Source organism: Channa argus, chromosome 5 (assembly GCF_033026475.1).
Source record: "Channa argus isolate prfri chromosome 5, Channa argus male v1.0, whole genome shotgun sequence".
Classification (NCBI taxonomy): domain Eukaryota; kingdom Metazoa; phylum Chordata; class Actinopteri; order Anabantiformes; family Channidae; genus Channa; species Channa argus.
The window spans coordinates 25630235-25700071 of NC_090201.1; the positions used below are offsets into that span (position 1 = coordinate 25630235).

At 40.2% G+C, this 69837-nt stretch overlaps 6 protein-coding genes across 10 annotated transcripts in view; 5 read left to right on the forward strand and 1 right to left on the reverse strand.

Annotated features, from left to right (window-relative positions):
* Positions 1-273: 273 nt before the first annotated feature.
* On the forward strand, positions 274-4579 carry LOC137128151 (H-2 class II histocompatibility antigen, A-Q alpha chain-like). The gene is made up of 4 exons (XM_067505942.1): positions 274-540; positions 1311-1568; positions 1844-2125; positions 3376-4579. The coding sequence occupies exons 1-4, from the start codon at positions 480-482 to the stop codon at positions 3492-3494; spliced, it is 720 nt and encodes a 239-aa protein (XP_067362043.1). The 5' UTR covers positions 274-479; the 3' UTR covers positions 3495-4579.
* A 200-nt stretch (positions 4580-4779) lies between these two features.
* On the forward strand, positions 4780-13508 carry ccndbp1 (cyclin D-type binding-protein 1). The gene is made up of 11 exons (XM_067504707.1): positions 4780-4939; positions 6201-6260; positions 6559-6638; positions 6810-6891; positions 6999-7095; positions 9010-9083; positions 11101-11177; positions 11429-11688; positions 12075-12135; positions 12499-12545; positions 13083-13508. The coding sequence occupies exons 1-11, from the start codon at positions 4852-4854 to the stop codon at positions 13189-13191; spliced, it is 1035 nt and encodes a 344-aa protein (XP_067360808.1). The 5' UTR covers positions 4780-4851; the 3' UTR covers positions 13192-13508.
* Positions 13509-13652: 144 nt separating this feature from the next.
* On the forward strand, positions 13653-25805 carry LOC137127571 (protein-glutamine gamma-glutamyltransferase E-like). 2 transcript variants are annotated; one of them, XM_067504705.1, is made up of 16 exons: positions 13653-14890; positions 15679-17307; positions 17721-17891; positions 18263-18517; positions 18639-18757; positions 18956-19084; positions 20123-20300; positions 21145-21280; positions 21562-21671; positions 22354-22469; positions 23373-23499; positions 23603-23724; positions 24027-24201; positions 24302-24465; positions 24816-24946; positions 25428-25805. In XM_067504705.1, exons 3-16 carry the CDS (start codon positions 17732-17734, stop codon positions 25573-25575), a joined length of 2070 nt encoding a protein of 689 aa, XP_067360806.1. In that variant the 5' UTR covers positions 13653-14890; positions 15679-17307; positions 17721-17731; the 3' UTR covers positions 25576-25805. The 2 variants fall into 2 exon arrangements, with proteins under 2 accessions (XP_067360806.1, XP_067360805.1); XM_067504704.1 differs by lacking the exon at positions 15679-17307 and having other exon boundaries at positions 25428-25804.
* A 6679-nt stretch (positions 25806-32484) lies between these two features.
* On the forward strand, positions 32485-44770 carry LOC137127570 (protein-glutamine gamma-glutamyltransferase 5-like). Of its 2 annotated transcripts, none has more exons than XM_067504703.1 (15): positions 32485-32669; positions 38356-38526; positions 38866-39120; positions 39270-39388; positions 39492-39620; positions 39819-39996; positions 40478-40613; positions 40706-40815; positions 41077-41192; positions 41463-41589; positions 41663-41784; positions 42093-42261; positions 42377-42534; positions 43428-43558; positions 44218-44770. In XM_067504703.1, exons 3-15 carry the CDS (start codon positions 38988-38990, stop codon positions 44363-44365), a joined length of 1776 nt encoding a protein of 591 aa, XP_067360804.1. In that variant the 5' UTR covers positions 32485-32669; positions 38356-38526; positions 38866-38987; the 3' UTR covers positions 44366-44770. The 2 variants fall into 2 exon arrangements, with proteins under 2 accessions (XP_067360804.1, XP_067360803.1); XM_067504702.1 differs by lacking the exon at positions 32485-32669 and adding an exon at positions 37286-37536.
* Positions 44771-45809: 1039 nt separating this feature from the next.
* tomm34 (translocase of outer mitochondrial membrane 34) lies at positions 45810-54431 on the forward strand. Of its 3 annotated transcripts, XM_067503353.1 has the most exons (9): positions 45850-46094; positions 47337-47515; positions 47942-48041; positions 48294-48446; positions 48981-49153; positions 49375-49522; positions 50257-50383; positions 51918-52047; positions 54245-54431. In XM_067503353.1, the coding sequence occupies exons 2-8, from the start codon at positions 47362-47364 to the stop codon at positions 52017-52019; spliced, it is 957 nt and encodes a 318-aa protein (XP_067359454.1). In that variant the 5' UTR covers positions 45850-46094; positions 47337-47361; the 3' UTR covers positions 52020-52047; positions 54245-54431. The 3 variants fall into 3 exon arrangements, with proteins under 3 accessions (XP_067359455.1, XP_067359454.1, XP_067359453.1); XM_067503354.1 differs by having other exon boundaries at positions 45810-45964; positions 51918-54431; XM_067503352.1 differs by having other exon boundaries at positions 51918-54431.
* A 2002-nt stretch (positions 54432-56433) lies between these two features.
* The window catches only part of ywhaba (tyrosine 3-monooxygenase/tryptophan 5-monooxygenase activation protein, beta polypeptide a), a 13530-nt gene continuing 126 nt past the window's right edge, over positions 56434-69837 (reverse strand). The window contains exons 1-7 of the mRNA XM_067503355.1: positions 69805-69837; positions 65955-66115; positions 64639-64779; positions 62409-62532; positions 60564-60727; positions 60231-60326; positions 56434-58904 (exon numbers count right to left, since the gene is read on the reverse strand). The exon at positions 69805-69837 is cut by the window's right edge and continues 126 nt beyond it. Of these exons, the coding sequence (XP_067359456.1) occupies positions 58845-58904; positions 60231-60326; positions 60564-60727; positions 62409-62532; positions 64639-64779; positions 65955-66107 (738 nt within the window). The 5' untranslated portion in view covers positions 66108-66115; positions 69805-69837 and the 3' untranslated portion in view covers positions 56434-58844. The remainder of the gene's footprint in view (positions 58905-60230; positions 60327-60563; positions 60728-62408; positions 62533-64638; positions 64780-65954; positions 66116-69804) is intronic.

Below are 69837 nucleotides of genomic sequence, written 5' to 3' on the forward strand. Positions count from 1 at the left end.
TATAAACACACACACACAAACCAAAGTTTGAGAGATCTGGACTAGATGTTATCAACAGCAACTACAGTAATTCATCGGTGTGTAGTACTTGTAGTTTTGTACTTTAGGTAAATTATAGAGCAGGGGTCCGTAACATTGCTTTAAATTCCACAACCACCTACACATTGCATCATCAGGATGTTGCTGACCATGTTAATATGTATGTATACCCCTCCCCTTTCTTTTTGTTTCTGACACGACAGACCGGACCCTTAGCTCACAGCCCACCCACTCCACTCACCCCTACTTACTCAGTTACTGGAGTTTGTGTACTTCTACCACCTCAGCAGCTTCTGCTTTGAAGCGTTCCAACTATATGAAATAATCTGCCCGGCAACCGCTGTGTAATTGTATCTGACTGGACGCTCAGCACCTGTTTTTTTTCTTTCTGTTCTTGTTTGAGCTGTTTTCTGCAGACACTCAACAGGTTTGGATATGTGATGACTCTGTCTCTGATTGCGCTGATCCTACTCACTGGAGCTCCTTGTTCTTCTGCAACATGTAAGATATTAACTGCCGCTTGTGTTCACTCGTGTCTTTTGTGGGTAACTCAGCAGCTGTAAAGCAAAAGTAGAGCCAGTAGAAAGATTGAAATCAGCTTCATTGAGATGGTTTTGCTTAGTGGTTATTACTGTATGTCTGTGTCACAGAAAGACCCTTAAAATAAAGAAGTAAAAGAACTTGCGACCAATTCTTGTGATACAGCATGTGAGAAAAAACAGGAAGAAGAAGTGAAACTCTAGTTTGCCTTTCGTGTGTGATGTGTTAAAAATAAAACAAAGGGTGTATTTCTTTCTAGTAGCAGATAAGTGGGTCTAAATCATAGACTTAAAGTCACTACATTGTATTTTGCTGTGGTTTTTTCTTTTGAAACACTCAATTGTTTTACACTGGGTCCATATAAACAGCCACTTGTCACAAATCATAGACATATTCAGCCTGATCACGATGATGAAGTGTCACGCGAAATTTCACTTCTTTTTTTGATCAGCCAAAAAGTTTAGGAACCACTGACTAAAAGAACGTTTGCATGCAATAGTTTGTATTTTCATGGGACATTTTCATGTGACTCAAGTGTCACGTATCACCATCAGTTATATTTCCTACAATGCAGCTTTCTTTATACAGCACTATATGACAGTTTCTTAGCTTGTAGTCGGAGGTGTCCCTCCAACGGAGACAAAGGAGACAAATGTTTCGAATGAAAATGCACTTGTGGAGTCTTTAAATTGCTTCCATCTTGTCATAGTTTTCCATCATCTGCTTTCCAGCACTGTCCCATGACTTCCGTTACACCTATGGGTGCTATGAGTCCAAAGACGTGCGAGTGGACGTCCTTCTCGACGATGACGTGTGTGGATATGCTGATTTCAGCAAGGGGGAAATAGTGTGTGCAATGCCCCACCTGCCGGACTATCTAAAGCCCTTTACGAAGCGGGTTTATGAAATTGCTGAACATGCCATTGAACACTGCCACAGTGTTCTGGGTAAAGCAAAACATGCTGATTCTGGTGCTGCCCTGCAACAAGGTACTAGACTCAACACAGTTCAGAACCTTCACTAAAGATTTTGTGACTTTTAGCAAGAGAACACGGGAAATGTCAACAAAGTCTGTTTTTATTTGCCACGTATACTTGCACATATGAGGAGTTTGACTCTTAATGAAGTGTTTCATCAAGCACAGTGAAAAGCTCTGAAGATAAATTTAAAATAAATTTTTTTTTATTGCAATTAAGTGACTACTCCTATGTTAAGAAAGTGTGATTTTTATACCTCTTTCTGTTGTTTTTTATTCTTGGACCAGAAGCTCCAGGCACCTCCATCTACACCCGGTATGAGGGGGAGGATGGGGTGCTGAACACCATCTTCTGTTTGGCCAGTCACTTCTACCCTCCGACCATCAATTTCACATGGACAAAGAACGAGGTGACGATCACAGAAGGGGCATTGGACCACCGCTACCACCACAACAGTGACGGGACGTTCCACAGGATTTCCTCGCTCAGTTTCACTCCCAGAGAGGGCGACGTTTACTCCTGCACGGTGGAGCATCAGGCCTTACGACAACCTCTCACGAGGAGCTGGGGTAAGGCAAACACTTGTGGTGTCTGAATCAAATGTTCTGTTTGCATTTGATATCAAGGGGCAATGCTGCCAAACTTGTGTGTAAATTGTGTCTCTTTAGGAAATGAGGGTTTTCAGGTTGGAGACCACACAGGATGGACAGGAAAATAAAAAGAAATAACTACTCTTCATAAAGTGGTTAGCTAGACCTGCCTCGACAGACATCATTGACATTTTTCATTTTTAACAAACCAGATTTTCACTAATGCTGAACGTTAGTGACAAAGCAGTAGTTAGAGAAGTATCTGCTTTGTTCCATAAATACATTATGAAGATACTGCAAACAACACGCACTGTTAACATTAGACAGTTAAGCAAACACCCAGATTATGTTCAGTGACATTTTTTACATAACTGTCTACATTTTTCATGTAGTTTTTTTCTAATTTTATTGGTGCATGGCAATGGCATCCTGACGGAGAGAATCCCTATAGAAAAACAGAAAGATTTTCAATAGCACCTTTGATTTGACCAGTACTTTGTTTTAGCGTCCGTGTGCACTTTCCTGTGTATTTAGGTTTACGTCAGTTTTCGCTCACCTTTGGATGAATGGACCCTGAATCCCCTCCCTGTTTTTTCATTTTTGGTTGAGTGTTATCTACTTTATCCTTAGAGGTTAAAGACAGATTGTGGCCATGGCTAAATGCAACTTACTAGTTGTATTTAGTTTTGGTAGCTGCTTTTTATAGAGGTCAGGCAGGCTGGTTAAGTGAGTCAGTAATTTTGTAACAGTGCTGTTAAGTGAACTTTATTGCTTAACACTGAAAGAACTATACTAACACATAAAAGACAAAAGTGCGGGAGTTCTGTCAACCTGAAACTTGGCCGACGCACTTAGACCGAGAAGATGGTGTTGATTTTACTCACACAGTTTGCATTTTGCGCAAATGATGGTTTGTTGTCAGTGATAGTGTCCAAATATTTAAAGGGCTCCAGTGTTTCTACAGTCTGGCCATTTATTACAGTTACAGACATAAGCCTGAATTCAGTACAATCAAGGTTTATCTCTGTTCTGGCTCCAGAGATAGAAATGCACTTCTTCTAACTCACTGCGGGCTAAATTTGGGGCACATAAAATGTTCTACACATAAAAGTCTCGCTTGCAGGTTTGAACGTTCACATCCATCTTACTTCACGATGACGACTCTACATTTTAGAGCAGACAATCCCTCGAAAAACAGGAAATGTATAATTGTTTTGTTCAATCCACAGAGCTGCAGAAGACGAGGAGCAGTTTGACTCCTGCAGCTGTGTTCTTGGCTGTGAGCCTTGTTTTGTGCCTGATGGGAATCGGCGCTGGAGCCTTCTTTTTCACCAAGCAGTCAAATTAAAGCTGGACCACAGAGGTGTTGGGTGACATGACATGGTCAACGGTGTATCCATTTGTACGGACAAAAGACCTGAAAACTTGTAAACAGCAGGACATGGACAGCTGAACAGTTGCCTATTATTCAACTGATCACTGCAGGTCAAATTATTATTATGTAGTTAATTTCATTTGAGCATCTACTGTGAAATAGGTAAAATGCAGACTTGAGGCACAAAGAAAAGAAACAACAGGTGAAAAAAGCCTGGCAGTGACACCTTGTGGGCTAAAATGGGAGTTCAGCCATGTGTTTTCCACCCTGATTGGATAATGGGTGTGGACGGATTAGGGCTCACCTGGCCCAGGGCCCGGGGCAAGAGAGGTCACGGGGCCCTTGGGTCAGAGCATTTAAAGTTGACAGGAAGTAAAAACAGGAAGTGTACAAGAAGTAGAAAAAGATGCAAAATTACTAAATAATTGATGATCAACTACCAGAAACAGTCCGAAAGAGGCCCAAAATTACTAAACGCAGATTTAAAACATTTCCCAAAATAGACATCCAATGACCAAAAAACCCACAGCACTACATATAACAGATACAGAAGTCTACTCAGGCCTTCCCCTGTCTGTTTTCAGGTGTTGGCTTTCTGACAGTTCACAAATGTTCACAGCGAGTGGATTTGTGAAAACAATACAAATGAATGTGTTATTGCAGCCATTTACTGGCACAATGAAGGTGCTAACAAGCAATTGACAAGCGTCACATTTGTTTAATTAACTCATGCATTTCTGCCATTATTCATTTTCAGTGTTTATGAAATGTTCTATTTGTTTTTCAGCATATTCTTGCTCCTGTTTGTCTGTTGTGGAAACTCTACTGTATATTACTTGTGTGTTTATTAACATTTCTTTTCCTCAAAGCATCACTTCATTGTGTCATTTTTGATTACAGTTTAATGAAAATGAAAAAATTCTGTAACGTGAGCACTGGTTAACAGACTGAACAAATCCCCTAATAATGAGCAAATAATAATTTCATATTAACTTGGTTTGGTGAAGTTTATCATATCTATTTATGAAATAATAAAGAGAAAAGACATTTGAAATAAATTTCCCTTTCAATGTTTGAATTATTGAGTTTTGGTTGGATTCTGTGTTGTTTTGTTTGCCTTTACGTTTTATAGCATGGCTTAAAATAACCTTGGCTAAAAACATATTTACTTGCAGTATTTAAGTTTAACCACATGATGTACACGAGTTTGTCGCGTTTATTCTTGTCCGACTGCAGCGTTGTTCTCTTTATAATAGTCCCGGGTTCAACGCGCTGTTCTTCTGTAGTTCCACAACACGCATGTACGCGATAGTCGCACAACTTTGGTGCCATGAGCGCTGATAACCATAGTGAAAATGTTTCTCTGCCTTTGCGAAATGTCCTGAACTCCATCCAGTGTATCAGAGACCGAGTCAGAGGTAAATATAGCGCATAGTTAACAACTAATGCAACTATACTAATGTTAGCGTTTGTCAAGCTACATACGCTAACGTTAACGCTAGCTAAGCTGTTTATTAGCTGGGTTCCGTATCTGTGATATGAATCTTTGGCTTTTCGAGTTTCGGTGACCCTTATTCTAGAATGGTACTATACAATTTCATAAACTGCTAGCAAGTGTTATGAAATCCACTTCAGTAACAACTTAAATTCTCATTTGCCACGTTGTTAGCTGACTTGCTCAAGCAAGTGTAGCTAATGCGACTGTTACAGTATCGTTACACCCCAGATAACTTTATATGTGTGTTTGTATCTCTCTCTCTCTCTCTCTCTCTCTCTCTCTCTCTGTTAAAATGTTATGTAATTTTTGTAATCTAAATCTGTAATCTAAAAACAAGTGTTATAATGTTGATTAGGCTCCTACTGTTAAAATTTGTAATGAGTGGGTGATAGTGTTCTAATCCGCCTCCAGAGGCAAAACAGTTGAGAAGATATTGACCAGACTGCAGGTTAACCTGGTGGGAATGTCTGGTTTTGTCTAACGTATTAAATGTGCAAAATGGAGAAATGCATCCACAAAGAATGTAGAAGTCTTGCACACATTGAATATTCAGGTATATCAGAAGGTAAAACTACCACAGCATAAACAATTTGGCAGCATGTGCTTTGATCAACACTAAATTAAAGCTGAAACAAAACGTTAAATGATTGTGATGATATAACACCACCGGCATGTAATAAAAAATGAGAACTGAAAAGTTACCATACGGTGAAAGTGATGAAACATTAATTGTGCGATATTGCCACAATGACTTTTAATACTTACACTTGTCCAGCAATTAACGCCATCATAATACCATTTAGAGCAACCTGCACTAATACAATGCTGTTTATGATCTATCAATTCAGTCTTTAAATGACTAAGGTTTTAAATCAGGAAAATGTCAAAACCAGTGACAGGTGCCCAGTTTGGTGTTTCTACCTGTTTTCAAAAAATCTTGGTATCATTTGACTTCTTGTTTTTATTGGAGCTACTTGTTATTGTTAATAAGAATAATACAAATTCAGAAACACTGCTTTAAGAATTTTGAAGGAATTATATTTTGTTTTTGTCACACAATTTGACATTCATAAAATAAACCAGAGGTGGTATGAAGTTTGCACTTTTTTTGAGTATGTGCCTGTGAGTTTAACAGAGAATATGGAAGATTTTTCTAAGCGATTGCTCATTTGACACCCCAGATGGAGAGTCCAATGAGTCAGATGGAGCCTTCAACCTCTCCAACTTCTGGGATACTCTGAGTTGAGTATAGCTTATCATAAACACCCACCCCAACACCCCCTCCTGCTCTTCTTACCTACATATTTTTGATGTCATGTCATATGCAAAATATGTTTTCATCGTTTCATTATCTAACAAAACACTTCAGAGAGAGATTTTAGAGAGAGTTGTTACAAATAAAGTTGGCATGTGAAATGTTAACAGGCATTTAAAAAAATTAGGTTGTTCTTGTTGTCTTGTTCCAAGAGCCCACATTAAATTATCATGGAATTAAATCACCAGTGCGAATGTGATGTCATTGTGTCTTTTTTTCCTCAGACCAGGCAGTGAAGGCAGTTTCCCAAGAAGCCACTAAACTCAGCTTGGCCTTCTCCAAACCCCCACTGCCATCACAACAGGTCAGATTATTATTGCCATCTTTAGGAGCTCATATTTTTCCAGTTTGAAACACACACACACACAAGAAATTTTGCATACAAATTTCGTCTAGTCTTTCTCATTCTTCCTGTATAAAAACTGTTCGTTTGAATTTGGTGTCTTCATTTCTTTCTTGTGTTCACGTTCTGAAGGATGGAGAGAAGTTAGCAGAGTCCATACTGAAAAGTGTCCTGACTCTGTCTACGGTGTACTACTGGCTACCGAAGAGCCAAGGTAAACCACCACAGCAACAATCCTGGAATTGTCTCGTAGAAGCTAGTTGTAGAACAGTCTGGTTTCTCGGTTTTTTGCCCACATATGCCCAAACCTCTGTTTCTCAGGTGTCACTCTGCGGCGACAGGTCAGAGATGCCACTGTTGAGGTTCTGGAAGGTGTCACACAGCTTCTGGAGGTCATACTGAGCACACCGCTACAGAGGTACAAACACGGTCACACAGTTGGACGTGCATAGATGTAATATTTCATATGCTTTAGTTGACACCCAAACTTTTCTGCCACATCGGAACAAAATCAAATTAAGCTGGAAACTTGCCTAAACTGCCGTTGCCATAATACTAGAAAGTCTAATAGTTTATTATTTTTCTGTACAAATAAAATTGTTTTTTACTTTTTATTTTTGTTCTTCCAAACTAATTGACATTATTAAGATTTTTTTTGTCAGCAGATATTTTTTTATTTCTGGTACAAGTTTTTTCGTAATTCATTGAAGTAAAATAAATATAATGTGGCTCGTTTGATCCTGATCAACAGTAAGACCCTATAACATCTAACTCAGATGTCACTAATAGGCGGACCGCGATCCGGGTTTGGACCCAGACTCTATCCTGTCCGGAACCATATCATTGAGTTTTTATTCAGTTTTTGTCAGAAATTACAGTTCGACCGGCGACTCTTCTCTGACACTGCTACTCGGCAACGGACATCGTACCTTTCTCTGATTGGCCAGTACTCGTTGCCATTGGTTTAGGCATGAGGACTAAGATTGGTCAAGGTGAGAAGATCAGCCAATCACAGGCAGAGGAGGGCAGGCCGTCACAGAATAGAGGGGCGAAACCCTGCATTCCTAGTAAAAACAGAAGTGAGAAGGAGGGAAAAATGTAAATTGAGAGGACAAGTAAAAGAAACGTTGTCAAATTGTAAGTCAGTGCGTCACGGCTTGTGCTAAACAGCAGAAGGTTGACACAGAAAACGGTGCTTTTAATCTTAAGTGAACTGAGGTGTGCAGGTTCATTAGGAAGCTCGAAACCGGTTTTTGTCATCCGCTCTGAGACGGTGGCAGTGGTTAAAAGTGGGAATGTGAAACACCGCTACAAAGCACAAAATTACATTCGAGAGAAATTACCCACTAAATTCAGCAATGCAGGTGCCGAAAACAAGGGATCTTAAGCCAACCAGAGTCTCACAGAAAATGTATAAATTTGAGTTGAGTTTTTGACTTCACACAGTGCAGATGATGATTCAATGGCAATGCTACTTCAGAACAAATAAATTAAATGTAACGAATAACTACATTATAATGCAACATGATGATGCTACGGACCTGTACACGAGGACATTTTCTCTATCCGAAAATCCTTAAATCATAATTGACTCCTCCTGATCTAAATAAATAAAGATCTAGTCTGCAGCTACACAGGCCAGTATGCAGCAAAATGTGACACACTGTGTGCAGTGGTGGTCACCAACTCAATACTCAAGCAAATCTCCAAGTACTGGCCCAAAAAAATCAATACAACTAGTAGTAGTACTTCAGATCTTTTGAGCAACTTTGAGCAAGTATATAAAAAAGGAGAGAGATAAAAATGGAGAGAGGTGGTAGGAAAATTATATAATAGAGACTGGCTTAAGAACAGAATGTCTGATTAAATAATTTGTATATATGATGTGTGATGTTTTCTGCTCTGTGTGTGTGGTCATCATTTACAGCTACATTGAATAATAAAGAAGAAATGAAACCTTTGAAAAATCCCATATCATTTATACATAGTAATTATGTCAAAGCAGGTTTGTTGTTTCATAAAAGAAAATACAGCTCAAAATTGTTGGTAAAGCACCAATTTATGTGCTGACAGGTTGTTAACCCATAATGAAACACCATATGGTTCCCATTATTAGTTTATAATATGTTTATTGAGAAAAGAAGAGAAGATTTTAAATAAAAAAAAACAAGTTTTTAATGTTGTGGCTTTTAGAAAAATCTTAACAATTGTTTTTTTTTTTTTTTTTTTTTTTTAGTTTGAAGTATCAATATTATTCTGTTTTGAGCAGAACAACATTAAGCTGCATAAACTGTTCTTTATCCCTTCTCTGTTTTTCTGTGCTTCCCTGCAGCCTGAGCCAGGAACAGTTGACATCAACAGGAAGTGTGTGGTCAGCCTGCGACCAGTTTGCCCAGTTGCCACAAGGTCAGTGGTCTTGCCACAGTTAAAGTAACGGAATAAATAAATGGCATTTATGTGATTTTATTAATGGAGTCAGTTTCAGTAAAATACTGTGTAAAACTTTTTACAATTTAGCAGATTTTAAAATATAGCAGATGTATTGTTGGTGATTCTATTGTATTGCTGCATCAGGTAATAACAGTAGTTCTGACCTCAGCCTGCAGGTGTTGATGTTGTACTAAAAGCCAGATTATATATTTCTGTAACCTCAGACTATTTTTTTTTTTTTTAAAGCATCCTTCACACAGTTCATATTCATTAAGAAGTCTGTGTGTGAACGAGGACATTAGCTTTTGGCTTCTGAACCATTACTTCAACTCAAGATTAAATCAAAAAACAAAGCAGAAAAACTAGAAAAAAGTGAAAGAAAAGGGTTTTTGAGCATAAAAACAACAATTAAAAAGAAAAACATTCCTAACAATACAGAAAAAAGCATTGATTTATAAGCCAGGTCACAAAGATAAAACCCCAAATAAATCTACACCCACATCCTCAATTTTTGTCTCGTTCATTCTGTACCACACCACAGTGGGTTTAAAAAGAAAACGGTCAAGATGTGCAAGTTTTCATTTAAAATGATTTCTTAAAAATATTGTATGAATGCTGCATGTGTTAGACTTTAGGGGCTTAGAAGTACAGTAATTGGACAAACTAAATGATTAGCAGGTTTAATTCTTATATCCCGTGGCCATCACCAGATGCTGGGTTTCTACCCAGGTCATGCTTTGCTAAGTGTCCATTAGCTATCATCCTAGAACTCTACAGTGTTTTTATATGTTTTTTTAGAGAAACCCAAATACGGTCTTCCTGCTGTTAAGATGTATTTGTACCAGCCTTTGGCAAACCCTCTGTATTTCACCAAGTCCAATGATCAGAAAGCAGATAAAAGCACTTGTGACACAATTGTGACATTATCATTTAGAATCGTTAACCATCATGAGGCTGAAACATCTAAAACATCTATCAGAAAAATTTGAGGCCATGACAACTGTATAGTGCATCCTTTAGCAGAGGGAAGACGCTGGTGAACTCAGGAACCTCCAAACCACCTTAAAAAAACCTCTGGTGGATGACAGAGTAATTCATTCCCTTGTACAGATTTGGCCACATCAACAACACTCCACACAGTGTCCAAGTCTAATTTAATTCACATTACAGGCAAAAGATGTAAAAGAATTCAGTCCTAATATTTTCACGTTCTTAAAGTTGATTGATTATATTTGTCAGAAACACTAGTCAGTGGGTGGCTTTTTCCGGTAGAGTTGAAAAGACAGATACAGGTTTTAGTGTTGCACATACTCCACTGTACTACAGACTTACAGTTGGAGTATTGCTGCAGGATAAATTGATGATCCAAGTCACCACTATGTGGACTGGTTGTGCAAGGTTTAAAGGTAAAAAGGTCGACTTCATTCCTGTGGTAAAACAGTGTGGCCCATTTCCGTGCCTGTGCCTCAAAGTGTGCATGTGTAATCACTACACCATCCGCTCAACTTGTCCATGGCTTGAAGCATCCTGGTCTGAAAATTGATCAGTCCCCTGATTTCAGGTCTCAATCTTCAGGGCCGACGTTTGTGTTTAGCAGTGCACAGATGAAGTTACCAGAAATTCAAATATTAACTTGTCCACCCTTCTCCAGCTTTATGTTCTGTAGCAATTTTAAATATAAAATCTGGTAAGTTTTTGACTGTTTAAATTACTGGAGCTCAAAGACATAATCTTTGGCTTTGCCGACCTGAAATTGGCAACTTACATTCCATAAATCTTTGCTTTCATCTTTATAGTTAGTCATTACTTACGAATGGCATTAAAAAGGGTTTATCAGGCCGTTTATCGTGTATTTAAGAGCTAGCGTGAAATCCATCACTATCAGATTTTGCATGTAATTCAGAATTATTTTTACGATTGTTTCTGTTGTGTTCTTCTCACTTAAAAGTTTATTAAACGTTTATTGATTTAAAAATATATGTTTCCCTCGCAGATAATAAAGCAGCAGTTCTGGTGGCTCTGTCGGCTCAGATTGGAGTTGTGAGAGATGCTCTAGATGAAATTCAACAGGTACAAGAATGAAACGTACAAATAGTAACTGAGGCTGGATTTACATTCAGCTATTTGAAACTTAAAAACTTAAACCTTTCCCCCACGTTTAAAGGATTATTCATATTGTAGTGAGAAGCCTCCCTGTTTTCTTCTGCACTGGTCATTTTTTAAACAGCACATGGAACAAAATGTCAGTTTTATCAAATGTGCCACAAAAAGTTTGCAAAAAATGAAGCGGTCGTTGCTCTGAATATTGAACCCCAACCCAGGCGTTATCTGAGGCCGAGGATCCGTTTAGCGATGTCCTTGATGACGACCAGGGAGGGGTCGAGCCCCGAGGCAACCAGGACACATACTGGTCGGAGAAGGATCGCTGTGTGATCGGTCCATGCCAGGGGCTGATGAAGGCATCATCGGCGTGCCTCAGGAAGCTTACGGCAGCCGTCAGAACCAACGGTGACGCCGGTGTACCTCAGAACGTGGCTCAGCTCGACGACCTGGCTGACATCACCAAGGAAATTAGTCCTGCGTAGGTCTTTTCAGATGTGTACTGTCCTAATACACATAGGTTTCTCTATTTTATCTACTAAAAACATAAACTTGTGGCTGGGCTCCTGTCACCTGAGGCCCTTAGTCAAAATAAAATGACTTTGTTTGTTTCTATAGTAGCATTTAAATCTACATGGTTCCTGTTTTTATGCAGGTTTTTCCCCATTTTTGCTCAGTGGCCTGTTTTTTGTTAAAGCTTTTATTAACCTATAGGAGTTTGCCATTAAAAGATGTTTACCATCAAACCAATCGTTTTACTTAACGCCGGCGTGATCACGGACTCGTAAGGTTCAAAATACAAAATGAACTTTGTCATAAGTGTTTAAAATGAGCACAACACAGTCTGCATTTGTCTTTTTGCTACAGCGTTGATGATCTGGCTCTCAGTCTCTACCCGCCCATGGACTACAGTGGAGTGGAAGACAATGTAAGACACACAGTGGCACAAACAAATGCACTCAGAACATCACGGTGTACCATTGAGACTCGAGTGTTTCACGTTTTATTCTTAGATATAAAAGTTTTTACATGTCCCAAACTGCTAACAAGTGGCTAATTGAACAAGAACAGCACGGAGAGTGAACTCGACATAAGACTTAAAGAGACAAGAGCCTAAACAAAAGCAAAAAAGTAGTACTGCATGAAGACCCAAGATATATCGCAGATGCCGTCAAGGATCGACCTGATTAATCAAACAGCTGTCTGGATCCCATCTTTTCTGAACTTATATTGTATAATGTAATATAAAATGCATAAAACGTACAATAATTACAAGTGTTTTTCTCGACAGGTTTCTAAATTGGCAGCACTTTTAAAGAAAATTCTTGAGATGATCAGGTAAGACTGACACTCCCAGTGTTTTAGTTTTTGGCGCTTATCCCGCGACTTCAGTGTCGCCACAGCGGATCAATCTCCTGACGCAACCCTCCCCGATTTCTAACCCAGTGTTTACTATAGTCAAACCTTCTAACTACTAAAATAAGAACTACAATGTCAAAAATGTCAAAAACGTCTAAACTGATTTTCCTTTGCAAAGTTTTCAGTTTATTTATGTTGTACCTATTGAACTAAACAATTTAAGACGGGGCAAATTATGTAACCTAGAGGTGATGCCGAATTGACATGTGTCAGTGATGACAATGATGAAGTGTTGATAAAATTTTTCCAACAGTCACTAATGACAGTAGTAGAAAGCAGATGCCCGATACCCTCAGGGAAAATCGGGGTGTGTTTCTGTAAATCCGGCGATACATCCTGTCATTCATGTGATTAAAAATGAAGCTTACTAATATTACTGATGGAATCTGATGATTAAATAAATACAATATGCATTTTGTTTATCATTTCCACTCCCTCCCCCCCTCCCCCTCCCAGGTCCAGTCATGTTTGTGGGGAATCAGAGCTGACCTGGGTTCAGTTCTTAGATGGGGCTGTCTTTCACAACCTGCACAAAGCCAAGGACCTTATTCAACAAGACGGCTAGTGCTTTTGTGTGGGTGTTTCAGATGTGTTATTTATGTACCTCCCTATTATCTGTACGTGTGTGTGTGTGTGTGTGTGTGTGTGTGTGTGTGTGCGCGTATCTGCAAGAATGTACAGTATGTATGAACTTTATGTTAAGAGATACAGCTTACTGATAAACTCCAGTCAACATGTAAAATTAGGAATTACTGGTTTTTAACAGCTTCATTGCATAACTCGCATACTTGGCATCTGCGTTTGACTGCTTGGAAAACACATTCGCAACCTGCTTCAAGTTGTATTGTTTTACCGGCTGGATTAATTAAAATGTCAAGAAGATCTTTTCCATTGTCTTGAACCATCATTCCATGACGATTAGCTGAACCACAAGATAACCGACCAAATGGAAAACGTTTGACTTACTGTGTATCCTGCCTGAAGATTCCCACCAACGTTCACAAACGTGACAAAACACGCCTGTATATTTAAACTGTGTGCAAATGTTACCAACGTACCAGAACGGAAACGTGCACATACAGCATTTACAGTAGCCTTATTGGCAGAAATCCTATTATGCATGAATGTGGCCTGAAATACCAGATCATCTTTTCTGCAGTACATGAGTCATGTTTCACCACAGACGAACAACATAAAGGTGGCTTAAAAAAAGCTGGGATTGTATCAACGTTTGTTTTGAGCATAGTAAACCTAAGACTGTTTCGTTAGCCCAACCTGGAGCTAATATGAGCAAACAGAGTGAGACATTTGGGCTTTGTGTGATCAGAAAATCTCATTGAGATCAAAATCATGCAAGAGACAGCAACTTGTATGCAGTTTATACAGTAAACATCCAAAAAAAGAACTAATGTACTAATGATTCACGCAAACTGAAGTAGACAAAATTGGAAGCCTTACATGAAAAACACGTCTGACATGTGAAAGATATGATGCCTGCGTAACGCTATCAGTGAAGCACGAAGGTGGAAACCTGAGGATCTGGAGATGCTTTGGCAATGGGAGAGTGTGTGCAAGGCATTTTCAATCCGCACTGATACGAGTTCATACTAAAGAGACATGTCATTCCCTCTGTATCTTTATTTGTCAGCAAGACAATGACCCCAAACATTATTTCTATTTGTGTAAGAATCATCTAGGAAAATAAAGTAGCTGCTGGAGCACACTCAGCAGATCCAAACCTCATCGAGCTGTGGTGGGAGAAGCTGGACCGAGGAGCTCGGAAACACTGGTCAGCTTGTGCAGAAGACCTGGGAGGAAATCACACCTGAATATCTGCAAATACTGATCATTAGAATGCAGCAGATGTGTCAGGCAGGTGTTGTTGCAGAGCGCAGTGTTTTGGATCCAAGTTTAACATGCAGATCTCATTTGACCATTATTCTGTGCCCAAGTTTGCTTAACAATTATTATTTTGCTTTGTTTTCTGTTTTGGATTGAATGAGACCCACAAAACGGAGAAAACAGAGTTTGTTAAATGTTGCCGAGAAAGAAATCAGCAACTCCGTGCAAACAGAGGACATTTGTTATCATTGTAAGGTGTAATCTGGAATGGGGTTGGGCCTGGCAGGTGTTAAAAACCCTTTAGCAGTGAGTCACAAGTTACTGTACTTCCACAATCCTGCAAGAGTGAATTTTACTGTACTGTTGATCTGTTGATCTTTTAAAAAGTTTTTCAAAGGTGGCAGCAGAGATGAACGATCCTGGTAAGTTTTCTAAAATCTTTTTTAAATCTTGAAACTTCATCCAACACTATGCTGTGCGGGTTTATGCATCCAATGAACTATCCCCGCCCTGCTCGAACGGTTTCTGCGTTGAACCGAAGGTCTTGATGTTGGTTTTGGCTGCACAGTGTGTTGTGATGAAAGCAGGGCCTATTCCATTGAACTGAAATAGAATATGAAAATAATAGGAATGTTTGTATGGGAATAAAGTGACCTTCCACAGAAAATATGCTTCAACTCATAAAAGTATCCACAAAATCACTGATGCATATATTTACTACATGTAATTGTGGTGTGCATTCAAGTGATCTTGGTTATTTTGTACATGATGGTGAAAACACCCCACAGTAGTTCTGTGTAAGACCATCATTAAAATTCCTCTAATGCAAGAAGGTCACAGCCGAGTCCTACAATTTCATTTCTTCTGTATTGTTTACATAAGAACTTTGCTGTATTTACTGTAGCATGGCCTAAAATGCATTTCATGTACAGCGAATAAAGCCTTTGAAATTGAAATTGAGCTGATATACTTTTGATATTTGTTTTGTAACGTCAAATGTCTGTCATTGTTTGACAGGGAGCAAAGTTTGGAGATACTATCTGCACACGCAGATGCTGGCAAATTCCATATTTAATTGTTAATTGGTTTTCATAGTCTGACAGAAATAGCCATCTAACTTTAGCAACTGTTAAAGACTATATGAAAAAAAATCAAAACATTTTATTTATTTATTTATTTTTATTTACTCCTGTGAAATTATCATTTGCAGAACTGACTTGCCCCATTACTCCTCACATCATCATCATTTTCTGCAGCTGCATTGACTTAATACTATGGAGCGACATCATTATTCATTCAGGGTGGAGCTCAGTTTGTTCCATCTCCACCAACTCCTCAAGGAAACATCTGCCTCTCTTCAGCTGCTAAACCAGGCAGACACCGCTTTTATTAACTGAGCTGGTTTTTGTTTGCACCGGCCTGAACCGACTGTGGGGGCGACTGTGTAGCCCAGGAGGCCAGGATTGTTGGTTCGATTCCCGGCTCCTCCTGTCTGGTGTTAGTGTCCCTGAGCAAGACACTGAACCCAAACTTAGTTGCTCGAGTTCAGTTTGCGCTTTAAATGCTTTAAATTTTAGGTGAAGGGGTGCATTACATTCTTATCTTATCTCATCCTGTTGTGTCTCGCTCAAATTGCATAAATACTTCACAAATCACATGGCTCCTTTTGCACTTTTACAAGATTTTTCGATATTGTCTGCTCTGCTTGAGTTAATGCAAATGCACTACAAAGATGTTTTTTCATGCTTAGCCAGTTTGGTGAGGTCAGTGTAAGTCTCACCACACCCTCACCTGACTTTTATTTTAGCACAATGATAGTGTTTGTCTGTCTGAAGCCACTCAGACGGATCCTTTTCTAGTCTACGAGATCTGTGATGGTGTAGAATGATATTACACAGTAGACCTGTTGTACTGGTTCTGATCGGTTACAGTTGTTAAAAAACACTGAAGCGTTCAGGTTAAAGCCAGAACTTCCAAGTTCACGTAACTGTTCTCATCAGCAGTCCAGTTACTAAATGCCAATGTTTACAACAGATCAGATTCACAGCTGGTTTCTGAGACAGCTCAGTGATGACGACTAGGAAATGAAGAGAAGCTGTGCAAATATTGAAAAGTATGTTACATAAATTGTACGATAAAATCCCACAAGCTACACTGGGTTTATTAATGGAAAGAAATTAAGATGTCTTGTGCATCATTTTGCTTTACATACACTATATTGCCAAAAGTATTCGCTCAGCCATCCAAATAATTGAATTCAGCTGCATAAAGACATGGATGAGTGAGTTTGGTGTGGACTGCCTTATCCATATTGCCCTCGTTGGTGGAGATTGATCTACCAGCAGATTCAGGAGGATTTAAGAAGTTAACAAACACTTCACAGAGCAGGGGGAGAGAGGGGGAGAGAGAGGGGCTTAGTGCTGGCTTCAGTTGCATACTTGTCTCCAAATGAAGTTACTGTACGTTTTAAAAACTGAAAGTCAGTCCAAACCCCATATTAGCATATCTACCACTTTGACCTCCAGGTCGTGACAAAATATATGAAACGGCCTTTGATGTACATAAAAATCAATGTATTAATATAAATGATCTATTTGTAATGATAGTGATTTATTTCAGCATCAGATTTGCTCCGTTCTCCTTGTGCTCAAAGTTCCACATCAGGTACCATCTTGTCACTCTGGCAGTGGGTGGCGCCTGTTGTGGGCAATCAGTCAGTGTCACCCTAGGCCACCACTCTGGTCCCATCCATCAGATCTTTGTCTCTTCTGCACCTGTAACCACACCCATCAGTGATGTTGTAGTGGAAGTGCTTTTCAATTGGTGATAAGTGAGAAATGTCAGTGAACTTTTTTTTTTTTCCCCCATTTGCTTATTTTTTTCTTAAATTGTTGTGCATTCAGTAATAGCTGGGTTTACATTTTTTCTTATAAAATCAATAACGATGTAATTTAAAAAAAAAATGCCTATGTCAATATTTAAGCACACAAGAAATAATCCTAAGCAATTTAAAGATGTGTGAGTTTATGTTATGTTCTCAGTTTTTGAATGTACAGTGCAGATTTCATTCAGTTCACTGGACAAACTCCTTTCTCTCTCTTATAGTCGCAAAAAAAGAACCCAGTTGGCCTTTATAAATAATAAATAAATTCGATCTTTGATTGTTAATTGAAAGCAGGTCTTGCGGCACAGAGATTCTATTAGTATGTTTCAGTCTTTCTGTTTCTTTTTTATTATTATTGTGTCTTTCAGTCTTTAAGGAGATGGACCTCAACACTAAGGCCAACAACATTGAACACCATACCCATATGATCTCAAAGGACCAGCTGATCGTGAGGCGAGGCCAACCCTTCAACGTGACCCTTAAGCTTGCGCAAGCATTTAACCCCGACTCTTATCCGCTAAGTGTGGTTGCAGTAACCGGTCAGTTCCTCATTCAATCATTTATTTTGAGTAAGAAAGTATGAGTGTGTGTATTTAATAACTCCTCCTAATAAATGCATCTCTCTCTTAGCTTTTAATATTAATAGTTCACATCTTGTCAAGAATAGGTAGCAACACAAGAAATTTATTTATTCAATGTCCTTTTCACAGCCACCGTGTATTATATAGGTTAATACCATATTTGTATTATGAACAGTGGTAAAACAGACAGCTTGTCAGATACTGATGGGATGTGCAGAAAATAAAACACATCACATAACGTCTTCAACTGAAAGGTTCATTCCGTGAAAAGAGTTTTGAAGAGTAAGAGCAAATGAAGGCTTGACTCACTCTGTGTCTCTAATCCACAGGACAGTTTCCGTCCGAAGGCCACGGGACGAAATCGTGCTTCGGCGTCCCGGACGGCGTGAAGCGTGCGCCGTCAGCCAAGGCGATATGGAAGATAGAGCTTCACAAGAACTCCTCCCCACGAACAGGAGTGTTGATCCTGACCATCACCCCCCCGGCCGACACCCCGATAGGACAGTACACCCTGTCTGTGATACACCGGGACCAGGAAATGTTGCTGGCAACACCAGTGGTGCTCTTCAACCCCTGGTGTCCCGGTAGGACATCTGTCTGTGTAACTTTGAGTACATTCTGCTGGCATTGTACTTTTACTAAGAATGCGAATATTTTTCAGCTGGATACCTCTAAACTGTATACACTATTTCCCCCTCTCTGTAGATGACTGGGTGTTTCTGCCTGATGAGCAGGAGAGACAGGAATATGTGATGAATGAACAAGGAATCATCTACAGAGGAAGTACAAACTACATTAACTCCATGAAGTGGGACTTTGGACAGGTACACACACACACACACACACACAGTCAAACTTAGTTACAGTCACACCACAAGATGAAATTGTCATCTGTGCTTGTAATGAATTTAATCTATCCGTCCCATACCTAAGGCTGCAAAGAGATTCATGGAGAGCTGTGAATACACTAGCAAGAAAATTGTGTAACGGCAGCTTCTCTCTTTCTGTCTCTTTGTCTTCAGTTTGAGGATAACATGGTGAACATTTGCCTGACGATGTTGGACATCAATCACAAACACTCGCAAAATCCACTAGAAGACGAGTCTGCTCGCTGTAACCCCATCTACGTCAGCCGCGTGGTCAGCGCCATGGTAGGACACGATCTGCGTGTTCGTGCATTTACTTTGGTGTCGATATTGTTCCGCATCATTTTTAGGTTTAATGTAACCATCTCCACATCTCCAGCAGTGACATGATGCAAAGTAATGATACATAAATTTCAAGCAAATGATCTGAGCGTTAGTGTGTGGGATTTTCAGGGGATTTAAATAATGTATGCAATATGTAGGAATAATATTACATGTAAAAACAACTTGGCAAACTGGGACAAATTCTTCTAACTGATCTATTCTCTTTTTACCTTTATGAACTTAACCTATTTTGGATCATTACACTGTTAAAAGTACATTATTATGTATGAATGACTTACTAATTATTTGTCATAACTTCAGATGTAATGGCTTCATGCAAAGTGCATAAGTTGTTCATTAATGTTTTCACATGTTATAAGTAACTACCTGCTTTAAAGACCAAATATTCTGACATATTAACACTCCAAAAATCTTTTGGGGCGTTGGAGGGGAAGACTGAGAACGACGCGTGCTTTCATATCAGAGCTTCAGTAGCACCGGAAAAAGTTGCAAAATTTGTCGCCAGTCGCTTTTTTGGAAAAAGAGTCGTAAGAGGGGTCTGAATACTGGCTAAATGTAGTGACCAAGTTGCAACACTGGTCATCAATGGCTCATCAAGCTTGACAGCTGCCCTGTTTGATTGACAGCTAAATATTTAAATAGTCCTTTTGTGTAGGAACGGGGTGGGACACTTATGAATTTGATTAGATATGATGTAAGTTGGGTTGAGTCTCTAATCAAATTTGTGTAGGATTCAATAAACCTTTGCTGAGCTGCTTGGAAAGTGTGACATGTTGGAGACCCCTGCCTTAGATAATGGAGGTTTCCAAATATAAATTCAAGACAAATGTTTCTTTTGTGACAGATTACATATTGGGAAGAAGCTGCCAACTTCAATGGCATCTACCTACTGTATAAGGTTAAAAATCTGGCAGAATTAGGTTGTAAATATAACTAATCACAAAAAAAAAATTACCTTCTTTGCTTGTTTTCATCTAGATCAACTGTGAAGATGACAGTGGTGTCATGGAGGGAAACTGGGACGGTTCGTTTGCAGGTGGGGTCCCACCCTCTCAGTGGAACGGCAGCTACGCCATCCTTAAGCAGTGGTTCAACTCCAAGTGCAGCCCAGTCAAGTATGGACAGTGCTGGGTGTTTGCTGGTGTGATGTGTTCAGGTAAACGTCTGACATCCGTAAAGACAAATATCAGTCGTGAATTTATTGCACATAACAACACTCTCTAAACTAAACAAATACTAGTTTGTAATAAACTAGCAATTTAAATTGATGGTGAAAAGTTACTAGGATATATTTATTTATGTGTATCAATTACTGTCATAAACTGAAAGATAAATATTTAAAACCAAAACATGTAAAAATGAAATGAATATGCTGAATACATTTCTGTTAGCTGTAAATATTAAGCTATGTAGTTGACTAACTATGACTAACAATTGACCACTACTCAAACAATTTTAGTCATCGGACTCGTCATGTGGACATGTGATAACTGGGGATGGGACGTCTAAGTAGACCCCCAACCACGTGTGGCAGTAATGAGCTAATATGTTTAAATATACAGTACAACATTTATATTTGTCAACCGATTTCAGTGATTTCTTTATATATTAAAGAGTTGAATGTAATACAAAAAAAAGTTTTGTCTACAGTTATTAGTATTTCAAAAGGGAAGGCAACTAGGAAAAGCATGCGAACCAATTTGAAATACGCAAATTACTAATCTAGTAATTTGTTAATAGTTTGTCAATAGTTAATAGTCATAAGGAGTCATAATCTGTATTAAAGTCTTTTTTTTCTTCTTAAATTAAAATTAAATTAAATTAAAATTAAATTTGTCTGTTGTGGTGGCAGTCGAGGAGAAGAATGGGATAATTCTGATTTTTTTTGGTCAGCATTACAGCTCAGAAAAGACGAGCCTGAGGAAGTTGCAGAATGTTGAGTGACAATCTTTCTTCATTCTTCATGATTTCATTCTTTAAACCTGTGTGTTTGATTCCAGTGATGCGTCTGCTGGGCATCCCATGCCGCGTGATTACCAACTTCGAGTCGGCCCACGACAGCAACAAGAATCTCATTATTGATCGGTACCACTCCGACTACGGCGTTGCACCGGAAGAAACCGTGGACAGTATTTGGTGAGACGCGAGTCCATCGGAATCATTGTAAAATCCCAAACAACAATCTAGGACCAGGGCTATTACTGCCCCCTACATGAAAAAGGGCACCCAGACAGAAAGACACACAAAATGTGTTCATAGACATTTCACAGGTGCACAAAAATGATTAATTGGTGGTTTTGCGTCTCTGGGTGTTCAGTTTGTCTCCTTTTAGCCATTTGCGTTTGTGTTCACTTTGGATCTCTTTCAGTTCCCTTTTTGTCTGTTTGGCATCTATTGACCTTGCTTGTCTTGTTTAGGAACTTCCATGTGTGGGTGGAGGGGTGGATGAAGCGTCCAGACCTGGCAGCAGATGGCAAATATGACGGCTGGCAAGCTGTGGATCCAACGCCGCAGGAAAAGAGCGGAGGTGCTGATGACCTTGTTTCTCTTTAGTCACAATGAGATTTTATTGTCTGTGTTACTTAATTCTGATCTTATCTTTCAATCATCAGATTCTTTTAAAAATACTGAGGTGACACATTGGGCTGTCTGGTTTTCTTCATGTCTTCCTGGCAGGCAGTTCTTACTTGACACTAGAGAAAACGTGTCCAAAACCCCTGGGATTCCCCAGGGATCAATTTTAGGACCACTACTTTTTTATTTGTGTATGTTACCTCGTGGTGGTGTCATCAGGAGATGTCTCCTGAGTCTCCTGGCTCAGTCTCCCGATGACACCGGACCTATTGATGGCCTCATAAATGTATTTAGACTCTTGTGCCTTGATGTCACAGAACTTACTACAACTCAACCAGGACAAAACTAACATTTTAGTCATTGGTTCAAATGCTCAGAAGGAGTCTGCCTGAGGAAAGCCAGGTTTTGGAAATTATTTGAAATCTATATTTGATTGAAAATAGTACAAAGGCATAGTCTTTGTCATATATCAAATGGTGAGAGACACTGGGTTATAATGTAAACGAAAGATGCTAATTTGAAGGGCTTCAAGTTGCACAACTTTGCAAAAAGAAACAACAATTCCATTGAAATCATTATGATGCACTTTATTTTAGTTACTCCATTTCTTGCCTGTGTGCTTGTCTTTTTCTCAGGTGTTTACTGCTGCGGACCGGCTTCCGTCAAAGCCATCCTGAACGGAGAAACAGGGCTACGATACGACACCCCCTTTGTCTACGCCGAGGTCAATGCCGACTGTGTTGACTGGCTGGTCAGTGAGCAGAGCTTGAGCCTTTTGACCTCATCAACGTCAAATTGAATTAATTCTAGGGACCCTTCTCCTGTGAAATATTAATAACATGTTGTTTGAGTCAGCAGGTTATGACCAACATGTTACTACAACATGTTGTAGTTGTCATATTTATCACCGTATAAATAGTACAGTTATAATACTGTATATAAGTAAAGAAAGCCATTGGCTGTAGCAGTTATAAGAGGAGCATAGGAGCAAGTGAGATATGTAGGACGTTTTCTTTGTAGAAATATTACTTGCTCTATGGGTCAAATCTGGCAGCAATGCAGAGAGACTCACTTCTGAGTTGCCCTCTTCTAACGAGTCAGGGAGAATATTGAAGTAATGCCGTTTTTGACTCTTGGCATGTGGCTGTTTTTTTTTTTTACAGTAAGTTATTATTTTTTTTCTTTCAGAGGAGGCTAAAGGCAGCCAGACCAAAGACTGCTGCATAAATCATTCAGTAGAGTTTTAGAAATAATCCTTCAGAGTTGCTTCCCTCTGGCCAATGAGTTGTCTGCAGAGCTGTCGTGTCACCTTTTGGTCAATGGAGACAATCGGCGGTGGATCTCGAAATGTTTTATTTGGGTGGTCAGAATCGAAATAGGGTGACATATTTAATAAATGGTTTCAGAGGTTTTAAACTTAAATTAAAAAGACTTTTTTTTTAAAATATAAACTGTATTTTAATAGACTGATAGAGTGTTTGTAAAGTGTTCAGTGTCAGACGTCAAATATGTAAGTTATATACAATTTCTAACTCCAGAAAGTCATAAACAAATAATAATAAACGGTTAGCGAGAGATGTATCCTTTGAAGGGATAATCTGCCTGCTTGCAACTCATATTTCCAATTTTTGTTTCCAACTGTGTGTCCTGTCAGGTCAAAGCGGACAACTCCAAAGTCAATATCTGCTCGGACACTAATATAGTCGGACAGAACATCTCTACCAAAGCTGTCGGCTCCAACAAGAGGGTGGACATCACAGACACGTACAAATATGTGGAGGGTGGGTTCAACCCACGGACCAATACAAACACACCACACACAAACCTTTGCCTACTTATACTGTACAGTAGCAGCTCTTTCAGACTAATGTACTACTGTCACAGGATCGGGGAAGGAGAGGGATGTCTATAAATACGCCTGCTCGAAAAACCCCGGAGATACTGAGAACACGGAGAATGGAGGGACGGAAGACCACCCCCCCCCGGTTACCATGCGTTTTGATGAGGTACTTCACCGTCTCCGAAGTTTCCTCCTTAGACTTCGAACAGAATTTTTACTACTTACTTACTTTACTATACTAACCACATGTACCACGTTGTGTTGCAATTATCGATTATCAAACCAGCACAAGAGTCTCCCTCTAGAGTCAAACCCTCCTACCACGTCTTATTTCTCTCACTGTGTGACTTTGTCACTTCATATTCTAGGTCATTGCTTTGAGCATCAAACTGGCTGCTTAAGGAAGGTTGATGTGTGACAGTAAAACCTCCTTCCACGTCTTATTTCTCTCCCTGTGTGGCGCTGCAGGTGACCAAACCGACGAACGGCACGGATTTGAGCCTGGTGCTGGTGCTGCACAGCAAGAGCGCTGCTGCCAAACAGCTGTCCATCAACATTAGCGTCCAGGCCATGAGGTACAACGGCTCGCCAACGGTGAACATCCAGAGTGACGTGAAGGAGGAGACACTGCAGCCTGGGCAAGGTGACCGTTCTTCCAGGGAACTGAAATCTTATAGACAGACAAATCAATCTACAGTGACTCCATGTGAGTAAATCTGTCTCCCTTCTCGTGGCTCCTGCAGATCTGTCAATCTCTGTCCTCGTCCCTTTCTCAATTTACCGTAAAAGCATGGCGGAGAGTGACAGCATGAGGGTTGCCGCAATGGTCACGGACAAAGACGAGCCTGACAGCCCGTACATGACTACACTTAACGTTGTGCTGGCGAAACCTCCGCTCACCATGACTGTCAGTAAAACTCTTAAGTCTCCTGTCTTACAGATTGTTTTCTACCTGTCTGTCACAAAGAATAATTTTCACATTTTTTTGCAGTTGATCTTTAGGAGGTGATGATGGTGGTAAACCACCAAAGTCATTATAGTGTGGCCCGAAATTCACAACAATCCATTTGATACTGTAGTTGAAAGGACATTTTTACGTTGGCCATGAGAGACTCAACTGTATGTTTGGTTTGGTCGTGTATCATCCTATATTTCTCTGTCATAACTTGTGCTTTAGGAGCATGGTTTCTGCAGCTTCCTGTTGGGTTTCCTGCGTGTATTTCAATAACATGTCAAAAAAAAATGTGTTTGTTGCAGATTTCTGGTGAGGTCAGAGTGAACAAAGAGGCAACTGTGGAATTGGTTTTCAAAAACCCAATCAATGAGACACTGAAGAACTGCAGTTTGACCGTGTCTGGAAGTGGCTTAATGGAAGAGGAGAAAAACAAGTGCGTATTTCACAGAACAGCAACATCATTTTTACCTAATCAAAAAACTACTAATTGGCCTAAATCATTAAATACGAGATACTGTGTTGTTTTGTATCAGCTTCAAAAAATGAGATAAATCTTACTGCTACAGAAAGTAAAACTACAGAAAGTTGTGTAAACTACTTTTAGTGTTGTGTAGGTGAATTACAGAATTACTGTACGGACTGTAGTGTGATGTTGCTCTATCAAAAGATACCTGCCTCCCTATGTGGTGGTGCTATTTCAACCATCGACTCATTGGGTCATATTGGAAGGTAGGTACATAACCTGCTACCGCCATGATCCAACTTCAGATAAGCGGATGGATTGATGGATGTTGTGAAGCCGTTTTTGATTTTATGAAATGCCTGCTGTGTGTTTTGATGCCCAGTCGTTGGGAGTGACCCACAAATTGTACCTCAACTAAAGTGCTTCTTGTTGCTCCGTGTGTTACCCGCAGACTTCCAGATCTTTCGCCGAACAAACAAGTGCGCGTCAGGCTCACGTTTGTTCCCTACAAGACCGGACAGAAGGTTCTCATCGCCAGCTTCAGCTGCTCCGTCTTCAAATACGTCAAGAGCAGTTGCACTGTTAATGTCAAAAAGTAAAACTGACAGTCACAGAAGCAAAATGTCAGGTGCATATATTTCTATTTTTCACAGCCCATTATAAGCAAATTAATATTTTATATATTACAATACAATATTCCATTCAGCATGTTCTAGCTATAATTTACCTGCTTTACTCTGGGTGGCTTCATTTAGTGGTTCCAGGGTCCATAAAACAGTCACTAACACAACCTTTATCTGTTCCTAATGCTGCATTGTGCTTTATTTTCATTGTGTTGCACAATGTGGAAAGTTTTCCAATAAAGGTTGTGAATAGGATCGTTTGCCTCTATGTATTTTTTTTTTTTTTTAAATCGTGCAGATTTTACCTGCTGTGTTATCAGTGAGACAACAACGAGACCTGCTGCAGCCCACCGGGTGAAACAAAGTTTTCCTTAAAATACTGTGCGGAAGCAAAAGATACACTGGAGACATGAGACTCATCCTAGTTTTCCACTATATCCTAGCGCCCACGTGTGACAGCTGAGCTGTTATCAGGCATTAAGGTGAGGTGCATTTGACAGTATGCGCCTTTAATCACTCTTTTATTTTGGTTTTGCACATATTCTTTTTTGCCTATTTCAAACGGACTGCGCATTTGCTTGTTTTGTTTGCTTGTGCCTGTGTGAAAACTCTAATCTGGACCAAAACATCTGAAAAAGTGACCTGCTTCCAAGCTGACTGAGTCTGGGGATGGTTATAAGAACAGTTTGGATGATACAGGACGACAACACAACTTTTACTTTACTCAATGCAACAATGTGGAATTTGATTCTTTCTGTCCTGATATTTACAAATTTAACAAACTACTGGTGTGAAAGCGGCCTGATGTAGAATTATGCTTTAAATCCTGATAATGTTGAGGATACAGTTCTACCTCTAGTTCATTCAGAGTTTTTATTAGCCGGTGCCAAAGTGCCACCTTGTGGCTGAAAATTACACTAAATCACATGTAACCTGGACTGTATCATTTGATTATAATAACTGGTTAAAATGAAATCTGTCCTGGCTCCTGTGCCCACTGTGTCTGTAAGTTCCAAATCCTTATCAGATAACACATTTGTAATGATGAGAAGAAATGCTTTGCACTTTTTTCCAAAACGGCCCTGACATAAATCTGGAGCTCAACATTTGACAGAATATGTCTGTAACACACATTTCGGAAAATTTGTTTTACAGTTTAAGATACGTTTACCTCCCAATCAGTCCACTCAGTCTTTAGTTTAACGTCTCACAACTCCACACTATGTCACAATTTAAAGGGAATCCAACAACAGACCTATCAGCAACAAACTCTCATGGGATCCAGTCTTAGACATTTTTAAGATAAATTTTACTTTAAACATGTTAAAAGAAGACTAAATTAAAAAAGCATGTGTATGTGAGAGAGACAATTCGGAGTGAATGTCTCAGTGACAGACTGGCTACATGTCCATGACGCCTCTAATCCAGTGTCAGCCAGGACTGGCTCCAGCCCCACAACAAATGATTCTCTTAGACCACTGCTCGTGTCTTTTATTAGCACACACCTAAATGCTCCAGAACAGCAAACTGCCAAAATGTCGGCTTTTATAGGCGTCTGCAGACCAAATACTCATATAATACATTAATACTAATATGAATATTGTTTTTCAATTCAATTCAACTTTACTTATATGGCACCAATTCACAACAAAGTCCTCTCAAGGCACTTTACAGAATGAAGGCAAGACTATACAAGTATGTAGACTCAAGCCGACAAATCCCCCTTGAGCAGACCCTAGGTAACAGTGGAGAGGGAAAACTCCCTCCAGCAGAACCAGGCTCAGGGTGGGCGGCCATCTGCCTTGACCGGTTGGCGTGAGTGGAAAGTGGAGAGAGACAAGAAAAGGGCAACAACAGAACATCGGGCAGGTTGGTAGGACCAGTAACCCTAATCAAACAGGAAGGTAGAGAGGGGGTCTTCATTTTACAACAAATTTGCATCAGTGCAACGTAAGACTGTGCAACCAGAATTTTTCTGGTGCAGTAAGTTCTGTGGCTTTACCTTGTGTGGCCAGAGGTGGTAAGTAGTGTTGTGCAATACAGCGTTTCTCTTTTTCAGGTCCAAGATTCCAGCAAAACGTTATTATATATTCTGTTATTAACGTTATTTAATAATTATTAACGTTATTAAATAACGTTTTTATGAAACGTCGTTAAGACGAGACACAGTACACAGCTGTCATTAAGGGCTTGTCTCTTGCATTAACACGAATGGAGCAACAATGGTCACTTTACATTTCGAAATCTCCAAGGTTGCACATCTGATCTTTATATAGCATTTATTTATTTAATTTCCTACTTGATGATAATCATAATTGGTCATTTCCCTACTATAATAATTGAAATACTGCATTCTGTAGTTTTAACAATATGGTTTGAAAACATAAAACCACAAAGTATTAGAGGTTCACTTTCCCATAGTCAGTGATAAACACCGTCTTTCCCTAACCGCACATCCCCACTGTGGCTTCACTGCATTATCACACTCTGGATTGTTGCTTTGTCTAAGGTTTTTAAGGAGAAAGTCGTAGTTCCTACCGATCAGATATTATTTAGACTATGAGAAACAACGGTGGCGTCCTGTCTTGTAACCAGCTATATATATTCTCCAGTTTATTGTTTCACACCTGATCTGAATGTAACAAAAGCTGGTTTTCATATCTTAGGAATCTCATTTGTAACTGGGGTGAAGTTATAAATGAATATGTTGCGACTTAATGAGTTTACTGATATTAGTGGACATGCTCAACCTTTGGCCAATGTGTGGTTTTTGAATGGAGACAGAATCAGACAAAAGTCATTGCCAAGAAAAACAACAGGAAATGTTTTTGGTCACATCACAACATTTTTAAAAAGGACTGATGGAGCTGCAGCCATGGTCGGATGCCCCAAAGGCTTTGGAACCAGAAAGAAAGAAACCCAGATGTGATTGTTACGCACTGGTCTTTTATACCCTGAGGCCTTCGTAGCCAAGACTTTACCAGCAGAGCTAGTTCCTGTGATGGACGCTGTTGTGCGTTGTGCAAAACTGGCATAGATGGCAGATATTGGTCATCAGCCAAATGAACTGAACACACGAATGCAAGGCCGAAATGAAAACGTGCTTACAAGCACAGAAAAAATGAATGGATTCCGTTCAAAGGATCACCTCTGGCAACAACGTGTGGAAAGTGGCAACCTTGAAATGTTCCCACTTGCCAAGAAATGGCAAGATGTTAAACTTCTGCATTGTGCGAAACAATAGGTGAACATTTGAAAACTCTTGAGGAGAACATGTCATTTTATTTCTCTTCAGCCTTGACTGAATGCCTTGGGTTAGGGAGCCATATAGCTCAGCATCCGTTGTTGAAAGCTATTTTGACATTGCTCCCATTTTCGTGTGAGCTGAGCTTCTAAAGCCTGACTGCAATAAAAACTAAAAATGGAGAGAGACTGAGAGCTGTGGAGGAAGACCTTCGTGTCTGTCTTTTTCAATTCTCGCCAGGATTCCGGCTCTGTGTTCATCCGAACAGGCCCAGGTTTCACACTGAATGAGTAAAAATATGAAAGCTCGTAAGACTTTTTTCTTTGTATTTATTTGATTCCTATTCACGACACTCTGACAAGAATGACTTTATATTGTTAATATAGGCTGCAGAGTTTCATTTTTTAAAAACTTGGTTGTTGGTGATGTGACCTTGTGACCTTGGCTCAAAAAAGGTTGAAAAACACTGAGTTACAGAATATAGTTAATATATTACTTTTTATCAAAGGCACTTTGTTATCCTTTTATATCCAATGTGGATCTTCTTCATCCAATAGGGCACTTCCAACCTAGGCGCTGAAAGGGATTGGTTTTGAGTCGGCTGTGCTAGGTGGTGCTGTACTCCTGTCTATGAGAGAGAATACATGGATTAGTACTTTAGCAATGAGCTCTGGAATATGGCGTGTGGAGTGTCGAACAAACGAGACTTCCTAGAGTGAGTGGGGAGAAGATCGTAGTCTGGAGAACAGGCAGGGGTTTATGAGGAAGAGTAGAGTGTGGTCCAGGCAGTACAGGTAGATCTTTCATTTTATGTTCTATGTATCCTCTTCAAGGGTTTAGACGTTTGGCAGAGCGCAGGTACTCCAGATGTTTGTGATCCGTAAGGAAGGCTGTTTAGCCCTCTCCCACCAGTGTTGCCACTCTTCGAAGGCTATAGCTTGAATGCCAAGAGCTCTCTGTTGGTGAGAGACTGTGGTGGAAAAAAAGGCACATGATCTGATTGAGGCCTCGGTAATCGATGTATAGTCTTAAGCTGCCATCCTGTTTGCCCACAAGGGAAACCCTGCTCCTGCTGGTGAGGATGACGGGCAGATAATGCCAGCGGTCAGCAACTCAGTTATATACTTTTGCTATTTACTTTTGGCTTGATGTTATGGGCTAGAAAATGAGAATAGGCAGCCTCTGGGGCGCATGGTGCCAGGCAACAGGTCAGTAGCACAGTCATATGGTCTATGAGAGTGTAGACATGAGGCTGGACATGAGCTTCTAAAATCCAGAATCTTGCATGCTGCAAGATGCAAGCTGCACGGGCTATGGTGAATGTTAGGAAGGGTTCTTGACACTGGGATGGTGGTGCGAAACGATGGGGTCCTGGATGGTTGAGGGGCATGAGCTTTCTCCAGAAGGTGCTCTCTGTGGCGTTGTCCGAGGCGAGAAGCTGCTTGGATGAGGTTCTGGAGGGTCTTGGGTTTAGGCTTTGGAGAATGTGTCATCATTCCATTCACTGTCTGCAGCCAGCGTGAAAAAGTCAGTAATATAATCTATGATGGGGTGTGCACCCTTGGCCACACTCGACAGACATAGGTGGAAGCTGCACTTAGGGTTAGTTAGATCAAAGATTCTAGAGAGCTTGTCCCTAAAAGATTTAAAGGTGGAACGACAAGCCTCCTAATGAGACCAAGCAGCTGTTCCCAAGTGGCGAAGAACATAAGCAACTTTGGCTTCCCCTGATGGGAAGGATCAGGGTTCCCAGAGTAACCAGATTGGCTTTAAGATTGTACTTACTAAGGTGCCAGACACAACCTCCCAGTTTAAAAGAAGATAGTTGGCAAAAGCAGGATGGATATCTTTAGTTTCAGAGAGGATGACTGATTTGACAAGAAGGTAGGAAATGATGGGAGGTGGAATCTGCTGGGTAACATGTAGTGGTCTGGATCCATAACACAGAGGCAGGCCTGGTAGTGAGTGCGTAGAATGTAGCCGTGGTGGACATTCAATCCCTGACATGAAAAAAACTGAAGTGAAGTTACTGATCCTGACAGATGCAGGCATTCGATGGAAACGAATGAAGGGTTAAATGTGATGTTTTGATAAGTGAAATGTCATATTTTGGGGGACAGTGTCCACTGACCACTCAACAAAGCTTTCATACATAGTATGTTTTTAAAACTTGGTTGTTGTCCCAACCATTGTTCTGGTTTTCTATATTTTCTGTCTGGAGGGAGAAGGGCCTTAGTCAGGGAGATGACCAAGAACCCGATGGTCACTCTGAAACAGCTCCAGGGTTTCTCTTTGGAGAGAGGAAACCTTTTCAGAAGCACAACCATCTCTGCAGGGTAGCACGGCCAGACAGAAACCACTGCTCAGTAAAGGGCACATGACAGCCCACCTGAAGGACTCTAAGCCTACGGGAAACAAAATCCTCTGGGCTGATGAAACAAAGATTGAACTCTTTGGCCTGAATGCCAAGTGTCATGTCTGGATGAAACCAGGCCAATAAAATCCCTACAGTAAAGCATGGTGGTGGCATCATGCTGTGGGTATGTTTTTCAGCAGCAGGAACTGGGACATGAACATCTCTGGAAAGATCTGAAAGTGGCTGTGCACCGACGCTCCTCCCACCCTGATGGAGCTTGAGAGGTAATTGGTGCTAAAGGTGCTTCAACAAAGTATTAAGCAAACGTGGTGAATGCTTATGTACACGTTTTTTATTTTTTATTTTTAATTAATTTGCTAAGATTTTAATAAAAATTCTTTCACGTTGTCATTGTGGCGTAAGGTTGGTAGAACTTGGAGGAAAATAATGATTTGAATCCATTTTGAAATAAGGCTGTAACATACTGTGGAAAACACATTCTGGATGCACTGTTTGGTGAAAAAGAGAAATGAAGCCAACATCAAATATTTCAAAAACTATTGTGTTCACCTTCATCTTCAGTCTTTTGCTAATTATTACAGTTTGTGACATTTCATTAAGTTAACAGTCCTACATTTCAAACACGGAAAGACATTTCTGTCTTTGATTATTTTCTTTTGTTATCTGGGTTTACATGTTGCATGTGAGTTGCCAAAGCAGTGAATCAGAATAATTAGACCAGACTGAAAAACTTCCCCTCATGATTTATTGTTTCAATTCTGTGTCCACTCACGTCAGAGATGGTTGTTGTCATCAATTATCACATTTCTGCAGTACCTGTGTTCAGAGGTGCAAAGTTAAACTAAAGGTATTTTCAGTGGGTTTTAAGTTGCTCCGTAACTTCATTTTAGGCTTTTTTCCTGCAAATTGCAACACATGCAAATAAAGCTGAGAGTTTCGTGAGGTTATCGTGGGGACAAGCAATATAAATTAGATCAATGCAAGCAGCAGTTTTTCTCTTTCACTTGGATTCATTTTAATGAACAAGTAGTGACATGTCAGTAACTTGTCCCAACTCATCTGTTGCAGCAGAAAGGGGGAGTATTTTCACAGAAACCAGGTTCTCCTGTAGCTTCAGTTCCCTGAATCAGGATTGAATCTAGTTGGGACAAGTGAAAAGCAGCCTCTGCCCCTCCCAATGTGTTGCCCTTATGCAAGCCCCTTAACCACGGCAAATCTAATAGAATTCCTAGTCTTGAGTTGACGTGGATTCAGTAATCAAGGTGTTGGGTGTGTGAAGAGGACAGACCGGCGTTCAGGGCCACTGCTTTTTGAAGCCAGTTGGAAAAGTTGCCGGCCAGACCTGGAGGCTTTCTTTTGTTTGCTGCCATCTTGGCCATGTGCTCTCATCTAGGCAATACTTGTGACTTTTGTTTGAGAAATGGTTCAGTGGTAAGAGGCTGGAACTAGGTAAGTTACATTTACATACATTTACATCCCACAGACTTATCTCATGTTATACACACTAGGGAATACAGCTGCTGCCCCCCGTAATGCTTTGAATCGGCCATTATTAGAGTATCCAGTTAGGTGCCTAGTGTATTGCCTTCCCCTCTGTCTAGGTGGAGCCTGACTGGGCCTTGAATTGATTGACTTGTGCCACAAAGATGAATTGATAAATATTATTTCTCATTTTAACATCCTAACATCCAGGATCTTCTTCTTCGTTTTCTTTGGGCTGTTCCCTTTCAGGAGTCTCCACAGCGAATCATGTGCCTCCATCTAACTCTGTCCTCTGCATCTTCTTCTCTCACACCAACTAACTTCATGTCCTCCCTCACTACATCCATAAATCTCCTCTTTGGTCTTCCTCTAGACCTCCTGCCTGGCAGCTCCAACCTCAGCATCCTTCTACTCACAGTTTCCCCTCTGAACATGTCCAAACCACCGCAATCTGGCCTCTCTGAGTTTATCTCCAAAACATCTAACATGAGCTGTCCCTCTGATGTCCTCATTCCTGATCCTGTCCATCCTCGTCCCTCCCAAAGAGAACCTCAACATCTTAAGCTCTGCTACCTCCAGCTCTGCCTCCTGTCTTTTCTTCAGTGCCACTGTCTCTAAGCCAAACAACTCATTCACACACATGTATTCTGTCTTACTGTGGCTAAGCTTCATTCCTCGGTTTTCCAGAGCAGACCTCCATCTCTCTAATGCAACTCCCTCTGACCTTCTCTGTACTTCTCCATCAGCATCCTCAAAGCAAATACTGCATCTGTTGGACTCTTTCTAGGCATGAAACCATATTGCTGCTCACAAATGTTCACCTCTGCCCTTAGCCGAGCTTCCACTACTCTTTCCCACAACTTCATTGTGTGACTCATCAGCTTTATTCCTCTGTAGTTGCCACAGCTCTGCACATCTCCCTTGTTCTTAAAAATGGGCACCAGTACACTTCTCCTCCAGTCCTCAGCATCCTCTCACTGTCCAAGATCTTGTAACTGCTAACCACATTGAACATCACCCCTTCAATTTCCAGCTTCAGACTCATCAACCTGTGTGATACTCTTTTCACCTCTAGAACATTCCTCACAAACTCCTCTTTCAGGATAACTGCTACCTTTTGCTACCTTTCCACCTGGTCTCCTGGACACACAGTATGTCCAGTATGACCTTCCTTCTCTGCATCATGTCAGTCAACTCTCTATCCTTCCCTGTCATAGTCCGAACATTCAATGTCTCTACTGTCAGTACTATACTATTGGCTTTCCTCTTCTCTCTCTGCCTATGAACACACCTTCCTCCTCTCCTTCTTCGACCAACAGTAGCGCAATTTCCATCGGCGCCCTGTAGGTCGTGGTGGTGGTCGTTTTTAATTCGACCCCTACCGATCTGGTATGGATTGGGTTAGGGTGGTGGTGTTGGTTTAGTCTTTCTTTAAATCGACGTGGCTTATGTTTGTGATATTGTGTCCGTTGCTAAAACTGAAAAAGGATGTGGACATTGTAGGAAAGGTAATTCTCATTGTTTTCAGTATATATATTTTTTTAATGCAGTTAAATCTGTCCTTTGATTTAACTGCTTATCCTGCAGCAGGTGGACTCAAACCAGGGATTTAATAATCTTCAAAATAATATTACTGTAATATGATGTGAGGTCTGCTGACCTTTGCACAGAAACACCTCGTAAAAACATACTTAGAGCCTGTAATTTCACTTTAGCAAAGAAATTGAGTCAGTACTTTTACTTTTACCAGTTTTAACACAGGTAGAGAATGTGTGCACTTTTGCAACCTCTGGTACTTCACACTCATGGCATCTGGTTGAAAGACATTTAAGGACAAGGAAATGTTGTTGTGTAAGACATCTAGTAGAGCCAAGAATTTAATTATCCCAGCCCATCCTCATTTCTTTAGAAAGTGAGAGATTCCTCTGCCTCAGGATGTTTTCTTTATTCGCTGTAATTGTTTGCATAATCTGATCTGCAGATAGTTTAAACTACAATCACATATAAACACTCACTGTACGTTGCTTTGACCAAAAGTAAATGTATGTTATCATGACATAATGTAACAGCAGCATATCTTCTTTTCAGTCCTGTAACATTTGTGCTAACAACAAATTACTGATGTGCAAAAACTGTCCTCCTTCTCCCCTCTGTCTGATTCCTGTAATAGATGGCCCTTTTGAAAATATCATTTTTGACTGTGGGACCGTTGCGTAAGACAAAAGCTGAAAATCAATTTAAAGTCTAAGGCTCATGCTCCTAAACCCTAGAAGTAGACCATGTAAGCTCTAGTCCATATCATCCAGAAAGTCAGGGAGCACTGGAAAGGTTTCACGAGACTTTGCTTGTCGTGAAGCTGTTCAGGATTTATTATGGTACAGTCCTGCTGAGTCTGGTATTTGGACGAGAGACGAGAGAACCTTTGAAAGTACTAAAAGAAAGGCTGGTCCTCCCGGAAATGTCAAAAAAAAACAAAAACAAAAACATACCAAAGTATGTGAAAACACTCAGTGAATTACTTACAAAAAGACCTTCATCTCAGATAAAAGTTAAGAAACACTTTGATAAAAAGGCAGTCACTCGCTCATTCCATCCACGTGACCAAGTTTTGGTTCTCCTTCCTGTATCTGGTTCATCGCTGTCTGCTAAACTCTCTGGTCCCTTTGTTGTGCAGGAAAAACTTAGCAGGAGACACTATATAATTCAGACCCCCGATTGCAGACGCCCAACCAGAGTGTGAGACATCAACATGTTAAAGTTGTACCACGCATGAGAGAAGTCAAACATGCCACCTCGAGTTCCTGAGAAAGGGCCCAGTGTTGGCCCTATGTCTTCTAATTCAGGGGTGAGCACTTCATCTGAGGATGTTCTGGTATTGAAGGGTGCTGGGCTGCAGGGAGCAAGGTTAAATAACTAATAGAGATACTGTTAAAACTACCCCTTTATTTATCCCATCTACACAATCAACAATGAGACAGTGTAATGTCCCTTCTACAAGATTTTCCATCTCTTTTCCATGATATACTGTACCATCCCAAACTACTCTCGCTGACCGTGATATTACCTTGACTAATGTCACTCCAATTAAGCGACATGCTTACCCTCTTTCAAAATGGCTTTGCGGTACCAAGCTCAATTGCTTGGAGTTCTCTCTGTCTCCTGGACACTAAAGCAGATTGGGGCTCTCGATTTTGTACAGACTTTCATAAAGTGAGCTCTGTTACTGTCCCTGATGCTCATCCTTTGCCCTTGATTGGTGGTCGCATTGATGAAATTGTGCCAGCATTATTTATCACCAAGCTTGACATTCTAAAAGGGTCCCGTTAACTCCTAGTTCATCTGAAATCTCTGCCTTTGTAGCTCCAGATTTTTTCCTACAGTGTACAGTCTTGACTTTAGTTCTCAGTAATTCCCCAGCAGCCTTTCAGAGACTAATTACTAAGGTATTGCGGGACATCCCTAACTGCAGGGCATATCTGGATGACATTGTTGTGTACAGTAATGTCTGGTCAACCCACATATGCATTTTAAGGGCCGTTTCCGTCCGCCTAGCGTCTGCCGACCTGACCTTAAACCTTGCCAAGCGTGAGTTTGGCAAAGGCACTGTTGTCTATCTTGGTCAGCAGGTGGGGGGTGGACAGGTGTGTCCAATCCACTGCAAAGATCTCAGCTATTGCTCAGTATCCGGTGCCAACTACAAGGAGGGAGCTGAAGCCTTTCTATCGTAGATTCTGTAAAAACTTTTCATCTGTTGCTGCACAACTTACTGCCCTGAACAAGACCGTTCTGTCGGTCAGATGAATGACAACAATCGTTTGTAAGGCTGAAAGGAATGTTTTGTTGCAATACTCAAATTATCAGCTTTCTGACAGTTTTAACTTAAGAACTGAAAATGAGGTCTTCTTGGGTTAGGGGGGTCGTGGTGGTGCAGTCTCTCTTTAAATAGACCTGGCTAATGTTAATCATAATGTTTCTGTTGCCAACACCGAAAGTGGATTTGGAAATTGGAGCAAAGTTAGTTCTCATTATTTTCAGTACACTGTTTTTTTTATGCAGTTGAATCCGTCCTTTGACTTAACCGCGTATCCTGCAGCCGGCAGGTGGCTTCACACCAGGGATTTAATAATCTTCAAAATGATATTACTGTAATATGATGTGAGCTCTGCTGACCTTTGCACAGAAACACCTCGTAAAAACGTACTTTTGACTTTAATACTCAGAGCCTGTAATTTCACTCGAGCTAAGAAGTTGAATCAGTACTTCTACTTTTACCAGAGTCCAGTTTTAACAAAGGTATCTGTACTTGTAGTAAAGAATGTGAGTACTTTTGCAACCTCTGCTACTTCCCACTCACAGTAGTTAGTTAAAAGACATATAAGGACAACGAAATGTTATATTGTGTAAGACATCTAGTAGAGCCAAGACGGGAATTTTAATTATCTCAGCCCATCCTCATATTCATAGAAAGTGTTAGATTACGTCTGCACTTCAGGATGTTTTCTTTATTTCCTTTATTTGCCTGCGTAATGTGATCTGCAGCTATCGCAGATGGGAGCAACAAGACAAAGTAATTGCTGTGTGAAACTTTATGATTCATAGCGTGATTGCAGCATATTTGTTTATGCACCCATGAATCTGTTCACAGCCTATGATGCACATATGTCAGGTGTTAATCTGAATTGGGGCTGGGCTAGGAAGGGGTTTAAATATCCACCAGAGCTGTGCCACTTCTCACTGTGCTACTGACTGCAGCCCAGAGAGCCTTTTACAACAACTTCTGATATTAGAAGAGAGAACCCTCGTGGAAAGATGACAGCAAATTGTACAAAATCTAGTAAGTACATTAGTGGCTTTGACTTAATATTTTCTGTTTTAAACTTTATCACCCTGTCACGTCCCCTCTGGGTCACCACCAACCTGCTTTGGGGTTTCTTACTGGAGGCAATTTGTGTGAACAAAGGCTTTAATGTGGTTTTTGGTGATGTAGTATGTCTTCATATTAACATGCTCTATTATATATTTAAAATATTTAAATAAAAAATAAAATTATTTATTTATATTGATGTTGATTCCCATTCACTCACCGATGGTGGTGGCTGACATGCAAGGTGCTCACCTGACCCACTGGGAGCAACTCAGGGTTCGGTGTCTTTCCAACTGAGCTACAGCCACCCCAGATGTGTACAACTCCACCTGTTAAACAGAAAAAAATAAAGATAAACATGAATAAAGATGTCATGTCCAAAATATATTTTGTCACGGCTCAACAAGTTTAATTCTCATCCACACAACCGGGACTAGAAAAGCTCCATCTGCCTGTGGATCCAGCAGGATGCAGATTGTTAAGAAACACATTCATCAGTGTGATAACAAATATTTGCGATGTAACACAGCAATGCTGCAATTGTGTGTTGGGAAAGCATCATTCTCCACCACACTCAGAAGTTTTCACTTTTCTATTTTACATTTCAAAGACTATTTAGTGACCTGTGACCCTGTAGAAATTCCACTTCCACTGACGTACCTGTATGTACATGTTACACTAGACCAAAACCGTGTCTGTGGTTTATGTTGTTTTGTATCAGTTCAATGAAATCAAATAGACGTTTCAAAGCTCTTTTAACATCTTCTTATGTGTTTAAATGTCTTTCAGCCTTTAAGGGAGTGGAGCTCAACAGTAAGAGCAACAACAGTGAGCATCACACCTGTGTCCTCTCAGGGGATCGGCTGATCGTGAGGCGAGGCCAGAGCTTCACTGTGACCCTTAAACTGACGCAAGCTTTCAACCCTGACCTGAATCCGCTCATCGTGGTCGCAGCGACTGGTCAGTTGCTTCCTTAAATGATCTATTTTCTATTATCGGTTTTGGACAACAGTGGAGACACATGCTGCTCAGTGTTGGGGTAGTTACATATTACAGTGTTAATGTACAGCTGAAAATAATAAAGTTTCTTGCTATTTACTAATTTAGTAATATCTAAATCATAACTAGACCTGAAGTGATGCTTACTATGAAAAGTAGCACCATTTATCCAAACACTGATGCTGCAGTTGCTGCCATCTCCATGAAGGCATATAAACAATCATTTTAGCTAATGCTAAACACAGACAACAACTTTCCAAGAAAAGTATCCAGTGAATAACTGATGTCTCTTATTTACAGGAACAAATCCATCTGAGGACCGAGGGACAAAATCGCGCTTCGGTATCCCAAACAATGTGAAGCGTTCACCATCAGCCAAGGCAATATGGAACATAGAGCTTCACAAGAACTCCTCCCCATCGATGGGCATCCTGATTCTGACCATCACCCCCCCAGCCAACAGCCCCATAGGACAGTACGTCCTGTCAGTGAAACACCAGGATCAGGAAATGCTGTTGGCAAAGCTGGTGGTGCTCTTCAATCCCTGGTGTCCTGGTGCGTTTGTGCGTCCAATCTGTCACTGTCCGACTGCTACACATTGTTGATAATGCTTATGTACTAAATAAGACTGTGAATACTGTAACTTTACATAAGTAAAGTATCTGGCTACTTTAAACAACATAATTATATCATTCTCTCTGTAGACGACTGGGTGTTTCTGCCTGATGAGAAAGAGAGACAGGAGTATGTGATGAATGAACAAGGGATCATCTACAGAGGAAGCGGACACTACATCTCTCCCATGAGCTGGGACTTTGGACAGGTATAGACAGTATTAATGATTCATATCAGATGAGAGATTACTTTGCAGCATGTGTTTGATGAGAAATGTGCATTAACAATTCAACCTGTTTCCTTGTGTTGAGTTTGAGGAGAGCATGGTAGAAATTTGTCTGAAGATGCTGGATGTCAACAACAAGCACCTGGACGATCCAGGGAGTGACGAGTCTGCTCGCTGTAACCCCATCTACGTCAGCCGCGTGGTCAGCGCCATGGTAGGACGTGATCTGTGTGTTTGTGCATTTTATTCACTGCAGTGATTCCAATGATGATGATCTATTTTGGAATAAGGCTGTAACATAACAAAATATGGAAAAAGTTCATGCTTTCTGCTTCAAAATAAATATTAATAAATAATAAGTTCAGGTCTTGGAAAAAGAATGACAACTTCCTCCTTTTCGTGTTCTTTTTAGATCAATTGTAATGACGACCGGGGAGTCCTGCAGGGAAACTGGGACAGTTCGTATGAAGGTGGGGTCTCACCCACTCAGTGGAACGGCAGCTACGCCATCCTTAAGCAGTGGTTCACCACTAACTGCAGCCCAGTCAAGTATGGACAGTGCTGGGTGTTTGCTGGTGTGATGTGTTCAGGTAAACGTCTGACTTTTCCAAGATAGATATTAGTTTTTATAACTGAAACAGTCAAAAAATGTTTTCACACTCACAGATAAACTGACAAAATGCTCAATGTAAAGCACATCCCTGAGCAGGAGAAAGATGAGTGGAGTAAATAGACTAATGCTAAAAACTCGTAACTATTGTCTGTGTTGCTGTGAGATTTAAATAAAACTACGGCAAGTGTATTGATCGTTTTTAGTCATGTTTCGATGGCGGTATAAGAATCGGGCTGGATCCTGTCTCAGTGTACTTGTACTCGTAAAATGTCTCACGTTAGCCTCCAAGTGTAGGTGGAAAAATGTCTGGGCCGTTTTCACATAATTGATGAGGACAAAAGTAAAGCTTTTTCTTCTACGTGTGAATATGAATAAGTGCTTTGAACATTGGCTAAGGAAGCTGCAGACTGTTGGGAAACGGACGCACTAGTAAGAACTTGTTTGGGGTTTGGTTCCAGTGATGCGTCTGCTGGGCATCCCCTGCCGGGTGGTCACCAACTTCGAGTCGGCCCACGACAACGACGCGAATCTGACCATTGATGTGTACCACGCCGACTATGGCGTCAGAGAGAAAGAAAGCAAGGACAGTATTTGGTGAGACACAGACACAGACATTCATTATCAATGCTGCTAATCCCAGTAGGAATCACGTGGGGGTCGATTCATGCTCACATGTTTTGTACTAGGAACTTCCATGTGTGGGTGGAAGGGTGGATGAAGAGGCCAGACCTGGCAGGAGATGGTAAATATGACGGCTGGCAGGTTCTGGATCCAACACCACAGGAGACGAGTGATGGTAAAGACTGGCTTAGCCACCTTCTCTTTGTTCCTCAGATGATCTTGTTTCTTGTCCTATTTAAACACGACTCCTCCTGGAAATTACAATGGTTTATTCTCTGTAAAATATGTGCATCACAGAAAAGTGCTTCACTTCTCTTTTTCACTTTTCTGCACTACTTCACACTTTACAAGAACCAACCCGCTGTCCGCTAACTTCTGCACCACCATGCCCGCCATGTTCCAATAAATGAAAACTATTCTTTTGGTCCTAATTTAGGTGTGTTCTGCTGTGGTCCAGCCTCAGTCAAAGTCGTCTTGGATGGTGAAACACATCTCAAATACGACGTCCCATTTGTCTACGCTGAAGTCAATGCTGACTGTGTTGACTGGCTGGTCAGTAAAGCAAAATTTCAATATCACATTTACTAATCACTTTGGCCACCCACAGCCAAAAGTAGGCTAACTCTGGAGATTGTCCCTCTGTTTATTATTGTGACCTTGGGGTGTGCTGGCACGCTCCCTTCAGGATGTAGGTACAAATGACCTGTAGGGTGGTTTACGCTTGTGTAGGTTAGAGGACTTGTTGTAATTGGGTGCTGCAGAAAGCCCAGTATATTTTAATCAGTTTTCATCTTGGATGTGTCTGTTGGTCCATCCTGTCAGGTCAAAGCCAACGGTTCGAAAGTAAATATCAGCTCTGACACTAAGAGGGTCGGTCAGAACATCTCCACCAAGGCTGTCGACTCCAACAAGAGGATGGACATCACAGACTCCTACAAATACGCAGAGGGTGAGTTCAACATCTTATTCTCTTCTATTCTTGCAGACGCTCGTGAGATTTGACTGATTTTGTACCCTCACAGGATCAGAGAAGGAGAGAGATGTCTTTGACTATGCCAGCGGAAACAGGAGCAATGCCAAAGAAACAGAGCCGAATGGACCCAGTAAGAATAAATTTGGCCCGGTGTCCATGTGGTTTGAAGAGGTACGTCGAAGAAACTAAAGTGACTTAGAGTATTGGCACATAAATAAATATTATGTTTTTTAAGTCATTTTCTTTTGTGTTAAACAAACCTGGGGGTGTGAAAAAAAGGCTAGTAATTCACTGGGGACAGCAGCAACACGCAGAACATGGTTACAGTCATTCAAATATCATTGAACGGATTGGTGGACATTGGTGTCCTCATACCCAAGTAGACGTTGTTTACTGGGTCACACTGGGTTGTGTTGAGTGAGATCTGTGTCTAAAAAATAGTTAATGTAGGACATTTGTTTCATTTTGTGGTGCTGCAGGTGACCAAACCAATAAACGGCCAGGATGTGAACCTGAGGCTGGTTCTGCAGAGCACTACTGCCAAACAGCTGTCCGTCAACATCGGCATCCAGGCCCTGACGTACAACGGTGCCGTGGCTGATAACATCCAGGGTGAAAGGAAGGACGAGACGCTGCAGCCTGGGAAAGGTGACTCTTTCTCTAAGGACGTTTTTTCTGGACAGATTTACATTCGGCGTGTGTTTCATCCTGGAATTTAGTCGAAACTACTTAAAATCTTGCTCTCTACCTTTGGTTCTTGCAGATCTGTCAATCCCTATCCGGGTTCCTTTCTCTGTCTACCATAAATACATGATGGAGTGCGACAGCATGAGGGTTTCAGCCTTGGTTGCCGAAAAACAGGGCACCAAATATCTAGTTGTAAACAATGTTGTGCTGCAGAATCCTCCCATCTCCATCAAAGTCAGTAAAAAAAACAACTTCTCTCTCTGTCAGCTTTGCTCCCCTGTGGGTTGGGTAGCTGGTGGTATCACTTCCCATAAAAGTTTTTAAGAGACAAAGCTCACCACATTCACTTTGGACCTAAAATTAACAGTTTCCCACAAACAAAGGGGATTATCCTGAGGGGGGCATGTGAATCCAATCTTATTACAGTACAAGATATAGTAATCAAAACCACCAAATTCATTGGGGTTGATCCTGAGCAGACCAGGAGTATATGTTCCATATTTACTGATAATTGATCTACTGCTTGTTGACACATGTCAACCTGCTGATGCTGCCAGATGTAAAGTCAGTGGATCACCAGCCCTGTTATAATAGTTTCAGATTTTTACTCAGGTTTAGTTTTTGTTTCTTCTTCCATGTCAAATTATTATTTTGTTTAGTATTAGTTCTGTTGTAGGTCTGTTTAAAACATGTTTTTGTCTCTGAAAACTTTATTTTTTTCTATTTTGAAATGTGTTTGATTCACACACCAAGTGAAAGACCACAGGGACTAAGTTCTAAGTCCAGTTTTACTTCTTCCAAGTATTTTGGTTTTATAGTCTAAGACATTTTTATTTGCCACTTCTGATTAGTTAGTTTAGAAACAAGAAATTTGTTAGTTCGATTTTATTCTTTAAGTGAATTGACTTGATTTAAAATTCAATATACAGTTTTTTTTTTTATTTCAATCTCACTTCTTGTTTCAGTTACAACTACAATAATCTTGCTGAGGATCATAAACCTTTGTGCAAAAACATTTTATTTTGTTTCATATCCAGTTTTCCTGTTGTTGTCATTGTTTGTTTCTTTTCTCGTCTTGGCACATTATGGATAGTCTGCGATAGTGTTTAAAAATGTTTGCTTTGCAGGTTTCTGGTGAGATGAGACTGAACCGTGAGATAAATGTGGAAGTGGCTTTCATGAACCCGATCAAGAAGAATCTGAAGGACTGCATTCTGACTGTCTCTGGAAGTGGACTAATGGAAGAGGAGAAATACATGTGAGTGTGTTTGTCTAATAAAACCTCAGAGACGCTTGTTCAAGGCAGTAGACAAAGTACTGTAACGTGACTCAGTATTACAAACACTAGTTTTACAGGTGATCGACATAGTTTAACTTTTCTTCTATTAATGTTGCAGTGTATTGTCAGCAATATTCATACTTCTCTTTCAAATGAATAGACCAGAAGTCAATTACCTATTTCTATTTAGACTAATAAACTCAAATAAAAGTAGAGTGCTCTCGTTTTTTCTTGTTTATCCTTATTAAAATGTAATATATCATTAAGTAAATATATTAGTTTGCTTATATTTAAAGAGCTAATTGTTTCAATGTGTGCGTTATTGTGACACAGATCAGTACTAGTGTTAATCTAATATATGTACTGACACCAAAAGAAAGAAAACCTCTTTTCTTCTTCAATTTCAAGTTCTGCAAGTGTTAAATTTGAGAACACAAGAAGAAAACTTCTAAAACTAGTTTTTACTTAAATTAGGAACAGTGTGAATAAAGACTTAACGTTTGATACTTTTGTTGCTATGGAAACATTTTAATCAGTAGAAAATGGGGAATGTTGGAATATTAGGACATTTTTTCTGCAATTAAATACGAATGCATAAATGCTACACTGCTTCTCATTACTTGTTGCCGTATTAACAGGATTCCGGATCTGTTGCCAAACACACAGACACGTGTCCTGTTTGCGCTGGTTCCCTACAAGATTGGAGAGAGAACTCTCATCGCCGACATCAGCTGCTCCAGCTTCAAAAACATCAAGACAAGCTGCACTGTCAATGTCAGACCATAAACGGTCTCATACCTATATTCAATAGCCAAATGTCAATTGCATACATTTGTACTTTTTCACAGCCCCTTATACTAAACTAAGAATTCTTTACTTTCCTTTGAGAGAGAGCACTTTGTTGTTTTCTGTTAAATTTCCCTGAAACTCCCCGACAGGCAGAGTCTCAGACTGCTTCCTGGTGAGATGTTGGTGTGAATCCTTTAAAAGCTGAAAGCCAACAGACCAACCACAGAATCTTCTAATAGCTGCTATGGGATTATTGTATCATTAAAGCTAAACTACTTAAAAAAAAAAAAAAAAAAAAAAAAACAAGACACAGAAACAAGATTGTACATTATGCTGTCAACTGGTTGATAGCTTCAATTAATTTTTTGATAAAACATGCAAATAAAATGTTAAAATGTTAAATATCTCTCCTGTTTTTATTAGCAATGCTACTGATCTGCTACAGGTCACGTATGTAATAAGAAGCAATATTATTGAGGGGTCATCAGATAAAACGCGTCCTGTATTTCTTTTCATTCCTGTTCATTAGGGTTATTTAAAATTATTTAATATTACTTCAGGCCTTTCGATTTCATTCCCTGAAATAGAAACCAAACAACTGCTGCCCTCTGTCCAGTGGTGCATTCAGGTGTGTGGAAAACATTAATTTATTTTTAAAACATTACAGCAGGCAGGCAACCTCTAAATAAACAACTGGCCTGTAAAGCCCTATATTTGCATATTCTAAATTTCCAATTTTACATAATTAGGCATTTACATTTTATATAGACTATCACCTCCAACCCATTTCAGTGGGACTTAATGTAGGCTGCTTTTTAAACCACTATTACTTATTAGTCACTTTGCAGATTTTGTTTCTATAGAATATGATCAGTTTGAGTAGTTTGTTTAACAAGATCTTGGAGAGTGAGAGGATGCTGAGGACTGGAGGAGAAGTGTACTGGTGCCAATTTTTAAGAACAAGGGAGATGTGCAGAGCTGGGGCAACTACAGAGGAATAAAGCTGATGAGCCACACAATGAAGTTGTGGGAAAGAGTAGTGGAAGCTCGGCTAAGGGCAGAGGTGAACATTTGTGAGCAGCAATATGGTTTCATGCCAAGAAAGAGTACAACAGATGCAGTATTTGCTTTGAGGATGCTGATGGAGAAGTACAGAGAGGGTCATAGGGAGTTGCATTGTGTCTTCGTAGATTTAGAAAAAGCGTATGACAGGGTGCCGAGAGAGGAGCTGTGGTATTGTATGAGGACGTCTGGAGTGGCAGAAAAGTATGTTAGAGAGATGCAGGACATAATTTAAAAAAATATATCCTAAGCTCTGCCCTTAATTTACTGCTTAACTGCTGTGCGGTAAAGGAATGTGTCCACTAGAAGGGGCGTCACGGTAGCCGAACGTCCTGCACTTTTCTGAGCATTTGAACACAGCTGAAAGCGAAGTGAAACCGATAGTGCAGCGAGCGCGCGCGCCCCCCTCCCACCAAGAAAGCGGAGAAGTTACTAGAGACAGCCGGCAAATTCCTTACCTCCCCCACTACATGAACTCCCGCACATGCAAAGGGAAGCAGCGTGCGACCGAGCAGGAAATCCACACACACTAATGTCAGTATTTTTAGCGTACAGGTAGTTTTAGGTAGTAAAGTGGTGCAGTCGGTTCGAGTATTTGTGCGGTGACGGGCAGGACTTCGTTTCTGTGTGGTTGTTGTTTCTCACGCCAAGAAGCCGGTGGAAGGTACGAACTGTCCGCTTCCTGATGCTAGCACACGTAGCAGTGCGCACGTACTTATGCTGCTAAGCTAGCTACATTGAAATCCCATTCAAATGTGATTTGGGGCTAGCATACATTAGCTAACAAGCTAACTTAGCTAGAAACGTTAACCGACGGAAAACAAGTAGTCATAGCGCCCGTGAAAACTCAAGAAAACGCAGAAACAGAACCCAGGTTTGCCCTTTATACCGTAAACCGTTATTCTAAGTCTCGACAAAGTGTTTTACGTAAGGCAACAAGTACTTGTGTTGGCGTTAGCAACAGAGACGGACTCAACATAAGCGTTTAACTCAGACATTAGCTAGCGAATAAACTGGCTTCTGATTGGATCTAAAGCTTGTTAGTCCATGCGAACGAAGGCCCACATGTGTTGCCCCCCTGTTTGGCTTCACTTGTATGTTGGGACGTCAGAAAGACACGCAGGTTACAGGCTGAGATGTAACTAGGTAATGATCCAGACCTGGTGTGGGATCTGCGTAGTGTCGTTAGTGACATTCGTACTCAGAAAATGCCTGCTTGGTTTATTCAGCCAACATCTCCAAACCCTCCAAATACTACATTTGCAGTTAGAAACGCAGCAAGCTTTAACCAGCAGATCTTTAGAATTAGATAAACTGAAGGGAAAAGTTGCAGGTGAATTTAGACTAATAAATCCTAGGAGTTCCAGTGAAGCGTCTTGTGCCCCCTCAAAGTATAGATTCAGGCATTTCAATGCAGAAAAGTTGGCATCTGAGACGGCACCGGCTGTATCCTACAAAGAAACCTGAATGTTTGATGAAAAATATATTTACTGTAGAGAATGGGAAATGTCACGTGTAGAATTTTAGTTTTCATGCTTCTTCACTGTAGGTCAGTGGAGGAATGCCGCTTTAACTTTGATCCGTCTCTATCACATTTGAGCAATTTATACAACTTTTTAACAAAAAAAAAAAAAAAATCAAGTATGCAGCTAACCTACTACTCTGAGATGGAGCCTGCATCCCCCCTACATTTAACACAGCGTCACGTAATTTGAAATTGTAGCTTTACATCAAAGCTGACCATCTAGACTTAAACTACATCTTGATTAGAATTGTGGACCTGTGACAATAATTATTGACCCGACTGTAATTTTAGTTTGAAAGAAGTGTATAAGATATACGCAGATCAGGTGACAAAAGATATTTTAATGCTTGTATGGTAACCTGTGTCATTTTATCACTGCAGATAACCGCCAAGAAAAAAAGAAGAGATGCCTCAGAAACAAAAGTCCCACTCCACCTCCCACTTCCAGTCCCAGTCCTGGATGGAGTTAAAACAATCAGGAAATGAATATTTCAAGACGGGTCAATATGGAGAGGCCAACAATTTTTACAGCCAGGCCATTAAAGAGTTGGAGAAGTCCAGTAAGTTGGACTCAGCTTTTGTTCCTGGAGACAAATTTTCCTTAAGATGAAATCTACCTGGGAAAATCCGTTTTCGATAATTCCCTGGAAACCAGGTTTCCCATTTAAATGACAGTCAAGAAATCTGTTTGTTGTTTGCTTTTTGTTTTTTAACTGGGGAAAAAAGCTGCCTGTAACCTGGTTCCTTAAGTGCATGGAATCACACTGTTGGATGTTTTACGGGCCTTGTGTTGTAGGATTTTTTTTATCTTTTTAAATCAGATTTTTAGGGTCTATGGACCGAGACTTTAAAGCCCGCTCAGACAGTGTTTCACCTTAGAGGTTAATGTGATGTGGATTTGATTTTACAATTCTATGTTGGATTTAACTTGTATACATTGTGTTTGACAAAAAGCTCGTCTCAAAGACTCTTCTTTCCTTTTTAAGGTAAAAATAACCCAGAGGATTTGGCCATTCTATACTCAAATCGTGCAGCCAGCTACCTGAAGAATGGCAACTGTGGGGAATGTGTGAAAGACTGTAATACGTAAGTGCTTTTCTAACATTTTACACTATGATACTGATGTTTGAAGTCCAGTAAAAAAATCCAGCAATCGCTGTTTTTGTAAAGATTTTCCTCTCAATAGTCACATTTTAAAAGGAAAAATGTATGTTTTGTGCAGCTTTTGCCCTTAATTCAACATTAATGTAATAATATCCTGCCGTCTTGCTTTGTATAAGACACTCTGACATGGATTGTTGACAAAATGCATCTTGTAATCTGCATGTTTTGTCTCAGGTCTCTGGATTTGCATCCATTCAATGTAAAGTCTCTGCTTCGTCGTGCTGCTGCCTATGAGGCTCTGGAGCGTTACAGACAGGCCTATGTAGACTACAAAACCGCTCTGCAGATTGACTGCAACATAGCAGCTGCTCACGATGGCACCAACAGGTCTGTAGACTAATTGAAAAGAACTCCCCACAACCATGAGTTTGTCTAATGACAAAGATGAATCCATATCTGTTGTCATGATTTCTGGGACTTTGTCCTGCAACATCTACCCAAACATGCAAACATGAAAAACACTGGGCAGAACGGAACTGTATTTCAGCAACTCTTTTATTTTTATTTTTCTTCTTCCATGTCAGTGGTTTTCATGTTAAACTGATGATTGATTTACATTTACATTTAGTCATTTAGCTTTTACCCAAAGCAACTTACATGTGAGCTACAAGGCAGCACAAATCTAAGTCAAGGAGAAAAACCTCAAAGCAAAGTCCTGTCAGAAAAGTGTTCACAGTTCACGAGATGCAAGTGCGAGAAAGAGCAGAAAAACATTGTTACATTTTTGATCTGGAAAAATCTGCATGTTTTTGTTTGCTTAACAGGGATAAACTGTAGCACACAGAATATTGTACGTCTGGATGCATCATCCACTACACATAACGAACTAAACGAGGTGCAAAAAATGTTTGACTTTCTCAGGATGACAAAGGCGCTCACAGAGGCAGATGGTCCCTCCTGGAGAGAAAAGCTTCCTCCAATCCCCACCGTTCCTCTGTCTGTCAGAGAGAAACTCACCCAGCAAAATCCAGCCAACACTGCAAAACCGAACCCTGAACGACAACAGAACAGCACCAAGCAAACAAAAAAACCTGGTGAGGGGACTTGCATTGTGGTTTCTATGCAGAGTAAATAGCAGCTAAATATTTTAAAGCCCAATATTACCATAAGAGTCATGTCCATGACGAGTTTATGTAGACTGTAGTTCACAACTTCAAGTCTCTGGAGCAACAATGTTAAAGTGCCGTCAATTAACGTGTTTTTCTTTTGTTACTTTTCTTCCTTATTGCATCCATGTTTTCTCTTATCATATCAGCTCCCAGTGATAAAGATATAAAGAAAGCTCAGGCCCTGAAAGAAGAAGGCAATGCTCTGGTGAAGAAAGGAGATTTTAAAAAGGCCATAGACAAATACACCCAGAGCCTCAAACACAACCCTACTGAGATCACAATCTACACCAATCGGTAAGTTTCACTAAACACTTGCCAGTCAATCAGTTATGTGAACACGCCAAAATACTGGGTAAATTGTATTTCTTGTAAATATTTAGGCCTTTATCAATTACATATAGTTATATAACTGACAAACAACTCTTTGGTTTACGTCAGACTGTTTATTTGCTTTTGGAAAAGGACTGTAGGTCATCTGCACAAAATCCATTATAACTCTTTATTAAAACAGACTTGATTCATTAACCTTAAGGCCATGGTCAACACAGACATCAGAGTCTACAGAGGAATATTGAGATGAAAAACTGTCAGTTGTGAATATTAAACATTTAAAATAATCTTAATGGAAGTGATTGTATGGGGAGGAATTGAATCTTCTTCTGGATCTCATAGAACTTCAGCAGAGCAAAGCTTGCAGTTGAAATTATTATCGATATGTAAGGGTAGTATGTTTAGAATATATTAGATGTGTGTAAGAAATCAGATCCCCATTGGCAGCCAGAGTTATATTTAATATTTAAATATATTTGAAGGATAATATCGGAGCAATGCTAGTGGAGTATATATTATTTAATGTGTACTTATTGTCAAAGTTGTAGTGCTGACGTGAAATTACAGTCATGTTGTGTTGTGGGTCTAATTGGGTTTGAGGTAAAAACACCACAGTAAGTCTTTGGATGTAAATCATTTATGTAAGCTTTCTGATGGAATGTGTGTGTTTTTGTGTGTGTGTGTGTGTGTGTAATCAGGGCACTGTGTTACCTGTCAGTGAAGCAGTACAGAGACGCTGTTAGAGACTGTGACGAGGCTCTGATGATTGACAGCAGAAACATCAAGGCTCTCTACAGGAGGGCTCAGGCTCACAAGGAACTCAAGGTGAGAGCCTGACTTTTCATCTGTTCAGTTTCTCCTTCTCACTCTGAACAATCAGAGATTAGTGTGAACATTGTCTGTCGGGAGGTTTTTTTTAGGGCAGTTGACAAAATAAAAGCATTTCCTGCCTTGATAATTTTGGATGTTGCCTTTGGGAGCCTCTTCTCATCAGTGTTCCTCACACAGAGAAGCCACAGTTAGCACTGCTCTCACAGATCTCAACTCTGTTTGGAGGTTTGAGTTTAGGGACAACTGTCAAGAAAAATGCCTTTTGTACAGTCAACATGCAATTAGTTAATCATTACGGTTTGAGTCAATACATCTCCACCTGCTGTTTGGCTAAATCCAGGCAGGCTTGGTTAAAAAGATAACTTTAATAATTTTTTAATGACTCTTATTGTCCATGATTTGACCATATAGATGCTGAAACCAACATTGAATCTTCTCTGCACAGCTTTCTTTGCTTGTCAGCCAGGAGCCTTAATTGGCTTGTTTGTCTCTGCCATAGACCTGCTGATGTCCAAAAAGTGAAACACAGCCAGACACACATCTTGGATGACGTATTTGTTTATTTTTTTAATTTCAAAAGTATGAGGTTTGGAATGAAGAAACATGTCACACAGGGCATGGAAGTGTCTGGCTGATGTATTTTAATAATTGTTTGGAGAATGAAGGTTAATGGCACAGACAAGTTAATCCAAGTACTGATTGAAACCTGACAAAACGTGAGTAGCGAAGATTTGATGTTGGTTATAGTGTTTGTATGATCATTGTTGAAAATACCATTCATTTAGAAAATTAAGTTGCCCTTTGATATTTTTCTACGTATATCAATGCTGGCAGACTACAGGTGGAAGTAGAACCCAACCTAACTTGTGTATTCACATTTGGTTTTTCTGATTAAATGAATTAGTCAGGTTTGGTGGCAGTGTCTAAGAAGGAAAAGCCACAGTAAAACACTAAGCATTGAGTCAATGCTTCGAGGGCTTTTTTATTAAATTTCGATCTTTGTTTTCTCATCTCATATTGTGAACTGATCTCTCCATTTACCAATAGAGAATTGATGAACGGGATATGGGGAGGAAAAAAAAGGCCTTTGCTTCCTTTATTGCTTATTTATTACATTTATTTCAAATAGGGATTGTGTTTGTACTAATGGCAGTGGTGTGATTTGACCAAATAATTTATTCGTTCATCGTGATTAATGCTTTTTACAAAATCATCCTTTTGGATGATCAAAATTGAAGAAGTGCTTGATGCAATTTTGTGAGGCACCTTCAATTACTAAACCTGCTCAAACATCACCTCTGATCATTGTTCATTTCCCTTTTTAAACCTCCATTAATTAGTAAATCAAAATACTGGATGTAATATAAACCAGCTGTTTCTCTGATCTTTGGAGAATTTTAGCATCTTTCAGCATCTTTGTAGAGCTTGTTTTGATTTTACATATACAACATTACGGTTTCTGTTCACTTCCATCGCCCTCATGAGCCTTATACAGTTTTAACCCTGAGTCCCTCTGTCATTCCTGCAGGACATTAAAGCCTGTGTTGACGACCTCAACAGCCTGCTGAAAGTGGAACCAAACAATGTGGCTGCTCTGAAGCTGCTCCAGGAGGTGCAGAAGAAAAAGTGAAGACACATGAGGGACTTTGGAGAAAGTGGTGAGGATCTGTCACTGCACTGTGGACAGAAAGAGCGAGACCCATCATTGATGTTTTTTTTTAGAAGTAAGGTAGCTGAAGGCAATTGAGCAGTGACGAGATTCAACCTCATCAAAACAAAGACGGACCCTGTGTTTCCCAAAAGCTCCTTTACACCAGTCTGTTTACGCTCACTGCAATAATATGAGCTTTTGGGAAAACGCAGTCGTGGTTGGTGTTGGGAGCTGAGGGTTTAGCAAAAGGAAGAGGTGCTGCAATTTTCAGCCTTGTGAATGTTTGGTTTTTTCCAGTTTCACCGTCAAGAGTATTTATGGTTATTTATATAAGAGTTGATACACATTCTGAGAATAAGCCTTTACCATCATCATATGCGAAAGTGACATTTAGCAGGTTGTCAGCTACCATACAGAGCCTCAGCTGGATGCTACAACTTACATTTTGGCCTAGAAGCTATTAACCACATCTTGTCAACTTCATCACTGCATGGAACGTTCACTTCCAATAGGACAGACTTATCTTTGAACCTCTTAGCAGTGGCATTTCCCATTTTGGTAATTAGCTAAACCACCTAAATTCAATGACGACAGTCACCTTGGCCCGAATCCACACTGCATACTAATTCTGTATGTCGCACAACACGTTTCCACACATCACAATAGGACAACAGAGCTCACTAACAACACTCCAAAATTGCATTAGGCCTCTATTTTGTCATTTCATACATTCATTTAACTTTGTCAACCTTTTTCTTTTTTTTTTTTCAAAGTGAACCTAAGAGTCGGTACATTATATGGATGAAACATGGTGCAAGGAAATGCAGTCAAATGCTCCTAAACGAAACAAAGCTTTGCGTTGAGATTATTTTTCCCGTTCCCAAATGTTATTGTGCACGTAACCTGAAAATGCCTAAATTGTAGGTCGGCATTATGGATAGACTTTCTGCCCAGATTTCAAATTATCAGAAAAGTTCAGAAAGTGAATATTTCGCAATGATAGAGGAATCAATCTGGATAAATCCATCATGGTATAAACAGGATCATTAAAGAGGCCATATTATGTTTAACTGTCCACGACTTAACTGTTGGCATGTTAAGTTTTTATCTTAAACAATGTCAAAGTTGCGAATTGTGAAACCAAATCTCCAAAGACTGTGGGTTCGGACTTCGGACTTTGCAGGATGCTCCTAAAGCCAAAAGAGCTCAGTCGAACAGAGTCACACAGAGCTGCAGAAGCAGAACTGTATGAAGGACTAATATAAGACAAAGCTGTTTTGGAATTGTACATTTCCCAAACCTACTTCAGCAAAGCCCCAGAATAAAAAATATAAAACTGAAATTCAGCATAATACGGTCTCTTCATATGATACAGTATCGTATGAAAACTTCAAAAATTACAATTGAGGGATTATTAAACAGTTAACACAATTGGAATTTGTCATTTCGCAGACTCTTTTCTAAAGGGAGCACAGGACTCACTGATATATATAGTTTTCATAAATTTAAATAATTGTAGGTCCAATTGTAATGTGCAAACATTTTATCCACATTGAAGCCAACTTCACAGGGCTTGATTCAGACAACCTACCTGTCACAACACTGGTGATCATAAAGGTTTATTTCTGCATCCTATTTGCAATTATTTTTATTATTTCATTTTCTCAGGTCGTTTACTTATTTCTCCCGTGTTTGCTTTTCACAATGAATTGGTTTTCATGATGCTGCGTTCAGACAGACAGAAGCATTGTTTGTACTGTGCCTACGAAACACTGCATTTAACTGTAACGGAGGACTTAGCCATACTTCCCGGCCTTATTAGACACTTATGAAATTTAGTGTAGTAATTCTGAATACTCCAGTGTGACACCAACGTGGCGTCACTTTCAAGTCAGTTGGGTGTTTGTATGTAATGCAGCTCCAAACACGTACGTTTGTGTGTTACATACAACAGGACACAGCTTTCCTGCCTCATCACGTGTGTGAAATGCTTCTCATTTCAGTTATATTTGTGTTTAATAAATGCTTTGATCCTGAACGTAGTAATCTACTTCTATTTTAAAGGACGTGAAACCAAGTAAAGTTGTCTTTTAAACAGGTCTTGATAAAGTACTGTTTTATCCTAGGATCACATTTGTGTGGGAAACCTCTCATTGATCTAAGTGTAGCTCAGTAAAGTGCCTGTGTTCAAACTGCTGCTTCAGATCACTCAGTAACTTCATGAGGGCACCTCTACAAACGTCTCCTGCAAGGAGAAACCGTACGACCACAGCCTGAAAGTCTTGATAGCAGATTCTTTCCTTCATCGAATTTTAGCATGTTCCTGGAATGTATGCTGGTTTTCGTCCACCCGCTTCTTCTCCAACTGCAAATAAACTTACATAAATTCTGCTTGATTGACCGTGTTTTCTGTACACAGTAAAACGTCTGCATTGATTTGTTTTTTTTGATTGATGCCACTTATTTGCATGATTGATTTATTTTTAGCCAGAATTTTGCTAGTACTTTATTAAACTAGGTAAACCAAAATACAAAATATGTAGCTTTTTTTTTTTCCATGCACGACATAGACAAACAAAATAAGTTATTTTGGTTTTTAGTTGTACTTGGTCTACTATTGTACACAGAGGCATGAACCTTTTCCCAGATTTAGTCCAATCTAGTTCCAAAGTGGATTAAATAATTTGCCTCAAAAATAAAAAAATGGAAAAAAAGTCACATGTACATGCACATGTGGCCTTTGCCGTGACATTTAAAATTGAGCTCTGGTTGATCCTGTTTCCACTGATCATCCTTGATGATGTTTCTACAACTTGGAGTCTGTTGGAAATTCAGTTAATTGGACATAATTTGGAAAAGCGCGCGCCTGTCTAATGTCCCACAGTTAACAGTGCATGTCAGAGCACAAACCGAGCCATGAAGTCCAAGGAAGTGTCTGTAGACCTCAGACAGATTTGTATCGAGGCGCAGATCTGGGGAAGGGAACAGAAACATTTCTGCAGCACTGACGTCACAATCAGCACAGTGGCCTCCATCATCCAAACACAGAGGAAGTTTGGAACCACCAGGACTCTTTCGAGCGGCTCAAAAGCCAAACTGAGCGATTCGAGAGAGTCAGGGAGGTGTCCAAGAACCCGATGGTCACTCTGAAACAGTTCCAGCGTTTCTCCACGGAGAGAGGAGAACCTTCCAGAAGAACAACCACCAAATCAGGCCTGTAAGGTGAAGTGGCCAGACTGAAACCGCTCCTCAGAAAAGAAGGATGAGAGAAACTGGCCCAGAAAGACCTGAGGCTGTAATTGGTCCTGTTTTTTATTTTTAAGAAATTTGCAAAGATTTCAAACCAACTTCACGTTGACATTATGGGGTATTGTTTGTAGAACTTTGAGGTAAATAATGAATTTAATCCATTTTGAATAAAGCTGTAACATAAAAAAATGTGGAAAATGTTAAGCTAATATCTTCTGGATGCACCTGTACACTGGAAGTGATGGTAACAGCAGATCGTCAAATCAGCAAATGCGCACGTTGCTCACAAGACAATCTACAAATGCACGAATCTGCTGAATCTGAAATAGACACTAAAAAAAAAGTTTACAAAAACATTTGCACAAATTATAGGTTTTCTGCCTGAAGCCCCTTCGTGAAATTCCCACAGATGATTCAGTTTCCTTTGCATTAATACACCAGTCGTGTCAGTCCAGCTAAGTGTAAAGACCCGTGTAATAATTCCACTCGCTATTTTTATTCCAGGTGAGAAAACAGTTAAAGTCACTGGAAATTAGAGTTCTGCTGATTGTCAGGCTGTAAAACCCAAATGAGAATTACAAAACACTCATCTCTCGGCATTTGCATATAACACTTCTGAAAGCGGACGTCATCCAGACGAACACAGCAGCCGCCTGTTCCCACTGAACAGTAGCATTTCTGTCCCAAACGCTATGGCTCGTTGAAACCAGGGGAAAAACCCCAAACTTCTCCAAACCAGTGTGTTTCTATTAGCCCAGAGCTTCAGGCCGTTTTCGTGAACCCACATAAGCTTCGACATCCTGCGTCTTTAGGCGGGAGCCTCTCGAGAGTGAACAGCATGCGGCATTTCCAGGCTAATGGTGGTAATAAACCAAACAGGGCTGATTCGGAACTGATAAAACCTTTATTTCACTTAAAATTGTCTTTTACATTTTGTCCTGTTTATAACATGTAAGGTGAAACTAGAGTCGGAATTTTATTTTAAAAGACATACACAAATCTAGTATTACGTCAATAACCAGGGTGAGGGAAAGTTTTTTTTCTTTTTTTCTTCCTTTTTACTCCTTTATTGGTTTTCTTCAGCTAAGTCTAAATTTTCACAACCACGTGCACGCTAAGCAATAAAACCGTCACAGAAGCAAACTTTTTTTTTTTTTGGATTTTTTTTTTCTGTTTTATTTTTAGCAGAATACTGGTCAGTAAAAACAAAATGATTTGAGATACCAGATATACAGACAGGCTCGGTGCCACATTCACTACTGCATGGGATTTTTTTTTTCTTTTATAAAGCGTAGAGTAACTGCCATTTTGTTCAGCTAACGAGAAAAAGAGCGGCAGGGAGGAATCTTTTTTTTTTTTTTTTTTTTTTTTTTTACTTTTACCTTTTAAACTTCAGTGCATGAAAACATTTGTCCCCAGCAAAAGAAAACAAAACATTGACACACTTGACATTTCAACACCTACAGAGTGGAATGTCGAGATGGTTAATGACAAGGTTATTGTGACACTGAGTGAATAAGAAAATTATTCTGTTTTTTTTTTTTTGTACTAGTAAAAGAAAAAGCATCTGCAGTCTTGTCAGCTGAGCTCTAACTTGTTTGGCAGAAAACACCGGCCCAGCTTGGAATTGCATTGCTCGTTTTACAACGTACAATATCTTGCAATTGGCAGGACACAGTCATTTAAAACAGGAAGAACCACACAGTTTGTTGAATCTACACACTGGCAAAAGATCAGATTCAGAAGCGTAATAATCTTCAGGGAGAGTGTTGTCTCTTTTCGAAATGCAGCTGACAGAGAATTTGAAAGTTGCCAACGTGTTTATGAATTATGTTCTGAATTACAATTTCTCATTTCCACAAACAAATTGCAGCTGGGAGATTTGGCTCCATAATCTTCTCCGTAGTTACCAATTGACAGAAGTTTGACTTTTTAAGGATTTTTTTTTTATACGTTTACAATGTCAAGAATTTAGCTTATTTTTTGGGGGGCAGCTTAGTTGTCAAATTGACTAGCATGGACGTAACAATCAGCTCATAAAATGAACCATCTACCTTTACTCCTTTTATTATTTGGGGGAAAAAGTTTAATTGTCAGTCCACAAAGTGAACAATTCCCCCATTTACCTGGTGATAAATGAAGCCATGTGTTCCTGTTGGCAGATCACACCATTTAGCACTGAGGGGAAACGTGTGATTTTTTTCAGACTTGTCAGTACAAGCAGTGAAAAGGCAATAAGGAAGTTGGGAGAGGAACACACACACACACACACACACACTCAAAAAAAAATCTGGTCAAAAGTATGAACCAGCAGCTAACTGTAACGGCTTCTTTGCAAGCAGGTGTTCACGAACAACATTGACAAACCGCTTTTGTTTTCCAAAAGGACAGATTTACAGTTGAGCTCTAAAAATGTTTTACAATTTTACAGTTCTCGAAATAAAGTTTGATTTGTTATGGACGCAGAGAACAAGAAAAATGGGAAATGAACACGTACTTAAACAATCGACTTCTGTTGTGGAAAATGTGTCATTTGCTCAAACTCTAAAATGGAATGTAGGCCTTTTGTAGATTTTGCAAATCAGGTTTTTAAGTTCCAAAGTCGAAGTATGTCGAACGGTGTTAAATAAACCTCCAGGTCCCGGTTAGAAAGAATAAAAAAAAAAAAAAAAACTCAAACAGTGAGTGTTTGATTACACAGCAGGGGGGAAAAACACCTCTGTTTTTAGATTTGTCAGTGTCACAATACAGCCTTGTAGGAGGACCCTTCTGTATAAACCTCAGCAGGATTTGCACTGCTGTTCCAACACACCCTCTCCCAGCTCAATACTGTTTCCGCCATCAAACTAGAATCTGGTGGCAAGGTGAAGGACAAACTAAGCATCACAGTGTTTGTTGAAAATAAATGGACAGTTTAATAACCTTTTTTGTTTTGTTTGAAGTGGAATAAAACCAGCCATTTTTGCCAGTACACTAACAAAAGCCAAAATAAAAAAAAAAAATAAAAATAAGGAGGGGTGGGGTGGGGGGGAGGGTGGGGGTTGGAGGAGAACTATATAAATGCATTAACTCGCTAGAGAGAAGAGGGGGAAAGAACGCACTGAGATGTTAGGAAGGAGGGAAGGTCGAGATATAGAAGGAATGGAGGACAGATTGAACAGTAAAAACTGGGGAACGTGGGCTCTAAAAACATTAATTCCTTGGGGGGTCTTGGATTAAAAACCCTCCCTGCGTGCTATAAAACTAGAGCGGCCAGTAGTTTGAGCCTGCCGGCCTGCCTTGGAGTGCCAGAACCAAGGAGGGGAGGGAAAGCACAGGTAGGTGGAGGCGCTTCTCTTCCTCAGCCCGTCCTCATTTTAAATCGGTTTGGGGAGGTCAGGTACTATTCATGCTGTTGGTTATACAGAAGGGGGAGTTGGGAGGCTGGGTTCGAAAAAGTGGGGCGAAGGAATGATCAGGCTGTTTTATGTGTATGGAGAGAGGAAGAAGAGAAGAATGAGGAAGAGATAAACAGAGGACGAAGAGGGTGAGGGTGGGTTAACAGTGAAGTGCGCTCTAGTTCTCTCCGTCACCAGGTTCGCCCTCATCTCCCTGGTTGTTTTCTGATGTCCACAGCTGCAGAAAAGGAGAGAAAACCTCATCAGGACAATTCTGCTTTTTCATATTTCGGCGTTATGCAGCAAAGAGTAAAGTGTATCTTGTGTGTTGAAGCCTGGTGTATTTCACTCCAGCATTGTCCAAATACTATTAACTCCAACTGTCTTGTTGAGAGAGCAACAAATGTGTCCTGTCCACCAGCAATTGGCCCGTTTCATCCATGATTGTAAAATATACAGATTAAATAAGCCGGGGTCTTGCTGCTTCCTGACAATATGGAATTTGATAAACACAACAAAGACCACACTTGATAGTGAACCAAAAGACGTTTGCAGAGAGATTCCTGCGCCGGCTGTGGTTGAATCTCTTATTTAAACTGGACATGTTGCCATGCGTGTGCTGTGTAGAGATGTGAGGTGAGAGACAACACGAAACGTACAACTCGACGCAAGGGGGTAATTTTTTTAAAGCACGGCCACATTCTCAAAGCTGCCTCCTCTTACTGATGCTTTTCCCCAGTTACTCACTGCATTTAGCAAAATGCTGTTGAACACGTAAGAGTGATTGTATAACCACACGATTAGAGGCCCTGCAGCTAATTGGCTCGTAATGTCGGACGATGGTTATGAGCCTTAATCTGACATCTGGTGTCTGGTCCGGTGGCTGCCATTCATTCTGCCAATATGGTGCTAGGATTTAGTTGGTGAGGCTCCATGTACGACTGATAACTGTCAGTGCCAAATCAAATCGGACTGATACCCAAGCCCACCTTTTACTGTCAACTGCTTAGTAATGCTGATGGGTTTTTTTTTTTTGATCAGCTCCAGATGTAAATGTAAATGTCGTAGCCCTGATTTGGTTTGAAAAAACAAAAAAATGCCTTAGCAGTGGTATGAAATTCAATGTACATGGACATTTCTTAAGAATATGTTTACATTGGGTGTGGAACCTTTGGGTGCTTCAGTTCTGTCAACACAATCAGTGGACACAAGACAAATATTTACTAGGACTTCGCTACGTTATGTCCTGTGTGGCTGATGCTCAAACTGTGAACGTGGAAGAAAATTAGGCACAAACATTTTGTCCCACAAAATTTAAATGGGTCCACATATTTTGATAATCCGCAGTTGATGGTTATCACTGAATGCAGAGTTGGGTGAAAAGGTTTTTAAATTTGTTTCTTTAAGATTTAATGCACATTTACATAATACAAATGTTTCATCAGAAATTTAACTTGCTTCATTTACTATTTACATTATGACTTTAGGATTGAAGACAATATAATACTGATGTTTTCAGATAACATTCTGTAGATGATGCTGTGTCAGCTGAGTGTATACTCACAGTGAGGTTGTCCCTTAGTAGCTGCATGATCAGCGTGCTGTCTTTGTACGAGTCCTCATTCAAGGTGTCGAGCTCGGCGATCGCCTCATCGAAAGCCTGCAGAGAGGAAGAGGAAGCGGCACCGGTTGAAAAGCCTCTGACAGCCCGAATATTCGAACCACATCTTTCCCCCCAATAAGCCTCAAATCTCTGGAGCTGTCTGTGTCTCATGTACTGGAGTTTGCACCATCTGCTCCATCTCGACGGTCACCTGGCAGACTGCACCATGGATAAGGAGCCAGCGCCCGTCTGTAAGCTGCACCACCGTAAACCATTTGAATGTCATGCACCTACCTGCTTGGCCAGGGAGCAGGCCTGCTCAGGCGAGTTGAGGATTTCGTAGTAGAAGACGGAGAAGTTAAGGGCCAGGCCCAGTCGGATGGGGTGTGTCGGCTGCATGTCCTTCTTGCTGATGTCGAAGGCGTTCTGGTAGGCCTGCTGAGAGTTGTCCACCGTGTCTGCACAACACAAATAGGGGACACTTAAAATATCTTTAACCTTGGTCTCAAAGACGCACCAGACATTAACCACCTGTTTACAAAATGTGTCTTTACGACAGGATCATGTTTACTGTGACCTGTTCCAATAGTCACAACCAACAACCTTTTAGTGAGTTTACAGAAATCAATTCAATTAGGTTTGTTCACATTACAGGCCGTAGTGCCAAATTAAGATTTATTTTTTTAAAGATCTGATCTTATTCCAATGATTCAAGTTCAGGTTTTGTTATGTGACATGTAACCAGGTCTAAGGTAAGTTGCTCACCAAAAACAAGGAGCATTCTGGGATAATCTAGTTTAAACAGAAACCTCCTGTTCACTCACATTTAAAACCTCTTTAATAGCACACAGGGAGTAATGTCCATTCCATGATCAGATATTTAAAGTATTATGGAAAACTACTACAGCGTATATGGACTCTAATTTATATTATTATTAGTAGTAGTAACTCATAGAATCCTCACTTTGATTTTGGAAATCATCAAAATACATGGACAGATTTAGCAAATCTATATAAGTTTATATATAAGTATTATATTTTAGACCAATGAATGAACATTGACAATTATTGGTATTATTTAAACATTTTTCAAAGCAAAAAAGTCTGCTGGTTCACTAACAATATAAAGATTTACAAGAGTTGAAATGTGAATTTTGGACTGCAGATGGATAAGATAAAAAAAAAAAAAAGCAGGAACGAGAAAACATTTGAAACTTTTGTGAATTAAACTAATTTAGCACTGCAGATATCAAACATATGTTTTTAGGGCAAGAGAGTCATTTCCCCAATTACGTCACCATCTAAATCACAACTTCCTCAAGTACAGGGGTCTCGGCTTTTTGCAATGACAATCAGAGTGATACAATTGCTAACCTTGGCAACAAACCTTTAAGGGGTTTTCTGTCTCCTGGTAACTAAACAAGTCTGTCTCCCCTTTAATAACAGGCTCCTTATCAAAAAGATAGATATCAAAGCACAGATTTGTTAAATCTTTTTAAACACACGTCAGTGACTTCCTATGACTCATGTGAACAAATGACATCATTGCTGAAACTAATCTGATAAAACCTAATGTGTCATCTAACCCTCCCCTGCACCTCTTTTAATTGTTAAAACACACTTCTCACTCCGCTTTTGTTTTTAACCATGTGCAACATTTAGTTGGACAGATTAGTCACCAAGGTCAAACTGTTGGAGACATTTTCTGTGTATGGTTTTATTTGTTAATAATTTACCGCTTCCTTACGTGTACGAACAAAGGTGACCTGTATGCTTACAGGCTATAGTACAAGTCAGGCACTATGTCCATAGAGTTTCTAGCTCTTATTTAATTAATAACAGACTTAATACTGTAAGCAAAAGTTCAGTTTATTTAAAAAATAATAATACACAGACACATGGAGAAACAAAGTGTTTTAAAGGCAGGCTCTGGTCTGATTAACAATCTAGCATTAGACTGAAGTCATCAAATATCACTGCTAGTTTCTATCTGCACTGCAAAGCAACAGTAACAGAGTATCTTAAATTATAAAGATTTGTCTACTAGCTTCTCTTTTACCAACAGAATACCACCTTGCTTCTTTCCTTGACAAAAGTTTAGAAAAACTAGCCTTTGATGGCTCAAGCTTAGATACTCACCCTTCTTTACATCCCCAGAGGCCACCTCCGACAGGTATCTGAAGTAGTCTCCTTTCATTTTGAGGTAGAATACCTTGCTCTCTGCCTGAGACGCATTGGGAATGAGGAATTTGTCGAGCAGATTCTGAAACAGACAAATGAACAGGAGGCTTAGTAAAAAAAAAAATTCAAACAACAAGGCGCAGGATTGTCTATTGATATAATAGTAGTACAGTCCCACTTGAAAACCTGTCATTAGTCAAGTTATCTGATGGTTTTGCCAACAGTGATCACTGTGCCGCAGCTTTGAATAAAGAACAACTTAAGAGGATGCGTGAGTGCGGCCTGCAAATGTGTTCAGGATCATTTCTTCCAGTGTATTTTGAAACAGTCGACAAAGAAGTGACAACTGGTTGTGTAGTATTGATTCTGCCAAGGGTGCGATGATGTGGAAGGTGCTGGAAGCCTAGATACCCACCAATGATAACCGCTCAACGTAATCTAAATCGTTAGCACTCGGGGCTAATCAGTAAGGAGGCTTGTTGTTTTCCTGTGGTCACTGAAAGATCATTTAAGCCCCTGGAGTGCAGCACTGAGTGGGTGGCTAGTGTGTTGTAGCTGGGATCCCACAAGAGGCGACACATGAAAAGGCTTGGAGCTGTTTACAGAGGGTTCAAAGTAGTGGCTGAGGACATAATGCAGATTTTTTTATAGGATGTGATACAGTTTTAGGAATCTCTGGAGGTTTCTTTACAGTACCAGTTATGACAGTAAGTAATTAGCTTAGAATCTGAAGTCGTCCGTTTATCGAGCCACAACATTAGGTACAGCTGCACAATGCGATGCAACCGAAACAGCAGCTCTGCCGGAAAAGACAACCTAATAAAAGTGGCCGGAGAGGTCTAGATGCTGCAGGCTCATTCAACAACAAGATCCTGTCCTCAGGCCCTCGAGCCGCATAAGCATTTATAGCTGTATAATAAATGGAAGTGCTCCGCATAAAAACACAAAGCGGTGCAGTCCAACCAATTTCCACACAGGACAAATTCAATTTCTGCTTTTAGTTTAGTTTCAGTCTAATAGACTTCAAGGTCACTGACATTTTTTTTTGTCCTGTGGATGCTTCTCTTCTGAGCTTCCTGATGATTTAAGGACAGCATGTCTCAGCTCGCCCTTCCCCTCCCTTCATTCCTACAGCAGCACAGAGCCTTCCAGTTCGACCTTGAAGATATTATTAGAATTCTGCTCAGGCACTAAAAATTTTAGTCTGGTTTGACCTTGAGCAATTTCTGTTCTAACCTAGTCAGCGCCTGAGAGTGTGAGGGTTGCTCCCACTGTAAATTCACACACTTAAATTGTCAATGATATATTTTTGATGGCATCCGGCCTGCTGAGACAGAATTTGTACTCAGTCCAAGTTGCCAGTTTAGTTGTTGCTTATAATGAGAAACTGACTACAACAGGCAAAGATTCTATTCAAAGGAAATGACACATTATTTTTTTTACCTAACACCCTAAACTGTAAACCACCTGCTCATAGCGTATTAGCATCAGCATTCACAATGATCACATTCCTGATCGAAATGTTGAGCAGCGTCGCAATGTAGCTAGTCAACGCAACAATGGAGGATATCGCACGAATGCCGTCGGTAATTCGTTTGTTAGCTGCAGGGACGGGGATTGGATGGAACGGCAAGGCTGTGGTGCTGACACTTTTCTCTGTAGCAAACTACTCTGTCCGATGTCCTGTTAGCTCGCGTAGAAGCTCAATGGAAGTGATGCTAAAAAAGCATCAGGCACTGTTCATAAGGCACTGTTCATAAGAAAAAAGGCAAGTACAGTCAAGATGAGGCAGAACTATGTGGTGGAAAAGCGATCTAATCAAGGCTTTTTTCACAGACGCTTCAGAACTAGTTCCACATGTCAACAGATCTTATTGTTCAGGGCCGGAATTAGTGGATTTACTGATTAGTTCACCGAGACAAAATTGACCAGCAACTACTTTAATAACTGAAAAATCATATTGGTCCCAAAGACCCAACTCTTTCAGGAGCAGCAAGTGCTGCCAGCGATTATTACTCCACTAGTATCATCATGTGAGTGTTCTAACCTGAGCCAGTACATAGGAAGTGTTTTCTATGTGCCCTTATTCCACCGCTATCGTTCTCTGCTGCTTCTCCTTTTTTACCTTCTATCACTCATCCCCCACCCCCCTCACTCCCTGCCTGCCCATTCCCATCGCTCTCCATACCAGCACGTCATGGCAGATTTCTTGGAGTTCAGACTCGATCTTCACACGGTAATCGCGGGCCATCTGCTGTTTCTTCTCGTTCCCCTCTGTCTTCTGCTCAATGCTTGAGATGACACGCCAGGATGAACGGCGAGCCCCCACCTGATGGCAGCAACAAAAACGTCAACCAGAATAAATGACATTTAACAACTATATCTTGCATATTAAATACAAGACTGGAGAACATAGTTGAAAATAATGCATATTTAATGTGTACGAATAACTAAGATTAGTGAAATATTACCACATTCTTTGCAACATGATGAACAAATTCACAATGTAAAGCCAATAGTATAATGTTGAATACTTAAAAAAAAAAAAAAAAACTTTTAGCATTTGAAAAAAAAAGCAGTAAAATGTACTGACTGAGTTTTAGCCAGTTTTAAAAATACATGTCGAGTAAATGACGGTGGATATCAGAGCCGGAGGGACGGAAAACCAATAACTTTCCTTTAAAGTTAGCCCATAAAACATTGATAGGTAAAAACACAAAAAATCTCAGAATCACATAAGTAAAAGCAGTTCTCAATTTTTTTATAAACATATGTATCTTTTAACAGAACTATTGAAGTAATGTAAATGATAAGCTGTGGGAATAAAAGGGGCATCAACTTCAGCAGGAACCTGTCATAGGGGTTAAATGCACCTGAGGGTGCAATATTGTGTTTTGGCCGAGTAGGGCAATACAAAAGAGAGACAATGCCCAAGTTTGAGTTGGAAAACTGATCTCAATATTAATTTAATTTATCAATGGTCTATTCAGGAAAGTGGGAGCTGTGCATCATAAAGTGAATTTTTGCGTCAGGGACTGCTGGAGTTTTTAGGTCACAACGAGTGACTGGTGACAACAAGCAGGAACTAAAAGCCAATTCAGGCCCTTCACCAGATCACTAGTCGCACTACGGACAAGCCCGCGCTTCAAAGCATCCTGTAACCGCAAATGCATACGCAGACAAGTGCAGATAACTGCCTTTTGCCCAATGACAGCTGGGATCGCGACCCTTAACAGGTTAAGTAGTTAAGATAAAGAATGAATATATGGATGGATGATCGACAGCCTAGACCCAACTTTGTTTCTGTTAATTTCCTCCAAACATTCTATGGCCGTTCATGCTGCCAGCAAAAATCATTTTAATTGTTAAATAATAATTTGTATGTCAGTTCATGGTTAACCCAATGAAAACCATACATTTGTATATTTTCGGACACATTCCAACTGAGAAATGTCTTTAGTTAAATTTAAGATTAAAAACACCATCATGAGGTGGAGGCCATACCACGTTCTTGTAGGCAACAGAGAGCAGATTGCGCTCCTCATTGCTAAGCTCCAGGCCCTGCTCTGTCACAGCCTTCATGGCAGCCGCCATGTCGTCGTAGCGCTCGGCCTGCTCTGACAGTTTGGCTTTCTGCACCAGATCGTTCTTATCCATCTTTTAGGCTGCAAGGAGAAGAACAGGAAACAGAGAGACAGAGTTATCGGAGGGCTTCACATTTACCTGCAAACACTGGAGAAGACAGAGGGAAACAGTTAAACATTTGAACAATAAAAATTGTGGGAAATATGGGTGTGCAAGATATGGGGGGGGGGGGGGGGGGGGGGAAATTAATAAAAAAACTCAGTGAAGGGGAAAAGTAATGTAGTCACTTGTTAAAAGCCTAAACATGCATAAGACGCTTCATTTCTCCATAGTACTAGTTTGGCAAACGTTAGTTAAACCAGGTCACTCAAGGGGTCCTAACAAATGTGCAATACACCAGCTAAGACCTGACAATACTTCACAATATAAAAAACACTTTCAATTACAGTGGAGAGGATGCTCTGAGTTATTTCATCCCTGAAGGCCTCTACCATCCCAATAACTGCAGCTACAGCCTCACCTCCAGCTCCTTTATATTGAACACATAACACTATAAACTACACTTATGTTTAACTGCCTTTTAACATCTGGAACTGCAAATCGTATTAATTACACTAGCAAGGTCCTTTATTTCTACATTTAAAATGCTAAACACAAAACCAGACATCTCACACTAGTGAAATACACTTATTCGCCCCACTTGCATTACTAACAAGCGCTATAACTTTCTGCTTTGAATGCTTAACCTTGTGACCACACTTCCAGCAGAAAACAAACACCCGACCTCTGACCTCCTGATGAACTTCCTTCCCTCTTTGATCTCCCTATGAATACAAGGACCTAAGAATGAGGTTTACTTAATGGGGTCTAAGCTTTTTTAAAAACCACCATAATGTATTATAATCTGTTTGAATTTAACTAATTTCTACTTCTCTATTATATCTGGACTTTCAACCAAAGCCAAAAAAGATTTATTTTATTTTATTTTTTTACAAGTTTTTAAGTTCAGACCTTTAACTACACTTGTTTCAAAGAACCTCTGTCAGGTATCAGTTTTCCAGTAGGGTTTCCTGTATAACAATTTCTGAAGTTATACAATATGCATTACTGGGACAGAATCAAAAATTAAACACAGACAAACACAACAAGTTGTGACATTATTTTTAAAGCATGCATTTTTAGGCCAAAGCCTTCTGTCCTATAATGAGCATCTGTAATTTCTTCTAAAATGTTAAAATGTATTTTACTGCACTCTAAACTTTAATCATTCTTCCTATGACTGATCCTATGCAGTAACCTGGTCCCTGCTGCATGTGGAATTTTTATTTATCTCCATGGTCTGGGATTTGTTGGATACAGGTGTAATTTAAAAATATAAGAATAGGAACATTACATATTTAAAAAAGAAATTTCTGGACCAAATATGAATTTTTTTGGTCACATAATGAAGTTCTCTGCAATTCCACCAGATGGCACTATGGCAACTAATACCCCTTCCGCAACAAGATGTCTACTCTGTGGCTTTGACATCATCTTCTATTTAATGGTGTTAGACTACACCAGAGATATTAAAGCAGTAACTGCGACCGTTTCTCAGATTTGACAAATGGTGCCACAGTAAATACTGTCATATTGCCGAACTCTGATGTGACAAGTGATTCAAGACCTGGCTTGGACCAATAACTGATACATTAAAATGATCAGTTCTTCACAAACATGAACAAATATGTTTTCCTTAATTATGATTCTACACATGAAAAACAAAACAAAACAAAAAAAAAAACAGAAACCACTGCAGACTGATCTAATCTGATTAGTCTCAAGATGGAAGAAGCCTTTCGAAATGAGACATGAAACATTTTCAAGTCCAGCTGTCACCCAGTAAGACTTGGGGGTTAGATTTTTCTATGACATTTGACAAAACGGGTAATAAAGTTCCTTGATTTGTCAGGCATTTCATTTACTGGATTACCCAAAACATCTGGTTATTTTTAAAGATTAAGTTAACTTTAAAAATATATATAAAATGTAAATGATAAAACAGCTTAAAGTGCAAACCACCTGCCTGTTCTTCTGAAATTAGGTTAACTTGTAGAAATGTCACCATTCATTCATAAGTCCAAAGAAAAAGCCAAACAGGACAATTTAAAGTCAGTGAAAGACACATTCTAAAAAACGTAAAGTTTAATCCTGCTGCCACTCCTGCAGTTTGCGGTGTAATTCACCTACAATGCAGACTCAAAGGTTAAATCATAAAACCAATTATCAGCTCATACTGCATGCGGCTGCAATGGTGTCATTATTATGTTCAAATGGATGAATGCATTTTTTATCTGCAACAAAGAAACAACCCGTTTTGCTCTGAATGTGTCAACCACTCGGTTTTTATAGAAAAAAAAAGAATATTGTATAAACAGTTGGGGAATATATAGGGCTTTAGGCGAAAAAAAATGCACAGAAAAGAGAATATTTGTATGTTGCGTAAACACGGTGATGTGATTTCATCAAGAATTATGCCTCCGACACTATCCTGTATCGTTGGGTAAAATGTCGCTTAACCGCATCGGTTAACGTTGATTCAACGAGGCCTCCTCGACCAGCCTCAACGGATCTTACCACCGACAAATTCCACAATAGCAACGCTTTCATCCAGCCACCTGTCCTGGCTAACTATTAAGGTTATCCCGCTTACGTTGTGCGCACCGATAAAAAAAAAATGGGGAGCACCATTTTCAACAGCAGACCAAGATGCACCGAACAGCTTTATAGAAAAAAAAAAAAAAAAAGGGAGAGAAAAGAAAAGGGAAAAAAACAAACCCGATTTGCAACCGTTTTACCACCAACGCCTTTAAAAAGCCCCCCAGGCCACGAATATTAAGGATGTAGCGTTTAATCGGCCTGCCAACAGCTACGCCCTCCTTGTCGCATTCCCCTGCGGAATTTTAAGATGGAGAGAGATTAGCGCCAGCTAGCTAGCATGCTAACCTATCGTCACAGCACGGCCGCTCTAACGGTTAGCTTAGCTGCTAACCGGACCTGACCCAGTTCAGTTGAAAAGGCGATGCCGTATTTGCCGACACCGCGCTAAAATTGTCAAAGGGTTACAATACGGCATTAGATGCTCTCCACTATTATCCTTTTGTCATTGGCTGGACGAGAAAACGATTTAAAAACTCAAGTCGAATACGAGTGTAAGCTCCCGGGAAATAGGGAGGGTGTGTTAGCTTCCATATCGTTTCACTACGCCATGACGGAGCTCGGCTAAAGACGATGTCTATTCTCCGATTAATGAGGCCAGAGATGTCGGTTGTCTCATCCTCAGTAGGAGCTCGGCACTAGTCGTGCATTTATCCAAAGTGCTATGTACTTAGCACTGGCTACAACAACTACTTGCCAGTTTTTACGGCCGGGGCACGGCTGCTGCTAAGCTGTCAAAATGGCCAAACCTGGGTGCCGCTTCTCCCTCCCTACACGGGTACGGCGTACTACGCGTGGCATCGACCGGATTGTGGGCCTCGAAAATCACCCATCTTTACAATACTCGACAACTCAAAGAGCATAAGCACCCCAATGCCAGGCGTTTACTTCATTACTCACTATTTGACCACAAGCCTCGGCCTAAATCCTCGTACCCAGCCCCATACCACAATAGGCACCTTCCGCCGCTGATGCACGGTACGGGGCCACAACTGGGACTGACGTTTTCCCCGAAAAACACTCTCTATCCTGTGCAAAAGATAATAATCGAGTGATTTCTAAGTGAACTCACATTTAGAGCGTACAAGGAATCCGGATTTTATTC

Bases quoted from the DNA above. Each gene is read 5' to 3' on its own strand.
- LOC137128151 (XM_067505942.1), top strand. From the start codon at position 480: ATGACTCTGTCTCTGATTGCGCTGATCCTACTCACTGGAGCTCCTTGT. The intron at 1,569-1,843 runs GTACTAGACTCA...TTCTTGGACCAG, and splicing joins TGGTGCTGCCCTGCAACAAG to AAGCTCCAGGCACCTCCATC. The intron at 2,126-3,375 runs GTAAGGCAAACA...TTCAATCCACAG, and splicing joins ACCTCTCACGAGGAGCTGGG to AGCTGCAGAAGACGAGGAGC.
- ccndbp1 (XM_067504707.1), top strand. From the start codon at position 4,852: ATGAGCGCTGATAACCATAGTGAAAATGTTTCTCTGCCTTTGCGAAAT. The intron at 4,940-6,200 runs GTAAATATAGCG...TTGACACCCCAG, and splicing joins TATCAGAGACCGAGTCAGAG to ATGGAGAGTCCAATGAGTCA. The intron at 9,084-11,100 runs GTCAGTGGTCTT...TTTCCCTCGCAG, and splicing joins GTTTGCCCAGTTGCCACAAG to ATAATAAAGCAGCAGTTCTG.
- LOC137127571 (XM_067504704.1), top strand. The intron at 23,500-23,602 runs GTGGGTTCAACC...CTACTGTCACAG, and splicing joins CACGTACAAATATGTGGAGG to GATCGGGGAAGGAGAGGGAT. The intron at 23,725-24,026 runs GTACTTCACCGT...GTGGCGCTGCAG, and splicing joins TTACCATGCGTTTTGATGAG to GTGACCAAACCGACGAACGG.
- LOC137127570 (XM_067504702.1), top strand. From the start codon at position 37,512: ATGACAGCAAATTGTACAAAATCTA. The intron at 39,389-39,491 runs GTATAGACAGTA...CCTTGTGTTGAG, and splicing joins TGAGCTGGGACTTTGGACAG to TTTGAGGAGAGCATGGTAGA. The intron at 41,785-42,092 runs GTACGTCGAAGA...GTGGTGCTGCAG, and splicing joins TGTCCATGTGGTTTGAAGAG to GTGACCAAACCAATAAACGG.
- tomm34 (XM_067503354.1), top strand. From the start codon at position 47,362: ATGCCTCAGAAACAAAAGTCCCACTCCACCTCCCACTTCCAGTCCCAG. The intron at 48,447-48,980 runs GTCTGTAGACTA...TGACTTTCTCAG, and splicing joins GCTCACGATGGCACCAACAG to GATGACAAAGGCGCTCACAG. The intron at 49,523-50,256 runs GTAAGTTTCACT...GTGTGTAATCAG, and splicing joins ATCACAATCTACACCAATCG to GGCACTGTGTTACCTGTCAG.